The sequence below is a fragment of the Centruroides sculpturatus genome, unplaced genomic scaffold (genome assembly GCF_000671375.1).
Source record: "Centruroides sculpturatus isolate CEXI.00-Female unplaced genomic scaffold, Cexi_2.0 scaffold1561, whole genome shotgun sequence".
NCBI lineage: Eukaryota > Metazoa > Arthropoda > Arachnida > Scorpiones > Buthidae > Centruroides > Centruroides sculpturatus.
The window spans coordinates 71,174-143,262 of NW_019385740.1; the positions used below are offsets into that span (position 1 = coordinate 71,174).

General features: G+C 29.8%; 3 protein-coding genes across 3 annotated transcripts in view; 1 reads left to right on the forward strand and 2 right to left on the reverse strand.

Annotated features, from left to right (window-relative positions):
• Window positions 1–12,308: 12,308 nt before the first annotated feature.
• On the forward strand, window positions 12,309–51,911 carry LOC111641684 (protein disulfide-isomerase A3-like). The gene is made up of 13 exons (XM_023387889.1): window positions 12,309–12,545; window positions 22,401–22,488; window positions 29,293–29,416; window positions 33,652–33,759; window positions 37,188–37,314; window positions 48,904–49,017; window positions 49,515–49,615; window positions 49,689–49,881; window positions 49,958–50,060; window positions 50,128–50,256; window positions 50,326–50,402; window positions 51,444–51,501; window positions 51,567–51,911. The coding sequence occupies exons 1-13, from the start codon at window positions 12,412–12,414 to the stop codon at window positions 51,675–51,677; spliced, it is 1,467 nt and encodes a 488-aa protein (XP_023243657.1). The 5' UTR covers window positions 12,309–12,411; the 3' UTR covers window positions 51,678–51,911.
• Window positions 51,912–60,427: 8,516 nt separating this feature from the next.
• Window positions 60,428–62,466, reverse strand: LOC111641685 (la-related protein 6-like). Its single transcript, XM_023387890.1, has one exon. It carries the CDS (start codon window positions 62,184–62,186, stop codon window positions 61,224–61,226), a length of 963 nt encoding a protein of 320 aa, XP_023243658.1. The 5' UTR covers window positions 62,187–62,466; the 3' UTR covers window positions 60,428–61,223.
• Window positions 62,467–67,820: 5,354 nt separating this feature from the next.
• LOC111641682 (conserved oligomeric Golgi complex subunit 6-like) overlaps window positions 67,821–72,089 on the reverse strand; it is a 15,142-nt gene continuing 10,873 nt past the window's right edge. Inside the window, exons 9-14 of the mRNA XM_023387888.1 lie at window positions 70,603–70,759; window positions 70,176–70,422; window positions 69,941–70,108; window positions 69,697–69,858; window positions 68,135–68,214; window positions 67,821–68,051 (exon numbers count right to left, since the gene is read on the reverse strand). Of these exons, the coding sequence (XP_023243656.1) occupies window positions 67,904–68,051; window positions 68,135–68,214; window positions 69,697–69,858; window positions 69,941–70,108; window positions 70,176–70,422; window positions 70,603–70,759 (962 nt within the window). The 3' untranslated portion in view covers window positions 67,821–67,903. The remainder of the gene's footprint in view (window positions 68,052–68,134; window positions 68,215–69,696; window positions 69,859–69,940; window positions 70,109–70,175; window positions 70,423–70,602; window positions 70,760–72,089) is intronic.

Genomic DNA, 72,089 nt, shown 5'->3' on the forward strand with positions numbered 1-72,089 from the left:
AGTCTCCTGTCAAGCATGACTGAATACTTACTGGAGCTATCTTTTTAAAAAGTTTAAATTTAATTAAGTAAATTTAAAATTACGCCATTTGCCAAAATATTTAAAAATGCAACTTAATGAGGAAAATTTCCCCAAAGTATTCTCGGTCCTTTCGGAAAGAATGGCTTCAAGAAAAAAATCTTAAAGGTGCTTACCTTTAAGATTTTTATCTTGAAGCCATTCTTTCCGAAAGGACCGAGAATACTTTGTCCATTTTCCCATTTTAATACCAATAATAAATAAATTATAAAACTTATATAAATTATACTTTGTTTAAAAACAAAACGAGTAGACAGCACAAGTATTACCGTTCTGTGCGCAAAACAAAGGGTGAAATAATTTGTGTAACCAGCCCAAAATCTAGCCAAGTCAAATTTTTGTAGCCCAAAAAGTAGCCAGTGCGCCAAATGCTTTTTTTAACGCCAAACTGAAAAATAAGTAGCCCAATTTGGCGCAAAGTAGCCAAATCTGGCAACGCTGTCAGTGTTGCCAGATTTGGCTACCCTTTTTTTAGTTTGGTGTAAAAAATATCATTTGGTGCATTGGCTACTTTTAGGCTACGACTTTAGGTTAAGCGGTTTGCTCTGGGCGATGATGAATCAGTGAGTGAATGAGTGAGTCAGTCAGTCAGGACAAGCAATTTTATATATTTAGATTACTGCTAAAAAAGACATTTCTCTAAACTAAATTATAGGGGAGACTGGGGCTGGTTCTTTAGTTGTTCTTTTTTTTTATGGTAGAGATGAGAATTCTGGGTCGGAACCGTTCCACACCGAGTGTCGAGATAGTTACAGTTAGAACTACATGATGGTTAGAATTAAACTGACGGTACTCACACATACGCGGAGCCGGCTCTACTGGACTGAATCGAATTAAATTCGATACACATGCAATGAAGATCATGAGAGATTTATGGGGAGAAAAATTAGTTGAAATTTTCACTACCAGGAAAAATGTGGCACTGTTCAGTCGAAAACGTGTTTCTGGCTGTGGGATTATTTGAAAGATCGAAACTAGAGACAGCATAGTGCGACACGTCTCCCAGACTCCTCCTGGAATGTTACGTGCTGCAATTGATAATGCAGTTTTATGATACAACATGTGATCGACAGAAGATCTACATCGAACACATACTGTAAATGAGTAAAATATAATTTTATTGTAACAAAATTTTGTCCATTGTCTTATAATCATCGTCCTTGCAGTGCATTTTTCCCCTGGTAATGAAAATTTTGACTAATTTTTTGCCCTCATAAATCTCTTCTCCAGGCTTTTACTTCTTTTACTTTACCTTTCATTACACACGATTAGAAAATTGAGGAAATTCCCCGTACAACACGACTTTCGGTTTCGTTCTAACACGGTTTTGGAAATCCTCTGTACAAAATTTCACAATTTTTAATAATTCACAATTGTAAACTTTGTTATTCGATATTTTTTAATTCTGGAAAGTGTGGATAAAGTACTTGTCTGTCTTGATTGACTTGGTTATATTTCATCCAGGCAGTCAGAGTTGAGTTTCTTTTTGTAGCACTTGGTTAAGTGTTAGTTTCGGTTTCTGTTGGCGGTGATGGAACATTTTGCTTCTAATATACAGGAGTCCCAAATTAAACTTGACATTTCCCAACTGGCTACAGCAAAAAGTATTCATCAGAAAGTCATTAAAGTTTGAGAATACCTTAATGCGAATTTTTTCTAGAGCAAAAAAGTCAGTTCCAAAAACCACTACAGGAGAGCGTATTAAAGCATTATACAAAACATAACAATGACGGGACATTCCAATTTTCAACGTGGAGTGTTGAGTGTTGAAGTCAACAATTTGACGTCATCAACGACGTTCCAACTCGAGTACGAAGTGCTTAGTTCCCATAATTCCATTCTCAGCAAGATGGATTCCATTCAAATGTCTTACCAATTACCCACAATTCATTGGAAAGTAGCAGTCAACATATCTGTTGAGTGCTGAGTGTGTTGAGTCAGCGCTGACAACAGCGCTACCTCAACGTTGAAAAAAGGAACGAATGTTGAGATCAGCGCTGAGTCAGCTTTGAAAATTGGAATGTCCCGTGAGCTACACAAGTTATCTGTGTAATTTGAACAAAACAACTTCAAAACATGATGGCCACCATTGTCTGCTAACATCTGAAAGCGAAAACCAGCATGTTCAATGTATGCCTTGGAATGTTACGCACATGGCGTGCTATGCTGTCTTTAGTCTGACAGCGATGTTATGGGATCACGGTAGACCAAGTCTTTGAGATAGCCCCAGAGCAAAAATAGCATGGATTCAATTCTGGGAATTTTGTAGGCAAATATGCCATTATTTCAGCTTGAAAAGCGCCCTCTAGTGGTGGTGTTTGGAACTAATTTTTTTGCTCTAGAAAAAATTCCCATAATCTCATCAAGGCATTCCCAAACATTCATTGTTTTCTGATAAATAGTTTTTTCTGTAGCCAGCTGGAAAATGTAAGTTTAATTTGGGGCACCCTGTATATATACATAGATAGATATAGATAATGTATTATATTATATTGCACTTGTAGGCTTTTTTATGCATGAAATACAGCTAAAAAGTTAAAAGAAAACTTTGTTTTGAGAATCGGAAACAAATTAATCCATTGTATATTGTTTATTACGGGAAAAATTGTTTCGGTTTTCAAACAACGTTTAGAAACGAATTAAGTACGAAAACCGAGGTTTGACTATATAGTGTATCTAAATATAATACGGTCAAATGTAATAAACCACATTAATTTTCCTGTAATAAAGTAATCCATTATTAAAGCTCCTCATTACATGGTACACAGTCTATACCAGTGGTTCCCAAAGTGGTTCCTACGGACCCCCAGGGATCCTTGGTACCACTTTGGGGTCTGTGGTAAATTAAAATTAATTTGAGAGTGCGTAGACAACGTCAGGGGGTCCGCGAAAAGTTTAATATAAAGTAAAATAATTGTGACCCATTTCCGTTATTAGGATAGTTAAAAATAAATAGCAATAAATAAATTGGTAGCCATTTTTACATTCTGAGTAAAATATAAGTATATAGGTACTGTACATAAAATACAAAATACAAGTAATGACAAGCATCGCATGATGAGAGTCAAGCCGACCGCGGCCGCCTATCTATGCAGGTTTGAACATGAACGGAATCTCGCCGCTACATGCTATAACAGGGATGGACAAGGACGAGTTCAGTGGGAGCCGAAATGTAGGTTTTGCAACATGCATGGGAGCCGCAGTTCTGTACCGCGATTTTATAATATGAAACAAATATTGAATTTTTTAAACATATTTTCACAAAATTGTGGAAATAAAATTGTAAAAATAATAATAAAAAGCAGAAATTAACACTTTCAGCAAGAGCCGTATGTAACTCAAAAAGAGCCCCATGCGGCTCTCGGAGCCGCATTTGCCCATGTCTGTACTATAACTTGTCTAAAATATGACACTAGACGAGTTGTGCACCTAATCAACAGTTTAATTTGTTTTGTGCGTGATGTGAAGTGCATACAACAAATTTTCCAAGTTCTGAACAGAAAGTTGTATAATTTTTTTATTGTTACGAAGATAGAGTACGTTACGTAAGTATTTTTGAACACATTTGATATCTTCTTGTATATTAAATCCGTAAGTAAAATTGTAAGTATACTGTGACAGTCAGCCATATTGCTATATGTATTTTCTGTATATTTTATATTTTCTTTATACTGTATTCTGTTCCTCCCTTTTTGTCATAACTTTCTTCTAGAAACTTCTTTATTAACTCTTATTGCCTTAAGGAGGGATTATCTCTTCCCAGAACTCTTGGTAAAACAAAAGGATAGGGGATTATCGTTTCTCTGAATTTTGGAGAAAACAAAAGAAAGGAGGAAGCCTGAGGCAAAACTGCCAACGGAAGAGCCATTCTTGGTCAAGATCTCAGAGCGGACCGAAGGACAGGGCAGCCCAGCGTTGCCAGATTTGGCTATTCTTTTATCAGTTCTGCATAAAAAATATCATTTGGCACATTGGCTACTTTTTGGGCTATAGAAATTTGACTCGGCTGCATTTTTGGCTACATATTATTTATAAATATATTATTTGAATAAAAATGCACTTCGCCCTACAGTGGCCGAGTGGACTCTGTCTCCGTTCAAAGCGGCGGTGACCAGACTCTAAACACTGGGAGTTCGGTTGTGGGTTCGCTCCTCGATTGGATAGGCTGGCAGTTTGGAGTTTCCCGGGTTTTCTCCTTGCAGATGACACCTAAATAGGAGCCAGCTCCCCATAAAAGTCCTCCCGGAAGGCATTCTATCTCCCTTCGTGTATCTTCCGGCCGTCTTCTATAAGGCTAGCTCTTCCGTCGCCTTGCCATTTATCTCCTGTCTCTTCTCTCTTCGGAGTAAAAGCGAATAGCAATACACTCCTCTATGACCGCAAGATGCACTTTAAAATGGTGTTTCATCGTTTTTTTTTATTAATTAGAGACTCAAATAAAACAAATATTTGTATTTTTCAAATAAATGTTTGTTTGTCTCCTTTATAATAAATGGATTTATTTATTTCTACGTAAAAATTGAAATTGTCTATAGAAGTAATTTTTTAAAATACCCTTTTTTGTGATAAAGTTTTAATACTTATTACTATAATATAGACATGTTAATCCTTAAATAATGAAAGTAGAAAAGATAATATTAATTTTCCTACAGTTATTTAATTTGAAAGTTGACTAAAATTTCTTTATTAAACTAATATGTGCATTTTGGATATATCAATACCCTTCGTCAATTCGGTTATTGTTTTTCTGTTTTAAATAATGTTTTAAAAGCGATTTTAACTTTCCCTTATGCTATTCTTGATGATAAATTTAATACAGTCGACCCCCTATAACACTGTTGATAATTTCGTTTTATATGAATTCCACGTTGTACGAGTCACTTAGATTTTACAAATACGTGTGCCGGGCTGTGAACGGCTCACGTATTTATAAAGTACAGTACCCCTCAAAAAGTCAATAAAAGGGGAAAAACTGTGTGTGTGTGTGTGTGTGTGCATCTAATTTGTTTAATTTCTTTATTTTCTGTTCTGAGATATTAAACAATATCTCAGAATGAGTAAAGTTTAAGAAACTAAATATGGCACTGTGGCTTGCGTATAAAGGGGCATTAATACTATTAAATTTTGGTTCTTAACTAAAGGTAAACAGGGTGAAGACATAAAAGGGGCCATGTGTCATATGTCTTAATGAATATTTTACTCGTTATTAGCGTTCAAAATTTAGAAAAATAAAATAAAACTCGTCTCTACCCTCAAAATAAGCTTTTTTTTGTCATTTTATAATAGTACAGTAAAACCGTTAAGATGTTCTCGCCTAAGATGTTAGAATGTGTATGGGGACACGATTTAGTTCAACCACTTTGACGCTTGATAACTAACTCCTGTGTTAAACCATCTGACTCCGATTCTGACCACTTTGACCACAGAAATTATTAGGCTTCAAACAGGGTGAACAAAATCATGCCCCCCACACAGTCTAACATCCACAAATATAGAAAAAACCTCGAATCTTTTGCTTCGTTAACTCGAAATTTCAAGGTGTTCCGAGTCCAAAAATGTAAAAATTTGGGAGGGGTCATTTTTTTGACCGAGCGCTACACTTTGTTGTATATCCTCTGTTATATATAACAGCCGAAAAAGTAAAAATTGTCGAATACATATTTATATATTACTTAGAGTCTTTTAGCTTTGAAATAAAAAGTTTCTACGTTCTATCTTTATTAGAACTCTATTTATTGAATCTTTTATTTTGAGGTCACGTGATGACATCAGAACTTCCGGGTTTCTTTCGGTAACAAGTCCTCTCCTGGTCGGAGTCCGAGTCGGTAGATTTTTACGCGATTCCACAGCCCTGCCTTATACACAAACTTCATTGCAAAATTTCAGAAATTTTCGACAAAAAGCACAGGAATTATTAAACTTCAAAGAGGGAAAACAAAATTGTGCTTCCCCACACATACACTTACATCCACCCATACAGAAATTACCCCGAATTTTTTTTTGCATTTCTCGACGTTTCAAAGTGTCCTAAGTGTCAATGTAAAAATCTTAAGTGATGTCATATTTTCACAGATCGCCAGACGTTCCTTCTGTTATATATAACAGCTGGGAAAATAAAAATACAGGTATACCTCGACTTACGTCGTTTCGAGTTACGTCGTTCCCGATTATACGTCGTTTGTCAAAAAAGTATACGGAAAAATAAAAATCAAGTTTAAGTCATTTTATTCGACTTTACGTCCGTCCGCCACAAATATTGAAGACGTAATATCATTAGAAAAGCGTTTAAAGCACATAAAATCATATTAAAATATATACATTTACAAGTATGTACTGTATTTACAGTACAGTACATGCATTCGTAAATTTAAATTACTTTTTTCTGTACTCTATTAAAAACTAAAATTTATTTGTTTGTAAGCTTAAAATAGATTCTTATTAACCATATATTATTAAAAATGCATTAATAAATAAAATACAGAACTGGGAATAGTAATTTATGGTTTAGCCTAGTGACAAGTAGATTCCGAGACAAGTAAATTCGACTTACGTCGTTTTTCGACTTAAGTCGTTTTCCTGGAACCAATTATCGACGTAAGGCGAGGTATACCTGTATTCAATAGGTAAAAGTTTGAAATATTTAATAAACAGCTTTGATTACGTATGAATCTAAATAAATATTAAGAGAAGAATGTTGAAAATCAAATATTTAAAACATATTTTAAAAAATACTGTATTCACATATGAAATAAATGGTTATGTTTAAATATTAAAAGTGTATACATATTGTTTAATTATACTTATTACTTCAATACAAAAAAAAACCTACAAAAATACCTCCAGCTACAGTATTTTTATCTTATAATTATGTATGAGAGATTTCAAAATGGAGATAAAGATAACCAACGAGATAGTAACCCTCAATATATGCGATTAATTGGTTCCACAAGTATCCACATACATCGAAGTTAACAAATTTAAAAAAAAAAAAGTTTATTGTAGAATTATGAAAATAATTAAAAATTTTAGACAAATTACAATGCGGTTGCACACAAAAATAAAAACAAATCACAGAAAATAACGTTAAAATAAAAAAGTTTTAAAGAAATGCTTTTTAGTCACATAAACGCACTAAAATGCGCTCATACAATTTGATAGAAAGTGTAACTAAGAATATTTCTAAACATGAATTTCCCACGCTTTTATTTTCGGTCGCTTTTATTTCGGTCTAGGAATACTGTAAAACTGAAGAAAATGTATTTTTTACTTTTTAGTGCATTTATGTGAATAAAAGCGTTTCTTTAAAATTTTTTTAATATATTTTTTTATTTTCAACCTTTTAGTTTTATACATGTAACACTGGATTATCGAAATTCTTTTTTGTTCTAGCATTTAATTGGAAAGTGGGTGAAAAATCGAGTTACAAGATTTTATCTAGACAGTACGACTAAAAGAGGGCAATATGTAGCGCCATCTGTCATCGAACTTTTTCGCTAACATTGCTAAAATTGTTTGCAAACTCTAAAAAACTGTATTATCATCGAGAACACATATGCATGCAAAGTTTTAACTAGATCGGAAATTGGGTTGTGAGTTAAAATTGAGTTACTTTATCTAGACAGACTGCTCAACAGAGTAAGTTAATAAAAAGCGTATAAACATTGATTATAGAGAGTATAAATTAACCATTAAAGTAACTCAAATAAGAAAAACACGAAGTAAAATATTTTAAAACCAAGAAAAATATTTATCAAGCGTGAATTGCACAATTGTTGCGTTGTTTTTTTTTCTTAGAGTTTACAGTTTTCCGTAAAAGCTAAAGAATTAAAACAAATGTTTGCAGAAATTACAATATACGAAATAGAAATTAAACTATCCGAATAAGAGCAAAATTAAGTTTCACGTAACTAATGGTGACCAGGAATGGGAGAAGGATCGGTTTACACGTAGTCTGTGGGTTTAGCGTCGATAGTTCTGAACTCTGTCAAGCTGGCAATTCCTCAGAACAGACCCACGAAACCGCATAAAAATCGAGGATTACTTGTATTTTTATACATTTTCACTTAAGATTGTTTTTAATACCTAAAGCAGTGACTCTCAGCCTTTTTTCGTCAGGGTACAGTTTTAATAATTTAAAAATTTGGTGGCACACACGGTTACTTCGGTAAGTACCGTAGGACAACCGGTGACGACATAACAGTGATTTTTAAACGCAGTTGGTTATTTAGATCACATTTTCTTAACGTCTTAGTAACTACCGACAGTTTCCGGTAACACCGGTTACAATTTCCAAATCTTCCAAACCTAGGAAGGTAGAACCGATTAAACTATTGTACTGTACTTGTCTCACGTCGCTTATGTACGCAGTGACGGCACACTTCAAAAATCTTGCGGCACACTAAAGTTCCGCGGCACAGTGGTTGAGAATCACTGACCTAAAGCATAGCAAAAACATTGTAGAAAGTATTATTGTAGAAGTCTACTTTAAAATTTTACATAAATTAAATTAAATTTTATATTTTAACGAGATATTGTTTATTGTGACATCGTCACTTTCCGGGCTGAAATTTTTCGTCACAATGCTATTAATTTTAGTAGTATCTTGTTCCTGTACATCGTACTTTTTCTATTAGCATTAGAGTCTTGCTGGTAATCTGTCTAACTTCGTCCAGGATAAAATTTTTGAATTAAAATAACGAAACTTAATCGGAGTCTCCTGGTTTCGTATTTAATCGGGTTTCGTATTAATCGGGGTTTCGTATTTAATTGGGGTCTCCTGCCCCTAAGCCTAGCTTAGAGGCAGGAGACCCCGATTAAGTTTCTGGTCTCTACGTTCATTTAACTAACTCCGTTCTCGAGATTAAGAAATGACAGACAAACGGACATCAGTGGGAATGTATAGGTATGCAATTGTTGATCGCCTAACAATGCCAAGAACATATTAAAATGTACTTCCAATGTTAAATATTTATTTTAAGAGAAGAATAAGAATATTTGACTTATTTAAATTAGAATTTTTTATATATTTTTATACATAAACGCAAATGCATTCGAAGGACAACAAATGCGATACGAAGCGCATATGCTTCACACCTGGACAGCAAGTCTTGGCAATAACAAATTCATTTATTCTTTTATTTATTTATTTATTTTTATTTTTACGTAATGTTGACGATGTTTCGTATGAACAGTTATTAAAAATATAATTCTATCTAAATTCAGAAATTAAAAAGTTGACTGGCCTTTCATTTTTAAGAGCGTTTTTTAATTTTATATATTAATGACTCCAAAAAAATTATTATTGTTATTATTTTAATAAGTATACATAATCTATTACAAATATATAAAATCATTATATTCATTTTAAATTAATTTTATGCTAGATAAGTGTTCAACTGTGTAAATAAAAAAGTTTATGTGGTGTCAGTTTTGCTGATATCCAGCTATTTAACTAGAACGGGGCTTCTTAAACTATGGGCCGAGACCCCATTTGGGGTCGCTTAGCGAAATCTTGGGGTCGCGAGATTTTAATGCAAAATATTGAAAATAATTTGTGAGTTTGAAAATGGCATGCTTTGTGTCATAGGTTTCGTGAGTTGCGCTTTGTGTCACTTCTGGGACAGCGAGACAATGATTCAACAACACTGATTGTAGTGTGAACTAGTGTATTGTTGTCGCTTTTCAGTGTATTCAGTTGTCTCTGTTCCATTGTAACATAAGAGTGAACTGTGGTAGTACACCATTATTGTTCTTGCAAATTTGTATATATCTTTATTTTATATTTTTTTGGGGGGGTCGCGAAAAAATGACAATCATAAATGGGGTTGTGAATAAAAAAAGTTTAAGAAGCCTTGATCTAGAACAGCGATTCCCAACCTGTGGTACGCGTACCCCTAGGGGTACGCAATAGGTTGTTTAGGGGTACAGAAAAAGTTAGTTATTATGGCAGAAAAAATAATATATTATGTATCATAAACTAATAGTATTAAAAAATTATTAGATAAAAAATGTTCCTTGCAACAATCACAACTTCATTATACACTTTTTCTTTTAGGTTTTTTTTCTTTAATTTAAAGTTACAATATGTAAAATTAACAATACGGTTACTCAATAAAATTTCTTAAATGAGGGGTACAATCTAGAGATTATGACATGTCACGGGGTACACTAATGAAAAAAGGTTGGGAACCACTGATCTAGAATATTTTATTTTAATACAGTATCGTGAAAACTAGAAATTTATTTATTTTACACATATACAATACAATAGAGTTTCTGTAATCCGGCATATAGCGGACCGGTGGGTGTCGGATTACAACATATTTTCGGATTTCTGGATTTTGAATTAAAAAATAGAACTACGGTATTTATAAGAACAAATCAGTTTATTAATACAACAACTTAGCAAAACTACCCTCACAGAATAGAGCACTGTACAAAGTATTTAAAAAACTATAGGCCTATACGTAAACTACAAAATTTAACTTTAAAACTATAAAAAAAATACTACAAAATTTTAAGGTTAGTGCCCTATGGAGTATCAGACTACAGAGACTCTACTGTATAATTTTGTTAATTTAATATTTTTGTAGCATTTAAAATTGTATTTCATTGTTCCAGAAAGAGTAAATTTTAACATAATTTTTAAAATGTTGATCATTATTTAACTAATACATTGTATTCAAATTACAATTCAAAATTTAACTTTATTAATGAATAAATGATTATGATTCCAATTTCAGAAACAAAGTCTATTTGTTATAGATCTAATTTAGAAGATAAGCAAATATCATGCAATATGATGCATTTACTGTATTAACATTCTATAATTATGGCTAGAGAAATTTCCTCTAAAATAATTAGAACACAAATAAACTTTCACGCAGTCTTATAAATATATTAAAATTTATTATCTATTTCATATTTATTTAGGTGCAATTATTTTTTACATGTGTTTTTTTTTTCTGTATTTACAACTCTTGCGTAGATGTATTGATACAATATTTCACACATCTGTATTTTCCTCCTACAGGCCTACTTTTCCAGCAATACTAGAACTATTTTCAAAGCATATTCTAAAACATATACTGTACAGTACATGGATATGAGGCCATCGAGAGTTCCGTGGTGTTGAACAGGTTCCTTGTGCCTCTCGGGGAGCTCTTTAGCTCTTTCGAAGGTTCTTTAATTAATTAATTTTTTTTTTGAACGAGTGAAATACTTAGAATGTTTCTTTATTAATAAAAAGCAGTCTTAAATATCATATTTTCTATTAGTAAAAATGATATTAATTTTATAGGGATAGGTATCACTATGGGCTCAAAGTTTTCTCCGTGCCTGGGGGAAAATTTGCAGCTCCTTCACTCTCGACCGCTATGGAACCTATCATATACATAAATACTGTAGGGTATATGAGCATGTATTTGAATATAGTTATTAATATTACTAAATCAACATTTTAAATAAACTTACAAAATGGTTTTTAAACTTTTCTGTAAAACTTTATTATAAAAAAATACATGTTTAGTAAATAAATACAAGTAAATAAACTTATTAAATTTTCCTTTAAGGAATTGCAATTTCATTAAATGTTATAAAAAGGAAGAAAATCTTTGATTTATTGTACCTTGAAGCTATGAAAGAAAGTTCAAAAAATATTTATTCATTCTGTTTTTTTTGTTGTTTTTTTTTTGGTAGAGAAAATGAAAAATTCATGGAAAAGGTTATAACCATTTTCGCCTTATATTTCGAACATAAAATAATGTTTAAATTCTATAATTGAAGACGTAAATTTGTATATCATGTATAAACTATCTGTTTATTAGCATTATACATAACACAGATGCAATAAAATGATTTTACAACCAATTAAAATAGAAAAATTACAGATGATATATTTATATAATTAGGAAATTGTATATTTCATCGCATTTAAGAATAAAATTATAATAATCATATAGAAAAAAACCACATATAGTGGCATTTTAATTTGGTTCCAATCTTATCTTTTCGCTTGTCTAAATCAAGCAGAGGATTTCATAATTTTCCACATTTTGACCTTCAGTGACGTCATCGAATATTATTATTAATATATAGTTAAATTTATTAAATTAAAAATTTATTATTTTAATTGAAAATAAATAATAATCGATAAGATTAGTAATTATTTTCAAAAAATAATAAAAAAGTTTAGTAATACGAAACGTGTTTTATGACGTAAACCGGCATTTCGACCAATTAGAAGAAGACAACGCAGATCTGAAAGACACGTTTGACGGAAACGCTAGAGAAAGAATTTTATATTGAAATATTTCGAGACGAAGAGACGGGAAAATGTTTCGCGTATTAGCTTTTATATCTTTATTGTCTTTAGTCATTTCTAGCGATGTATTAGATTTTTCAGGTCCAGATTTTGATCAAAGAGTGGCCGAACATGACACAGTCTTAGTAGAATTCTTTGCTCCTTGGTAAGTATAGGATTCCTTCTATCTACATAAGAAAAAACATCACATTATACAATTTAATAGAATATTTACCATATAAACATGATAATTAATCTGAGAAGAAAGAAATTGCACAGGAGTTTATCTAATGATGCTATTATTTATGTATTTCATCCCAGAAAATGTTTGGTACATTTAAACGATAGCAATGAATTTAGTAATTTATTTAATTCATGTCTAGAAATGTCCAAGCAGAGAGAGAATATAGAATTTATTAAACTAAAATGTGTAAAACGTCATTAAGGATGACAAATGATAAAATTTAAAGTAGGAGTGCTAAATATTAACATGCTAAAGAAAAATGAGTATACATATATATAATTTTTTTTCAAGAGGGATTTGGGGAGTTTCTTTGAATGTTCAAGAAAATCTATTTTCACTTACATTTTTGGTATATCTTATCAGTAAAATTTGGTTGTAATTGTCAGTATCTTTGCAGATTTTTAATGAATTATACAAAAAGTTATTTGTGATGAAATTTTAAAATCTAGACAAACGCACTAAATATTTTGTTACGACGATTGGATGGAGCTTTAAGAATAGAACTTCAGAATCATATATTTTTCAATTTGTCCAGTGAATAATAATTGGTTGCAATGGGCATGTAATAATTTTCTCTTTAATTAGTTAATTGTGTAATGTATTAGACAAAATACAGGGCGTCCCAAAAGTCTCCATACATTGATACAAATCGAGCCCACTGGTGGGCGAATAAATAAAACTGTTGAACGTGGTTGTTGGTTTGTGCCTGACCAATGGGCTTTATTGGTCAGGTTTGTGCCTGACCAATAAAGAATATCAGAAGAAACCATTTATTTAAATTATCTCTCTAATAATGAATAGAGCATCTATTATCTATTGCAAATGTTACACCATGCAGTGTTTTGGGTTTTCTTCATGTGTCTAACACCTAAACAGAATCCAGGGGCCATATTCTGGTCACTGTCTCTGGTCTCTCGTAAGCCAGTCGCTGATTGGCTAATCATTTGGATTAGCTAATCAACGACCGGCTGACGAGAGACCAGAGACAGTGACCAGAATATGGCCCCAGTTTCCACGTAAGAAGTCCTGCTAGAAGTTACCCCATTGGCAGATCACCCATGTGTTTCCATTGCCTTACTCCGTCAATCCACTGACACAAATCTTAGGCCTAATGCTGATATTTTAATGTTTTGTGAATAAAGTTACATTTCACCTTTGTATGTATGGAAACTTTTGGGACACCCCTGTATATAGTATTTTGGAAATTCAAAAAATTTCTAAACTCAGGAAATTTCTTTAGTAAGTTATTATGCATTATTTCTGTAAATTATAGCAATAAGCTTATTAATTATTAGAATTTAGACAAAGATTCATATGAATATTAATTGTATCAGCTTAATATTTTAATGACTAAGATGCAAAAAACATAACTTTACTAGTTTCAAATTTAGATGAATTTTGGGATATAATTTTATATTTATAAAATTTTATGAAACTTTAGAATATACGTGGTAGAATAATAGGTGAATTTAAGGTATTTTATTTTCACACATATAAGACAAAATAAATTAGAGGCTGTTGGATTTTCATGCTCCTAGTTTGGAAAATTATGAAAATAGCTGATAAAATTATCTTTCTTAGCAGATAACAATATAGAATACTTTCAGTGTCATTAATAATATGCTAACATACTTATAAGTAAAGTAAATTTTCTAGAATTAGATAAGAGGGAACTTTATTTCTTGTATGTCATATGCCAGTATATTTTTATTAATGTTACACAAACTCATTTGTGGTAAATAAAGAATATCAGAAGAAACCATTTATTTAAATTATCTCTCTAATAATGAATAGAGCATCTATTGTTTGCTTTGTATATATATATTTGTGCAAATGTGCATAAACATGTAGAATGTCATAGTCTGTCTAAGCTTTTCAATTGTTTGGAATAATTTTGGAATTTGTAATGCTTAACATTGTTTATTTAAGACATTTGCACTTTTCATAATTTAATAAAAAGTTATGATAAAAATAAAATGTACAATTGATGCATTAAAATGAATTTTGAGAAGTAAGCTTGCATCTATTAAGTAATATATTTTTGCATTTGTAATATAATTGTTTAATATGATTTTCTTATCTTCCACTTTAAACTTTTTTTGGTTTAATTCTGTAATTTGCTTTCTATAATTTGTTATGAATGCAAACTACCATATTTGTTTTTGATCAGTTGGGAAATTTCTGACAAAGTGTTGTTTCATGCTTTTATTATGTTTTTCTTAACCAAATTTTTATTATGATTGATTATTTTTTCTGATGCTATATGATTCTATACTAAATTCAGTATACAATATAAAGCATGAGTCAGTTTTTATATTATCTATTATGTATTCAGATGATAAAATAATCATTGGTTTAAGGTAGATTTATAAACAAGAATGATTTTATATAATGATAGTTCATTTCAGTTCTTCATTTAATATAAAAATGTAAATTATTTACCCTATACTGTAAATTCATAGAAATTTTCTTGATTAAAAAAAAATTTATTTAATAAAATTTTAGTATTTACATAGCTCAAATAATGATTGGCAGAAAGTTTTAATATTTTTAAGACAAATATATTATTTCTGATGCCATTATTGGTATTAAATTTTAGTAAAAAAAGAAAATATTGTAATTGCTATTATAATGCTTTTAGCATTTAATTTTTTCCATGATACTGAAATTTTGAAAATTATACTGTTTTCCACTTAATAAATCAATTAGGTGATGGTTGAACAAAGTAAATTCATTATATTAAAGATCTAGATCAATGGTTGCCAAATGATTGCTTGTTAGGTTGTTTTTTACAGCCTATGCAATATCCTTCCAGTAACCACTCCAGTAAATAACTGTCATTAGAAACAGCTAATATTCCATAGTCACAATCAATTATTGACCATTAAAGAGTCTGTGCATGTAGAAAGTCCAAATCATCTTCAAGCCAAATCAGCCAGAAACTTTGTGTATTTAATTTTTGTATTGCTGAATGAGAAATGAAAGCTGCTTTAGCATTAAATGAGACTATCAAATTAATTTACATGTCAGTTGTGAGGAGGATGGATTTCTGCTTGTGACACCTTAGTTACTCTTTGTATTTGAGTTGCTGAATTTTGAGATGAATAGCATTCTCATTAAAAACAGCTAAATTGGTAATACTGTATTTTAAAGTTGTTTAATGCTAATTGCAAACTTGATGTTAAATTTTGAATATAACAATTTTTCTTATTCCTAAAATAAAACATGAAATGAACAAAAAAAAATTGTAAAAGAAAACAAATTTGATGTTGTTATATACCTTTGATATCATAATTTCTGGCCCCTAGCCATTTTAATGTTGGCTATTGCTGATCTAGATCAATATTAAAAAAATTTATATTAAAATATAAATTGTATCATATATAATAACTACATATTCCACAGAGATGAGCTAAACCAATATTTTTTGGTAATATAATTAATGCTCTAACTTTCTAAATTGCCAGGTACACTTACATGTCATTTATATTAACTTTTATTATGCAAATTATAAACATAGTGTCTTTTTAATAGTGCCTAATAACTTTTATTATACCTTTCAAATAAGTTTGCGGATAATGTTTTATTGAAAAATACACTGATTTTGATCAATAATATAAAATTTTGTTAAAAGACAACATTGGTTAATATTGATAAAACTCCTAACACACTAACCAAATAAGCAGCAATACAAGCACTCACTTGAAAAGCAAACATTTTCATTTATTTTTAAAGAACATCTTCAGGCTGGAGTTCTTGCACAAATTTCAAATGATTTGGATTTTCTGTTGCTACTGCTGCTGATACTATAGGTGGATAACATTGTATGGAAAATCCTGTGGGAATTCCAAGATTTACATTGGGTGAATATATATTTTCCATGTATTCAGGACAGTGTTATCTTCCTTACAGTTGGCCTTTTTTCTTCAGGCTGCTTTATAATGGCCACATATCCATCACCCTATCATCATATGCTAGACCTGGATGTAGAAGTTCACTTTAACCAGAACAAAATTCTACACAGAATAGCAAATAAAATACAGCTTAAATATTGTGTAAATTTACAAGATAGCCTTAAGAAAAAAGACCAACTATAAAGAAAATAACACCATCCTGAATCTGAAAAATATATATCCTCCCAACATAAATCTTGGAATTTTCACAGGATTATATATATACTGTATATGACATATCCTCCAATCAGCAGCAGTGTAGAATATCTGAATCTTTGAAAATTGTGCGATTCCCTATTTCAATTCCAGCCTGAAGATGTTCTTTAAAATTGGATGAAAATACAGTTTTTGCTTTTCAAGTACATGTTTGTATTACTGGTTGTTTGGTTATTGTTAGGAGTTTTGTTGAAATTATTTTGATTTAATAAGAGATTATTTTTAATTTTGATAGTTTCTTTTTCTAATATAATTAATTGATATGGCGTTGTTTATCATAATTACAATAATAATAAATTTAGTAACATTGTTTTAAGAAATCACAATATAACAAAACAGTTAAAAAATTGAGAGATATTGATGATGCATTAAGGTAAATTTATTTTATCTATTAATATGTTTTAATATAAGTTAAAGTATCTTAATCTTGTTTAAGAAATAATTTATTAAAATATACTGTAAATATTAGAAAAATTGTTTTATTGATATTAAGTCAAAGCTTAATTTTGTAACAAACAGAATATTAAATCTTAGTCATCTTTGCTGATTTTTATATTTGGATTAATCAAAGAGTTATTTAATACATTTGCAAGCTCTGATGCTTGCAATTTATAAATAAAATTCTGAGATTCAGAACTTCAGTTATCAGTTAATCTATTTCAGAATGTTTTGAAGCTGTAAAAAGCTTTTGTTAGGAAAATTTTCAACCAGAAACTGTTAACTGAGAGATAAAAGCCTATTGTGCATATCATTTGTAAAGAAATATACAGATTTTTAATTATATACAACTTAAGTGACTAATAATGCCTGTTATACATTATATATTTTCAGTGAAAAAAAGAGATCATTCCAAGAATGTTTTTTGCATGATAGTAAAAAATTGTTTTTGCAATACTGTATAAAAAACCTGATATGAGATATTGCAATATCTCATGAGTTTTCTTTTATATTGGTTTTATCAATGGTTTTATTAGTATATTAGATAAAGAGAACTTTCCAATATATAGCTAATAGTGTAACTATTGAAAAGAAATGAAAATATTATCTATGTGAAAGAAACTCAAAACAATAAATAAAATAATAGAAAATTTTTTAAAACATTAGTTTAGAAAAAAGTTTTAGTCAGATCTGTTTAACTGACATATACTTTGATTTGACATGTGCTTAATACAATGAAAACAAGTTTTATAGATGTATATTACACTTTATTTGATGGACATGTTTATATAAATGAACAAATCAGTTTCTCTGAAATATCATAATTGCTTTTACATTTTATTTAGAAGGGAATACTGAATTTTTTTTCTATTTATTTATTATTAATACTTTAAAAAAGCTAAAATAAAGAATGTATAAAACAGTGTCATACAAAGATTATTTTTAAGATGCTTCTTTTTAACTACCTCCCTCCCTCCCAGTGTGGATGTCATTTATGGGCAGTCCCTTATTGTAAATATAATTATACTGTATCAGTGTCAGTTGCATCTGCAGAATGATTACTTTCAAAATTAAAATTGATCAAGAACTACCTCCAGTCAACATTGTGTCAAGAAACATTTACTTTGGATCTTTTGTATCAAAAGATATTACTGCAAAACTTGATTATTCCTCTGTATTGTTTTTGTTATTTGCAGTTGTGCAGTTACTTTCATACCATCTAGAGCAATTAGCTTAAGTTTTTGTGGGCAACAAGATGGTTTGTTCATTTCTACTGTATTGCAAGATAATGGATTGCAAGAAATTGGATAAAGATATCAAATTTCATGACGTATAAAGTAAGAATGAAGGTCAGGTTACTTTAGTGCCATCATTTACTTTAATACATTAACTGTCATGTAAGTTGTATTTAACTCATGCTGTTTTGAGCCTGGAGCCTCATGAAGTATGTATAATGTCTCTTCCTTGGGAGCCATGTAGTGCACAGGCAACTCATACTGCCATGCTGTAACATACAGTACATGTTATGTGATGGGTGGTCCCTTGGGCAAAACTGTAGAGTTGATTTCTGAAAATCTTACTTGATGTTCTTATTGTTAAAATTAATATTGATAATTTAATTCTAAAAACATGGATAAATTTTTTTATATGTATTTTTACCTTTAAATTACATTTAAGCCTGGCAAGTCAAGAAAAACAAATAACAAAGAACTCAATTCTCAGAAACAAATTCAATAAATATATAATTCATGGCTTGCACTGTAAAAATTGATTCTAGTACTGTACAAGTTGCATGTTACTCACACAGAAAACAGTAAAAAAAAAAAACAAATTTTTCATTAAAATAGAAAGGATTGTTTTGTTTTTGAAGTTTTTATTCCATTTTTGTAGGTGAATTTCTTTACCCTATTGAATTTTCCAGTTCCTTGTACGTATTTTTATTACTTTATTGTATGTTCTACTGTCTATTTCTGTATTAAAAATGTTTATATTATTATAGACCTAAATAAATCTACCCTCTGTCCATCACACTTAATGGACCTCAGAAATAAATTTTGTCTAGGGCCTCACAAATCCTAGGGCTATCTCTGCTCAGCATACAGTTTAGTAGCCTCAGTGTCTGAGGCTACTGAGTATGTAACATATAAATGATTGAAGTTTTAAACTGATTGCATGCCAGGTAATTCCACTGCAAAGTGCCTTAAAATTTCTATTCCAGTATCCTATAAAAAAGCTTTCAGAGGTTTATTGTTTAGAATTTTTAGTCTACCTGTTTGGAAATCTTTAAACACTAGACATACCTATACAATGCAATAAATGACATTATGCACAACTGACAAAGTTCGAGAAAAACTGCACCATTGGGTTGAGGAAAGCTGAGATGGTCATTTTATCAAATTACTTATCATCTGGGCTGTTATGATCTGACTGTAAGGAAAATGTTGGAGACAATGGATATATGACACATACATGATGGGCAGGATCTGAACACCCAGACAGACCACTAGGAGAGATAATTGCCTGATCTTATGATTAGGCAATTATCTCTCCTATCAAAATCAACTGCAATGAAATTTTTGTCTATCATCTAGAGATGGTGAAAGCTTGCTATGGAACTGTCTACTAAAAGACAGATCATGCATGATAATCACCATGCATTTTGCCATTAGCACCCTGTTATCTTTGACTTTGTTTTCAGTGGTGCTGTGATAGAGAAGTATGGACTGGCAGTATATCATTATTACTGACAAACCTTGGTTCTAGCTGAAAACAGATGACCACTGGTAAGCAGTTCAATCTTGCTTTTACTGTTGAATGGTTCACAGCTTCCATTGTTGGAGTGCTGGTCTAGGAAAGCCATTTTGTATGATATCACTTCTAGTAATGATACAAGGGACTTTTATGGCACAGCTTGTATATTTAAAAAATTTTGTGCCTTCATATTACTTTTTGTGTTGCAACAGTGATTTTCCAGCAAGATAATGCTCAGTCATATATAGTTGGGGTTTCCCAGGAGAGTGTCATATAACCATACTTGCTTGGCCTGCCTGGTCTCTAGATTTGTCACCCATTGAGATTTATAGGGCCAGATGGAGAACCAGCTTTGGTCATCTATGAGTATGAGGTAATAGAAGTGACAGTTGCAGTATATATGGGAAAATCTGTTGACTCGTGTTAATGTCTACAGGCCTTTATATCTAACTGTATCGTGTATCTAGTCATGAGATAGTTCTACAAGATAGTAAAGGTTCCTTTAAATTATATGGTTATTCTACGGAATATTGTCCTTGCCATACATTGTAATTACTTATTACCATCATTATTACAGTTGCACTAATATAGTTTCACTTGATTTCAACATACCTTCATGGTCCATACAGATTTATATATACTGTATTCACTAAACTGTAAACATTCTAAAAACTTGTTTTAAATTAAGTTTTATTATAACATTGAAAAAATACATTCTATTCTTTTAAATTTTTGAAATAAATCATAAAAAAATTCTCTCTAAAACAAAAATAATTAGTAAAACATCAAAATAGTATTTTACTGTTCATAAGAGAATTATTTATTGTTATCATTGGAACGGATCTGTTTTGTAATGAATGAAAAATTATCAAGTTTTGAATAGAATTTTGTAAATTATGAATAAGTGAATAATTGAACAAAGTTGTGGATTAGTGGGGGGGATGGAAATTGGATCCACCTTAATTTGGCTAAATTTAAATGAGGCATTGAAGGAAGGAATATACAAAAAACTTTGCATTATCATAACTCCACAACATTATTAAAACCTAAAAAATGGTTGCTGTTCATCACTTAATTATTTTAAATCTATCCTACCATAAGAATTAAAGATAGTTTTCCAGTTTTTCTTAATTGGTAAAAACAACTCTCACTCATAATTGAACAAAATCTCATGTATAAACCTAACCAATTTATTTATTTAATTTCATTTGTAAATGGAACATCATACTGTTGTATTTACATTGTGTATAACCTATTTTAGAAAATATATTGTATTTTTATATTAATTTTTTCGTAAAAATGGAAAAAAATTATTATATAAATATTGTCTTATTCTTGAATTAGCACTGAAACAATGAGTAAAGGATGTTTTCATTAAAGATCTGAAGACTACTAGTAACTAAATGGATCATCTGAATTGCATAGAATGAAATAAATGTTTGTGTGTCATCTTCCTCTTCCTCTTTTTGGAATGTTAGATGTTAGTCCATCAAAAACTTAATGCTGGATTACAAGTGTTTCTTTTTTTTTGACTTATTACAAATTTACCAGTTGGTTTTTGTTGTTGTAAATCCTTAGTGATTCATTCATGCTATTGTCATGAAATTTTTCAGACTGTTAAAAAGAGAGCAAAAGCGATTAGAATTATTCTTTAGATAAAATTAGAAATTTGCATATTGATAACTATCAAAATTAAATAATATTTTTTTTCATTATTAGAAATGACATTAGTGATTTCTCAGTACGAAATCTTTACTATTCTATTTTTGTAAAATATATTAAAGCTATAGAGAAATAATTAGATCAGTTGTCATAGATACATTGAATGTTGCTCCTTTGTTTTTGGCATGCTTTTATTGTATGTTTTCTTTAATTTTATGGATTATTATTATTATTGAAATTGTATAATTTTAATCCTTTATACAGAAATATTTTTCTGGACTGTTAATTACTAAATCAACTTTAAAACTTAACTCATTAATTAAAATGCAATTTTTATAGAATTTAATTCAAATCATTTTGATTTTCAGATTAATAATTAAGATACGATGTAGTATTAACTGTGATTAATTTTAAAATATAAATTCATTTAAATGTGAACAGAATAAAAATTGGATTAACTGTTGAAATGATTTAAATAATTTTACTGTGATTGAATATATTTATTCAAGAATGAATTCAACTTTTGTTAGAAGTGAAATTAAAAATAAGTCATTTCTATAAATATTCAAATTATTTTCATAAACAAAACTTTTCTATCATATTAATATTTCATTTTCACATAATATATAATTATATTGTTGAATGGCATTTGTATTAATTTTTTTTAACCTAATTTGCATTTTCTTTATCAGTTTACATTTAATTTACTAATAAAACTTAAATTTTGGTGATTATTTATAAAATTACATTATTGTAGGTGTGGACACTGCAAAAGACTTGCTCCAAAATACGAAGAGGCAGCAACAATTTTAAAGAAAAATGATCCAGCTGTTCCTTTGGCAAAGGTGACTTAAATATACTATATTTACCTTAAATTTAATTATAAGTAAAGAAATTAAGAAATATTTGTATAATTGTCTAAATTATTTTAGCTATACAGAAGTTTGTCTGTTTATCATCTAATAATAAAACAGTATAGTACATAAAATAACTTTTTAATGTAAATACAGTAGAGTGTCAATTATCCAAATGTCAATCAACCGAAATGTCTGTTAACCAAAAGCGTTCCAGTCAGACTGTGTTGTTCTGAATATAACTTTTTGATACTAGATTAACTTCTAAACTATAATTGTTTTTGTTTTTATATTTTTCAATATATTTATTTTGTTTGTACAAAATAAAGATATAATTTTTAACGATACAATAGCCACAATTATTATTAGGAAAATTTTCATTAGGCTTAACGTCAACAAAAATTCAAAGCGACACACAGTGGAGAAAAATTTAAACATGGGATATATTAATATACTATTATTGGGATATACTAATATAATATATTAATAATGTATTTTTTTGTACGTAATCGGTTATCCAAAAAATTGATTTTCCGAACCACCCCAGTCCCCAATTGATTTGGATAATCGACGCTCTACTGTAGTATAAGTTTTTTATTGTTTTTTTTTTTTTCTAAATAATATAAATATTTAACAATAATTGATTACTTTGTCAGTAGCAAATTAAAATGCAATACATTAAGCACACATCAAATAAATCAATAGAAATAAAAACTGTCTTTTAGGTGTTAAAATAAATAACAAATTGACTTTTCATTCTTATTTAGTAGCAAGTTAATGAATATTATTTCTGATCAGTATCACATGCTGTGATAAATTCATAAATTTGATTTTTTTTAACAGAAAAATTTATATAATAATAATTTTCCCTTAGTAGACTTTAAATTATTCTTATTATTTTAAATTAATCCAAATTTTTATTGTAATTTCTAGCAACAGAAATTGATGTTATTAAGTTTTAAATAAAAATATGGAATTTTTGTTCAAATGTAGAAATTAAAATTTTCAAATTGAAGTACAGTGGAACCTCGGTATACGTCTGCTTTAGAATACGCCCAATTCGGAATACGTCCTGTTTGGACGAAACAAATTTTGCTCGGTATACGACTTAATTCAATTATACGCGCCATCTATGAACAAGTAGCACTATCGGTGTATTATACCAGACTAGACGTTCGTGGTGCCACAATTTATAACTTTGTTAAATTTCTTCTGATTTTAATTTGTAAGTAAAATGTTATTATTTTTATTAATCATGAATTGCAAAAAGGCAACAGAAAAAAAAAAAAAAAATGACTAAAATCACAATGGAACTGAAAAAAGAGATTGTTGAGAAATATGAAGGTGGCACGCGTGTTCGAGATTTAACTGTTGCATACCGTATTCCGAGAACGACGATATCGACAATCGTGAAAAATAAAGACATTATTAAATTTGCTAACGTTGCGAAAGGGGTTAAATCAATTTCTAAACAGAGATCGAAGACATTAGATCATGTCGAGAAATTGCTTTTGCTTTGGATAACTGAAAAACAGTGTGCTGGCGACAGCGTATCGGAAGAAATTATTTGCGAGAAAGTTAAAAGGATACATGCTGATCTCATGAAAAATCAAGCAGAAACTAGCGAGGAAAGCGAGGTGTTTAAAGCCAGCCATTTTTTTTACATGAGAACGGATTAATCATTTTTACATTACTTCTTATGGAAAAGGTTGGTTTGGTATACGTCCTATTCGGTATAAGTCCAAACACCAGGAACGGATTAAGGTCGTATACCGAGGTTCCACTGTAATTAGTATGTGGCAAATGAAATTTTTCCAGTGGTGTTTCTACTTATTTTAGTAATGACAGATGCATAATCATATTAACCTAATTACATATTTATTAAATCTGTTAAATGTATGTTCTATTTTTAATCATAATTACTGTGGCACTTTAAAGTAAATTCTTGCATCTTATTTTTCAACTTTCTTAAAAAGTAAATTAATTTCTATTAAATTTCAGAACCATTTTGGCCATTAAACCATTACCATTAAAAACATTAGTAGTTAACATTTCTAATACTAATTCAAATACAAGGGGTGCATTTGTTGTTATGGGGAAAAAAACATGCAGGGAGAAAACAGGAAGAAAAAATCATTTATTTTTATGTACAAATTAAATCACAAATAAGTAATACAAACTAATAAAAGATAAAAATATAAATGTTTGATGTTAATTATTATTATTATTTCTCAGACTTAACTAGATACCTACTTTTGCACCTTCCTGTATTTTAAAAAAATTGTCTTTGATATAATTAAAAACACAATAATTTATTTTGCATTAATTGAGCTTTCCTTTGTTTTAACATTTTAAAGTGAGTATAATATATTTTTTTGTATGGAATGATTTAGTACTTATTTTTATTTAAAACATTTTATTTTTGAAACAAAACATAAAATACTATAAGTTTATGAATGAATTTCATATTTCTCAAAAGAAAATAACAACTAGTTTTTGAAGTTTAAACAATAAAAAATTGTTTGAAACAATAGTGAATTGTTTAATTTATTTTCTGAAATATTTAATTAAGTGTAAATATTTTATTTTTAATGATGTGAACTGTACAGAACTCATTTTGGTAATTTGCCATCTTCCAATTTATAAAACAAAAATTAATTGTAAAAATCTAAATCAAAATTGCAATAATGTATTTCCAAAATTTTTAAAATTAAAACTTTGCATAAATTGAGAGATGTCATTCATTTTTTAATAATTTAGAAAATTTTAAATTTTTAGTTTAAAAATACAAGTTGTACAAAGTATACTTGTTTAATATATACTTCAAATTTTTTTCTAAGAATTTAACAATGAAGCAACTAGCAATAGCTATGATTTACTTCACTGTAAATTGTTCTTCATTTGCATATTCTCATATTAGGTTGTGGCAAATAAAATCACCAATTTTTACTTATGATTTTGAATGTTTATAAATTTAATTTANTTCAAATTTTTTTCTAAGAATTTAACAATGAAGCAACTAGCAATAGCTATGATTTACTTCACTGTAAATTGTTCTTCATTTGCATATTCTCATATTAGGTTGGCAAATAAAATCACCAATTTTTACTTATGATTTTGAATGTTTATAAATTTAATTTAAAACTTACATATTCAATCAAATTTGTCTCCACCAACATTAATGCATTAATTCTAATTTGATAGAAATCACGAGAATGAGAAGCCAAAAAGACATTAAAGGTACTTTTTATTGCATCCCCTTCCTTGAAGACTTTCCTTGCCAAAAAAACTGTCCAAATGTATAAAAAAAGTGAAAGTCTGTTGGCAAAAAGTCTGGAGAATAAAGTGGATGGGAACAATTTTGTGACAAATAATTAAAGAACTGCAGACTTCCAAATGATGTCTCTCACTGAGTTTGTGTGGTACATTTATTGAGCTTCTTGACTTTCCCTAACATGTTTATTTGTTGAGAAATGGTTGAATAATGTCCAGTATGTTCAACCTTTCTGCAATTTCCCAGACAGTCAGATTATGATCTTCAATTCTAATTTTTGAGATTTGTATTTCCAGCATGAATTAATGCTTGGTGGCCTGCTCACTCACAGAATCTTCACCAAAAGTTTTATTAGTATTTTGAGTTGCTTTTGCTGCATTATGTTCCTTTTTATGCTAGTAAAAGAAAATTATTCAATTTCCTTTTCTCTCTATGCCATCAGAAAAAGTTTTCTTAACATGTGGAACTCACAATATAAATGAGATTATATTTTTAATTCGCATATTATATGTATGCTCTTCCAATTGCAAACATAGCACTGTTCACACGGATAAAAGTTGAACTACAGATCCGGAAAGTTTAAATTTTAAAAAATGGCCATTTCATTTGCAATGACCCAATAATATATAAATGAACAATTTGTTGTGACAGAGTCTGTTTTATAAAATTTATTTTGTCAGCTGTGGGGTAAACAAATTGCCATAGAATTGAAACAAACTATGAATAGTTCATCCAAGTTTACAATAATTTGCATCATCAGTGAAAATAAGATTTTAATACTGTTTGAAAATTAATGGTGTTAAACTGTAATAACTAATTTTCAAAAAGTGATTTTGCAGTTAATACAGAACAGTAAATAAAACTCATTTAAGTTACTATAGTGTGAATTTTTACATCTCAATACAATTTATAAATTTTTACTCCTTAAATGTATAGGCTCTAATTCATTTTTATAGCTAGTCTGAAAAAGCTTTCTTCAGAACTTAGGTTAATGTAGAAGAAATTTATTTTATTATTACTATTTTTTTTTTTTTTTTAAGATATATACATGTAAAATGTACAATCTTTGTAACTGGTTCTTTTTACAAAAAATGTGTATTAATAATGGAAATTGAAATGTTTTTTAGAATGATATCAAACTTACTTTAAGAAGTTAAAAATCATTCACATCAAAGTATTTTTGGGATATATCATCTCATTAACAGCAATTTTAAGATTATTTGTTCTATATTTAAGAGCCTATTTTATCTGTTAGAATATAGAACAAATGAAAGTTTAAATTACTGGAGAGATGACAAGGGCAAAACATTTTCAATATGAACAATTGAATTCTTCAAGTATATTTGATCATCTAAAATAATGGTTCCCAATTAGTGGTACGCGTACCCCCTGGGGGTATGCGAAATTGCATGAAGGGGTACACGCGGTAATCTAAAATTGGTTGATTTAAAATTTAAATGTATGAGATGAAGCAATAAAAAAAATAATGGGTGGACCATCAAAAATTCGACAATTTACAACATGATGTGGAATGCAAAAATTCATTTATGTATAACTAAAAATATTTTCAAAATTTCATTTAAAAAAATGCATTTGTGATAATACCTAAATGAAATTCTTGCGCAAGAAACAAAAATTGTACAATTATCATTATCATCATGTCAGCGAAGCGGCAATAAAATATTTTCTACCATTTTGCACAACATACCTCTGAGAGAGCGGATTTTCGGCCATGACAAACACGAAAACTAAACATCGTCACCGACTTCAACTCAAAGATGACTTGAGACTGAAGCTGACTAAAAAACAACCAGATTTTACAAAGTTGTGCAAAGAAAATCATGCACATTTGTCACATTAAAATTAAATAACCTTATATTATTTTCATTATTATTAGAATTGTATTTTAAAGGTAATAAATGTAAAAAAAAAAAAAAACCATTTTATTTATCACTAGCTGTTTATCACTACCCACAGCTTCTCCTATATTATATCGAATTTTCTCGTGGGAGCAAGATATTTTCTCGCAGTAAAATGTAGCCTATGTCCATCTCCAACATGTAAGCTATCTCTGTGCTAAATTCTATTAAAACCTGTTCAGTGGTTTAGACGTGAAAAGGTGAAAGGCAGACAGAATTACCTTCGAATTTATAATAATAGTATGGATTAATATGAATTTCTGCTATAAGGGGTACGCGAGTTTGAGCTCTTTCTTGAAGTAGTACACAGGAAAAACTAATTGGGAACCACTGATCTAAAATTTGGTGTAGTCATTATTTATAAACAGCCATGCCTGATCTTTATAGTTACACTAAATTGCTTTGGATTTGCAAAAAAATATTGTTGGATTAATGATTATAAAAATTACTAATATACTATTAAGATAATCAAACTGATTTTTTACTTTTAAATTGAAAAGAAATTCTTATTTGTTTAATTAATACAGTTAATTGGTATTTAAATTTTGTTAATTTAGTCTATATTATGATTGTATTTCTATTATATTGACGTTTTAATTTTTTAAAAAACTCTTGATATAGTATAGATTTAAAGTGTATAACATTGTAATACAAATAAAATTAGTTTGTATGATTAATTATTCCTGTTAAAATTTAATTTGTGTTAAAACATTCATATTACATCAGTTTTACATTTCATAAAATCAATACAGTCAACTCCCCCTACAACGCAGTAGATACGTTCCACTTTATAAGAATTTCATGTTGTAGGAATCCTTAAATACATGAGCTAATCACAGCCCGGCACGTGTGCAGTTTACAGACTACAGCTGTTTGAAAGGTTTTCTTCCATAAAATTAATTGATTCTAGACTAATTTGACTCACCATTTCCAAAACACACAATTTTTTGGGAATAATTCGTATAAACTATGCTATAAATGAAAAATTGTAGGATTATTTCCATTTGACGATGCCATTGCTTAAGCTTGTTTTCATCATGGAGCAGCGCACCAAATGGCGGGCACGTTTTCTGGTAAGTTATTTTTCTGCAAAAAATTCGTTGAACTTTGGAGACATCATTAATAGAAATAATTTTTATGGCCGTTGAATAAGAAATGTTTTTTTCACAAGAAATGTATAAAATTTCAGTACTGTATTAGACTTACAGTACCTAATTTATATACTGTACAAATGATAGTAAACTCAACTTACCCGCCTAAACTCTCTCAGTAGCGTGTAAGTAGTTCGGCTGCTCGTCCACTATTGGTCCAGATTCAACCAATCCTGTCGCGACACGAGTCAGCAATGACATTTTACTGCATTTTCTTTTAGTGTCTTTATACAAATACAGTCACAATTTTTTCACCGTGACATACGAATCAGCATTATATGAACCCGCGTTATAGGGGGGAGTCTACTGTAATTGTAATTTTCATATGCAATATAAATTATCAAATCTAAACAGTTTTCTGTAGATTAAAAATGTAGACTGGTTGAGATTAAAAGGAATTCAATGTTTGTGAAAATAATTTTGCAATGATTATATAATTTTCTTTTTGTAGGTGGATTGTACTTCTGATGCTGGTAAAGAAACTTGTTCAAAGTATGGTGTCAGTGGTTATCCTACACTCAAGATTTTCCGAAATGGAGAATTTTCTTCTGAATATAGTGGTGGCCGAGAAACAGGTAGGTTATTTAGTTATGAAATTTTAATTTCTCATTGTTGTTTGTAATTTATCAAATGATAATTTCATTTAATATGAAGTATTGGGTTTTTCCTGTGTTGATATTATGAAAGTCAGTGTTAAAAAAATGAGACTATTAAATTCTAATTGGTATTAAAGATTTCAATATTAATCTTTCAAAATCATATGTCATCTTTAATTAAAAGAATTTTTAAATTTAATATTTTTGTATTAAATACTAGGAGATTATAATTTAAATTAGATTCTTTCCATATAAGGATGAAGGAGGCTAATAAACAAATGGCAGTGGTGCTTCATATGGCATTTTGAATTTAATTCATTTTAGAAGGCTATTTGAAGTTTGAATCAATTTTTCCTATTAGAAATAATGGAAAGTGAACTAATTCATTCCCAGATCCTAAATAATATCCATTTCAATAAATGTAAACAGTAAATACACATAATTTAAGGTCAAAATAAGAAATTAAATGCCCTAAATAATAAATTTAAATGCAAAAACAATAAATATATAAATACTGTATAATGAAATGAAAATTGTGCCTTAGTGAGTAGTAGTGATGTCCCATTTCTTGAGGTCACTATGTACGAGAGTTTTTTTTTTTCAACCTCCACCGACCCAGAATAAAAAAAAATAAGAATGAAAAACAAAACCACTTTATTTGTAGAAGGTAGTTACAGTCCACCTATTTTTCCACATAATTGCCTTGTTGATTCAGACAGACATCATATTATGACACCAGCTTTTGTATACCCATGTTGAAGAACATTGCTGTGGGCCATTCAGCCAACCTTTAACACTGTCAGTCAGTGGTATACAGCATGGGCCTTGAAATTTGAAATTCCTCACTGAGCTCAAAAATCTTGAAACAACACCTTTCTTGCACCAATTGATCCACTTTGTCCACCAAATCATCAGTCATTACACACTTCCTCCCTTGACCGTCCTCATCATGAATGTTTTCACATCCTTGTTTGAATTTCCTGCACCATTCAAGCTCATATCCATAGCTCATGAAGTTCTCACCATACACATTACACATCCTTCAATGAATTTCACCTCCATTCAGCTCTTTGGCCTGTAGAAATGTAATTACTGCTCATACTTTACAGTTGGTGGGAGACTGGATTGGTGGCATTATGTTTACGTGTTTACTGCAGAGTAGCAAATGTCTAAAATAGCTTGGCACAACGCTAAGTGGTGAGGGAATATACTACTCACTAGGTGTGCACCCTGTTCCTGTCTCACATGCTTCCAATTTTTTTTCATGTATTAGTGGAGGTTGAAAAATAAATAATCCTCATAGCTTGCTTAGTTTTCTCACAAATAATTCTCAGGCAATATCACTAGCCAATCAACTTCTTATTTATCCAGACTAGAAGGAATTTTTCCATTTCCTCAATAACATGCAATCTCCTGGATGTCAACATTGTCAATAATATATTATATACATAACTCTTTTTAGCAAAAAAATTGATGCACCTTAAAATTGGTATGCAATATTAATCAAGTTCTGCACATGGAATGATAGTAAAAAACAAAAAGTTCATTACATCATAAGGACAATCATTGATGAACATTTTCATCACAAATGTTACAAATCAAAGTGGCAAACTAGTCTGGCAATTAGTGCAAACTTAGCAGTGTTGAGTTGCTTTACTACTTTCATCACAAATGCTGCATATTAGTAACTGTTCTTTAATGATGTATCCATGTGCTATGATGCTGTAATGATTTTTTTTTACTATCATTCCAAATGCATAACTTTGATTAATATTGCACATTAACTTTAAGGTGTGCTGATTTTCTTTTTCATTTGTGTGTGCTTGTATATGTGTATGTACTCATACTTTGTTGCAAAAAAAAATCAATGTGCCTTAAAGCCACCCTATTATATATATAAAATAAAACATTGAATATAAATTGAGGTAGTTTAGAATATAATGTCCTATTTTTAAATCAGTTATCCAGTGAATATAGTTTTACATCTGAAGAGCATAGCTTGAGAAATGTCAAGTTATCATAGTTGAAAGTTAAATAAAATTGTCATTAATAACTGTAATAGATTTTTTTAAAATTTAAATTCTACTGATAATTGTGTATGTTCTGTGCACTGGTTGTTAAAAGATCAAATGTGACATGACTAATGACATTGGGAATTATTGATCTCTAGAATGGTTTTTTGATTAGGGAAACAAAAATAAATTTTTTGTATTGTGTGGGTTTTAAAATGTGTTTTGCTAATGTTGATCATATTATATCAAAGATATATTTATAAATTTTCAATCTAGAGCAGAGAAAGAATTTTAAGATGGAAAAGGTAACCATTGATGTATAACTTATAACATTAGATATCTAATGATCAATTCAGTCTTTTTTGAATTATAATTTAATGTATAGTAGTTTTAATTTTGATGCCATTTGAAATTTATTTTTCCAAATATGGCTTTGTGGGAAAAAAATTATTGCCAAGATAGGTAAATTACCAAATAGAAAAAAGTAAAGTTTTAAATTTTTTCATTAGCTAATCTTATGCTTACCATATATGATATATAAAGTCTTTATTATAAAAAATTCTTAAAGGAAGCTACATAGGGATAAAAATATTAACTCTGTAGTATCAAAATTATTGAAATTGTGTGTAACTGACAAAAACTTGAACAGTCAGTTGTGAATCAATTCTAGGATGAATTGTAATTCATCCTAGAATTTTGTATTAATTATAAATATGTGGTATAGCTGTTACTAAATTGTACTTTTTATAACAATCTGGGGATTACTATAATTCTTTGAATAAAATTCATTGCTCTTTAATGACAATTAAGATTCAAAATTTAAATTTTTATAGAATATAAAGTTTTTGTTAATTTCAGATCATATTGTCAGGTCAGTCCATAAGTTCGTGCGTATTTTTATCTACAAAAAAAGCAACAAAAAATTTTAATTAAATCTTATTTCAATCTATAATGTATTCACCATTATTTTGTACAATTTCTTGCCATCTTGATGGTAGCTTTTTAATCTCATCTTCGTAAAATGATTTCGGTTTTGAATCAAAATATTCAGAAATAGCCTTTCTTACATTGTTCTCATCCTCAAAACTTTTCCCTTTTAAAAAATTCTGCAAACTCCAAAAAAGATGATAATCACTGGGAGCAATATCTGGCAAATATGGTGGATGAGGTAAAATTTCCCAGTTGAAGGTTTCTCTACAGTTATTTTTGCAGCGTGTTGTCTGGCATTGTCATGTTGCAAGAGAACCTGATTTCTGTTCACTAATGACGGTCTATTTTTTTTCATTTAAACGCTCTAATTGATCACAATACATTTGAGCTGTAATTGTTTGATTAGGTTCTAACAGCTCAAAGTGAATTACACTTGACATATCCCACCAAACAGACAAAAGAATTTTTTTTGGATGCAACCCGTCTTTTGCAGCCAGTTTTGGCTACTTGTCGCGATCTGTCCATTGTCTTTTTCTTGTCACATTATTATAGGGGATCCATTTTTCGTCTCCAGTAACCAGCCGATCAAGAAAAGGTTCTAAAGTAATGTGGGATAAAAGAGACGTGCAAATGTTTACACGTTGTTGTCGGTTAGCTATTGACAGTTCATGTGGTATCCATTTTCCTAGCTTTGAAACTTTTCTGATTTGTTGTAGATGTTTATGAACAGTTCCATGGGATGAATTTAAACGTTCTGCAATTTCATCAACTGTTAAAGATGGTTCTGCTTCACCTAGTTCAGAGAGAGCATCATCATCAAAGTCAATGGGTCTTCCAGTACGAGCCTTATCCTCCACACTAAAATCATTATTTCTAAATCTTTCAAACCACTTCTGCACACAGTCCTTACACTAATTACAGTTTGATTATGAACAGTATTTAATTTTTTGGCTGCATTTGTAGCATTCTTATCACTTAAAAATAAAAAGTATAAAACATGTCTCTTATATTCATCTGTTACTATATGAATGAGATCCAATTTAACACTTCAGTGTAAAAAGTATCACATTAGCCTGGAATTTTTAACAGCAAAACAAGATTTTTCTCAAGGTCATTAAATACTCAGGAACTTATGGACTGACCTGATATAAATATAAAATTCATAAAATCTTAATTAGAATTGAAACTCCTAATTATTTCAGAAATTGCTAATTCATAGAACATTAGTAATTTTTTACTGATAAATATATTTTATAATTAATATTATTTCAGATACCATTGTAAAGTACATGAAATCTCAGGTTGGACCAAGTTCTGTAGAGATTAAGACACTTTCTGATGCTAAGAAGTTATTAAGTAGGATTGAAGTAGTAATAATTGGTATGTTTTTTTTATTAAGAATTTTAAGATTGCTAGAATTTTGTAAGTAATTGTTAACTTTTATAGAAGTATAGAAGTTTATTGAATTTCAATATTAAAAATGATAAGATTAGAATAATTTTGTGAAAATTGTTTGTTTTAATAAATTCATTTAATAAACAAATGAATATTTAATTTTATAAGATTGTATTGAAGAGTTTAACATTAATTTTGATGTAATACTTTTTAGTTGTCATAAAAATAAAATTTAAAACCATTTTTGTGACTTAATAGTACATTAGCACAGTATAACAACAATGTTCCTTTCTATTTTCGTTTTATAGTACAAAACTGTAACTGTATATTTTAAAACAGTTAGTAATTTCTGTTACAAATATAAAATTACTTATTATGCATATGAAGCTAGAACTATTTCTAAGATTATCAGCACAATTAATAAGGCTAGAAATTAGTGAGAAAGGTTTTGTGCTGATAATCTTAAAATTACTTATATTTCTATATAACAAATTTTCCTATATAAAACTATAATCTATATTCATAACAATTTTTAATAGATATGTTTTTGTGAATTGCAAAAATTTTCTGTTTAAGCTCTGTATCTAAAATACAACACCTGTTTCAAAATATATTCTTAATTGTATAATTGAGTACAATGTTAATTGCACGATTCAAGTTATACTTTTGTCAATTCTTATAATAGTTTTCAGTTGTATATGATTTGATTGTAATTCCAGACTGAGAAGTCACTTTCTGTCTGTACCTATTAGATATGACACCTTTCACCAAGACACATCATTTAAAAGATGTCCATCTGGTCACCGTTCAGGCCATAGGAGACAAAAAGTCATAAAAGATGGTTGGAAACCCACAACTATATGCTCTAATAATTCACTTAATACTAAGATAAAAAGATATAGACCTATGCTAAACCTTGGATAACTACTTCTACCCATAACTTCCTTTATATTCATTCATTGTCTTGAATCTGTCCTCTTGTACATATTCTATCATCATTTACATATTCCTCTCCTATTCCTTTCTTCTTAAATACATGGCATATAAAATCCCTAGAAATCTTATAAGCTTTTCTAAATTCATGAATACACACGTCAGAAACAATTAATTAGCAAAACAACAAAGATGACTATCTAGGGGAGAAATCATACTTTCCCACATTTATACTTTTATATAACTCAATTTTTTAATGCAATTTTTGACTGATTTATGTAGTGTGTGATATACAAATAACTGTTATTTGAAGATGATAATCTGTTTTAAGTTGCTTTGAGAGGGGTTGTCTCCTACCATCAGCATTGATGAGACTCATCTAGTTCCTGGAAGTTCAGGTCTACTTTTTTCTGTCCTGATGTTTTTCTTTCAAGGATTCTCTGGTTGTTGCATCACTATCCAAATGTGACCCACTAAGTATTCCTTTTTCATCAGAGTTTGATACTAAGATTTTTCTCCTTGTTTGTTTGTATTTGCCTTTTGTAGATTTGGGTTCATTGATGTTAGCTGATCTGGCTTTGATCTAATGAATCATCTGAGTCAGGTAGGCAATATAAGAAATCCTTCCCATGGGAAAGTGTTCAATTTTTATTTAAATTTTGAGGATGCTGATGTCTTTGATTGTACCCCATTTTCAATGGAGTTAAAGTTAGTATGATATAGTTCTAGTTAGTGAAGATAGGGAAGAATCATAGAGAAAATAGAAAATGTTACAGATAGGTTAGAGAGTGTAGGACTAAAAATTAGCAGAGATAATATGGACTTCATACACTGATTTTAGGCAATGAAAGAGTACAGGTTAGTTATTAGAGGTAGAGAAAGAGTAGAGAAATTTAAATATAATATATAGAAGCAATGTTTGAAATAAATGAAAGCAAGGTTAGAGTAGAATTAGATAGTTATAGCAAACAAAGTAGATATAGGTGGCACAATGCAAGTGGAGTGCTTTGTGATAAGAATATCAAGTATATTAAAAGGAAAGTTTACATTGTGTGGATCTGAATGTTGGAAAAATGAAGAAATATTAGGTATAAAGATGCAGGTAACAGAAATAGGATGTTCAGATTTGAATGGGGTTATCTTAGCTGATAGGTTTAGGAATGATCATATAAAGGATTAGTTTAGGAGTAAGGGACATTAGAGAGAAGCTTATGGAAAATAGACGTAAGTGGTTTAAGTGTGTGATTAGGAGAGGAATGGATGGATAAATTGAACTTAGGAACTAAGAGAAGTAGAGGTAGACCAAAGAAAACCTGGGAATTGGCACATATGAAAGACTTACAGGATTTACAGTGAAATGAAGAAATAGCTCAAAATTGATATATTGAAGGTCTAGCACAGGCATGGCCAACATACAGCCTGCGGGCCAGATCCGGCCCGTCAAATGAATTTGTGGCCCGCGATCAATCTTTCAATATTAGCTACTCAAGTACGAATAGCTCAATGAAAAATTTTGATGCCTAAAGAAAACAAAAGGTCAACAATTCACTGTGCATCTAGAGTTAACTTTGCATTACAAATGTCTTAAGTACAGCATAGAATGTTGATAAAGCATGATAAAGTGAAAAATGTTTCTGTAATCTCTATGTACAATTTAGTCTCTATGAGGTGACACCACAATGAGATCTCGCACCATCTCAAAATCTTCTTACGGTAGCATCAGGTTCGGCCTGTGATAAAAGTTTTCTTTCCAATTTGGCCCGGAGGCAAAAACTGTTGTCCACCCCTGGTCTAGCATATAAAAATCCAATCCTGCTGTCTGAAGAAAGGGATGGATGATGATGATAGTAAATATTTTATATGTTTATTATTATCATCATGATAATGATTTTATTGGTCTGCAATTTGAAAAAAATTGTAGACCTATAAATTCCCACTATTGTCTGTCTGTCCTTAATCTCAAGAACAGAGTTATATAGATGAAAGTCAAGACCAGATATGGAAAGCTTAGGGGCAGAAGGCTCTGATTAACTATAATGAACTTTTGATGCAAAATGCAAACTGGAAGTCATGTTGTTTCAATTCAAACATTTTCCCGAAAGGTGATAGATATGACTGGCATGACTCAATTGTTAAAGGAAAAGTATGATGTAGAGGCAAGCCACTACTAATTTGAGATGGAGAGCATATATTTTAAATTAAATAAATTAAAAATATGATTAAACCTTGCAGCTCAGCATTGTGATGATGTCATAATAAATAATTGCTGATATTTATTATAAGTTATAACTTTGTTAAAATTTCTCAAATTACTTTAATAGATATTTAAAATTAGAGACTGCAGAGAAACAATCTTAGTCATTTGATTAAATAACAAAAGCAATCAGTTTTTATAATATAAATAAAGTGTACTGTTTTTATATTGTGGATATACCTGTCTTTCTTTCTGATTGAAACCTAAATTTTAAATTTTGTTGTAGGATTCTTCAAGGATGATAAAAGCCAATTGAGAGAAGAATTTTTGAAAGTTGCAGATAAATTGAGAGAGACAACTTCATTTGGACATACTTCTAACGAAGAAGTTTTGGATTCATATGGATATAAAGAGTAATGTTCTTATCAAAATAAGATTTTATAAATTGCATATTTTTTAAAATAAGATATAAATTCCAATTTATGAAAAATAGTTCTATAGTTTAAAATTTTTTAATGAAATGTATTTTTAAGAGTTTGAGGGAAAATGATTTATTTACATCATATATTGAATTTATGAAACATATAATTTAATAAAATTATAAAATTAAACATTGATATTTTTCATAATAGTTATAAAAAATTAGTGTGTTAAGTTAATTTCATTGCACTAAAGTATCAATTTACGAAACATGCAAATATTGTATGCATCATTGAAAAAGAAAAATGTAACTACCATAATATAATATGGCTTATTATACAACAAAAAATTGCTTATAACATGATCAAATGACCTTTAGTTTCATGTCTTAAGTTTGTTAGACATTTTTTTCTAGCATTCAAAACATACAAAATAAGGGTGTCTTGTGTATTACAACATAATAAGTTACAATACAACACAAGCTTGCTTATAATGCAGACCAAATTTCAGACCTTATCAACCACATTATGTAAGAACTATAGCATGTTTAGTTTTTCATCATAGAATTTATTGTCAGTATTTATCCTTGAAATATTCTGTAATGAATATTTTAAAAATTATTCTTCAAAGACAATCTCTCTTTTTTAATGAAGAATATATGAAACTGAGAGAAATTAAAGTATAAGGGTGTGTCTGCACATTTGCTATTTGCCAAATTCCAGTAAACATTTGGCGAGTACCAAGTAGTGTGGATGGTCTACTCACAATGAATGTTTGGTATTTGCCATTTCTTGGTCCTTGTTAGTAAATTTTTCTGAATCAAATGACATGAGTATTTGCCTCCACACATTTGTGTTTTCATTCATGTATTTTTTTTTTTTTTTCTAGTCATCAGTATTGCTATTTTAGTTTTTTATAAATGAGATCTAGTCATCTTTTGTTTTTAAATTTAGCTTATTTTTTTATTTGGTTTATAGTTTAAATATTTATTTTACTTTTTTCTATATAGTTTTTTTCTGGCCATTTTTGCAACAGTTTTATTGTGTTGTTTTTAAAAAAATTTTTATGTTTACATTTTTCTGCTGTGATGAAGTGAGACCATCCACTATCTTCTTTTAGGCTTGTTTTACATTAACAGATACGAAGTATTCATACCTATAAAAGCAACACAAATTGTTTGAGAATTGTCCATTTTTTAGATTTTGGATAAACACTCATTGTTTGCATAACAAACCAATGCTCAGCAAATAATGGAATGTGTATGTGCTCACTGACTGACAAACACTTTGATAAATACTGAATGTATGGATGCACCCTAAGATATAACTTTTGTGATTCTCTATATTCAATAAAAAGCATATAAACTGCTTTGTAGTTATAATTAGAGCCGTAAGTTTTCACCAGATTTTAGGCTAAAATCGCCAATTTTTTGCCTTAAATTCACCCAAAAAAATTGCCAGTTATTTATTTCAAAAACGAATTACACTTAGATATTTCAAATGATCCTTGCTTAAACTATGACGTCTATCGCTCAATATCGATGAATACAATGAGAACGAACGTTCGATGTCGACTGCAACTAAAGGAGCCTATTCACTATTAACTTTATCACTTAAATTCATATTAAAAGACATAAATTTGATAAGATTAGGATTACTTGACAAAACTTTTTCCAATTTTTGAGAAAATATAGGATAACCATAAACAATTTCTTTTGCATTTTCAATTAATTTGGCTTGTCCAGCTACACGGAGTCCTTGTTCTTCCAGTGATGATATAATATTTGATAGCTTGACAAGATTACGGAGATCAAATAATTCTTTCTTGAGGTTAACTTTTTTCTCTTGCAATAGTTTCACCAAAACATTTCTAGCATTTGAATGAGATTTTTGTTTATAGTTCAAAATGAAGCGCTCAACAGTATCAAAATTATCGACATAGTATTTTGCAGCATTTAACCAAGACCCCCAGCGAGTGATAATTGATTCTGGAGGAAGATTACTAACTCCAGTTGCATTCTTAAAATCATTTTGACTTTCTCTTGACTTCACAAAAACTTCTTCATTTCTAATATAAGTGAATTTGTTAATTTGTACTCATTCTGAATTCTAAATGCAATGTTATGTAAGGCATGAGCAAGACATGTGACGTGATGTACATTTTGAAAAATCAGTGAATTTTTCTTAATCTCACTTACTGCCTTCATCATGTATTTTGCTCGATCTGTCACTATTAACTTCAGTTTTGAATATTTTAAATCATTTGGCCACAATTTTCTAGACATGTTGAATATACATTCTTGTATTATAATGTTGTCAACTGTTGAATGAAATGTCACATCAATTAACATTGATTTTGCTTTTTCACCATTCAATTTTCCGACAAGCACATTGACCACTTTACGTTGCACTTTGTCACTAGTTTCATCAACAATGAAATAGACATCATGTCCATTAATTTCGTCCTTAATTTTTTCTGTTATTGAGTTGAAGATAGTTTTTTGATGTGCCTGCAGTGCTAAAAAAATAAATAACTCAATGAGATTTCGAATAAAATCATATTTCAGCTAAATTATGAGCACAATTGCAAACAGCAGCATCAATTTCAATAAAATAAATGTTTCATTAAAAAAAACTAATTACAATAAAAAAAAATACCTGGAACACTTTTGATCGGCTTCTTAATATATTTCTCGAGAAAAAATCTCAGTTTTTCGTTATTTAATTTTTCAAGTGGAATATCTGCACTGGTGAATGCTTCAACCATTTCTTTATCAAAATTGCTTCCATTTTCAAACAACAATGTTTGTGACTGTAGTGTGTTATGTTTCTTGTGTTTTGCACTGTTGAGATGTTCCGAAAGTCATTTCTTAATTGTATCACGTTCGTAGTTGACATGTGTAGAGCATTTAACACAGAGAATTGCTTTTTTGGTACGGCAAAATATATTGCCACCTAATTCCTTAATCACGGAATCAATTCTCAATTCAATTCTCAATTGACTGTTTTCTAGACATTTTTGCATGAAGCACATGGAAAACTAACGATTTTGCCACCTATCACCAAATTCACCAGTTTGGGTGAAAATCGCCAATTTTCGCCAAAAAAAACTTAGTGATATTGAGACCGGATTTTTAAATTAGTACTAATTGAAAGATGCTCATTCCGAGCAAATATAGCTGAGAAATTCGCCAAAAGCGAAAATTTTCAGCTCTAGTTATAATTTAGATTTCAGGAACATAGCCTTGACCTACTATAAGACAAACTTTACTGGTGACCAAAAAATTAATTACTAGAAATGTAGGACTACAAAAATTTAACAATATTTTATTATATTCAAAATAAATACATTCTAGTCAAAAAAGGAAACAAGAAAGATTTTGGACATTTTCCAGCGTTTACTACTTTGTGGATATAAAGCTAAAACACCCCAAGAAGGTTAGAGATGGTTTCAAGAAGACGTTCGTATGTCACCAATTCCTATTAGAAAAATTTTTATCTTTTAATTGGAAAATGTGTGCTTTTTAAAAGGACTTTTTAGCATTTTGGCGGCTAGTAGCCTAGAAAGGAAGGTTGGTCACCAGGATTGTATTGTCTTAAACACAGAATTAAAAATGGTGAGCCCTGTTTGGGTGAATTTTGTTTTTAAACTAATAAAAGAGTTAGATATTATCAAAATTAAGATGTCCAACATTAATAGAACATGCACTGATTGGAATTAATTACAAAGTAATGATTGAAATCCATGAAATTGCATAAAAATACAATCAACAAGTGAAAAGAAAGATTTAGTAAATTGCATAGTACCTTACTATTAAAAATGGGACTTGGGAAGGACCTAACTGTACATGAGAAGACAAAATTGATGTATTTCACCAGAAAGGGAGAAAAGTAACTTGGATTGCTAAAAATTTGGGAAGATCTCATTCATCAATCTCAAAAATATCTCAATAATAAGGAGCAACGAACAGGAAAAATGAAACAGTGGGCACAAGAGTTCAACACCACGTAGAGAACAACATGCAATTGTTCGACTTGCATTGCAAGGAAACATCTGTTAAAAAAAACCAAAAATGAATTGAAGCTGAACTTCAGTAAATCAACAGTACACAATGTTTTGAGATCAATAGACAATGTTTTTTTCATCAGAATGAAAACAGGTAACCAGCTCAAGGAGAAACACAAATAACTTTGATTACATGAATAAATTGCTTTGATTAAATCAAGTTTTGACCATACAAATAAATTTAGGTCAGTACAAAATAATCTTTTTTTTAATAATCCAGCTAGAGACAGATGGTTAACAACTTAAAAACTGACAAAATGACATTAAAATACATACAATATACAATTGATGCTGACCTTTCCTTGGAAGATCCGACGTCAACAACACAGCATTAAAATTCTTCACAATATCATTCAGGTACAAATCAGTTGTATTTATACACATCTGCATACCAGAAATTTGATTTAATCAAAAAATTTTATCCTTGAAACTTTGTTATTCATGTAGATATGTTAATTACGATGCTCTCCTAGTTTTCCACCAGAGGTCTGCAGATGTGTGTAAATACAACTGATCTATACCTGAATGATATTGTGAAGAATTTTAATGCTGTCATTGATGTTGGATCCTCCAAGGAAAGGTCGGTGTCAATTGTATATTGTATGTATTTTTTAATGTCATTTCGTCGGTTTTTAAGTTGTTAACCATCTGTCTCTAGCTGGATTATTAAAAAAGGGATTTTGTACTGACCCATATTTATTTGTATGGTCAAAATTTGATTTAAACTTTGATTACAGCTTGTCAGAAACAACTTTGAACGAGGGGAAGGATGGCAAAAAGTAATTTTCTCGGATGAGAAAAGGTGAAATCTTGACAGAACTGATGGTTTTAAGTATTATTGGGCAGACAAAAGACTAGATCAAAAGCAGTACTCAGAGAGTAGCTGGTGGTGGTACACTCATGACTTGGGTGGGAATTGGATGGACTGGAAAGACAGATCTAGTATTTATTGAAGGTCAAAACAACTCTAAAACTTATCAGGAGCTTGTCTGGAGGTAGCTCCAAACTTATGGACAGAAAATTGCTGGAAAGTTTGAATTTATGCAGGATAATGCAAGCTTCCATGTATAAAAATCAACATTATTTTTTTTTTTTCAGATCAAGAACATCTGACTTTTGGACTGGCCACCCCTCTGTGCAGATTTAAACCCAATTGAAAATTTTTTGGGTGATTTGGTTTTCCAAATGTGTAGTAGTGGAAAGCAATACAAGATCGTTATTGAACTAAAGGCTGCTCTCGTTGAGGCATGGGAAAATATTCTACAATAACAACTATAATCTTTGATTAATTCAATGTCTGATCATATTTTTTAGTTTTTTTCCAAAAATGGTAGCAAAATCAGCTGCTGATTTTAATTTAAAGATATCATAAGTCAAGATGTTCTATTAATGTTGGAAATTCTGTTTTTGTTAATAGTATCTAGCTCTTTTATTTATTATCATTTTTCTCCAAATTTGTGCAATAATTACTGATATCTTACTAGATAAAAATGTACTAGAAAATTTCATCAAAGTTACCTGAAAATAATAGAGTTTCTATAAAAAACTGTGTTCTATTATAGTTGGAAGGACTGTACGTAATAAATGAAAAGTAAATGATGATAATTGTTCAGGTGTGAGACTAATTTAAAAATAATATGTGGAGAGTGAGGCACAATATTTATGTGTCATGAACAAATATATGAAATTTTTTTGATATCTTGTTTGTAAATATACAGTATATGATCAAAGATAATGAAACAAATTGTGAAATTTGTGAAACAAACAAAAATTATTGTTAAATCATCACAATGCTGAGCTGCAATTTTTAATCATTTTTAATTTATTTAATTTAAAATATATGCTCTCAATCTCAAACTTTCCCCTGTGCATCATACTTTTCCTGATAAGAACAGTCATGCAAGTCATTTATATAACTATTCTGGGGAAATTTTTTGAATTGAAATCATGTGACTTTTGGTTTAGACTGGAAGTTCATATATTGGGGCTTGACTTTCATCTAACACTGTCCTTGAGATGAAGAAAGAACAGACAACAGTGGGAATTTGTCTAAAATTTTTTCAAATTGCAGCCCAATTAAACTGGTAAATTTTTAGGTTTAACTTTTTTTTAGTATAAAAATTACAAATTTTTTTTTTTTGATAAAATAGTGAGTCATTTTAATTCCATGTTGATAATTTAGTCCAAAGATGAATTGTATGTATGTTAATTAGCTGAGCAATAACACTTTTTAAATAAGGTCGTTACTTCTAATTGGCCTAAAATTCCTCAACTTGAAAATGTTATTGCTCCTCTTAATATTAGGCTTATATGGCAGACAGAGGAGTAGGCCACTAGGGATTTTATACCTCGTATATAAGGCATTTGCAGACAGACAGAGACTTTTATATTACTAATAATTAGTGATGTAACGAATATTCGGCCACTATTCGGTATTCGGCCGAATACCGAATATTTAATCACTATTCGGCCGAATACCGAATACCTAAAAACAGGAGTAAGAAATAACAAAACACAGTAAATTAATCATTTTGGTAACTTTTATCAATATTGAACATACATTTTATAATCGAGAAAGCGCAATTTTTTGCTTATTTATGTAAAAGATCAAAGGAAAAGTAATATAACTAAGTTATTTTTTAAGAGATTAAAAAAGGGTAACAAATCAAATGAAAACTACCTACTTATTATGTAGTTTAGTCATCTATATACTCATATATAAAAGAACAAGTCCTGATAGGATAATTAACGCAGAGCCAAAACTACTGATGTTAGAATCTTAAAAATTTGAGGGTGTGTTCCTTTTGAAAAGTTTAGATGTACTAAGAAAAGATTTTACGAAATTAAACCCTAAAGGAGTTAAAAAGAGTAAAAAATTTATATGAAAATTTTTACTGCGTGGGCACATTAGATCGAAACTTAGGTCATAAAATGTGAAAAAATAATAATTAATGATCTGTAATTTTATGAAATCATCCTTTATTATAAAACTGAAAATTAAATTAACTTTTTTATTTCATCGTACAAAATTATTTATTATAACTGAAGTCAATAAGTGGTAGGTTATGGTGCAGAAAAATCAACTTTTCCGCATTTTTGGGAAGAAGTCTGTTCCTCTTTTCTTCGTATACGTTTCCTGCTTCACTAAAAAGCCTCTCTGAATACACGCTGCTTGCAGGAGCTGATAAGTACTTAGCAGCCAGTTTGACTAAACATTGGGAAAATTTAGATTTATGTGTAGCCCACCAGGCAAATGGATCGTCGTTTCTCTTTAAAGTTTTCATGCTTAAGTACTTATCAAGGTCACCTGCTATGATGTTCTTTGAAGTAGAAGCTATTCCGACTCCGTTGTCATCATCGGTAAAGTTCTCAGCAACTACTTCATCATAGCACTCCCAGAAAGATGTGTGAATGCTTTGTCCAGGCTCATCGGTTTTTTTACGTTTAGACTGCACGGGAGAAGAACGCATGCTTTCATCGCTGCTGGTATCATAGTCTGAAACTAAATCTTCAACCAGAATGTACTACCGGGCTCTTTCTTTTTGCAGTTGGTTCGTGAAGAAATTTGTCTTAAACCTTGGATCTAACAAAGTTGATATCAGATAGTTTTTATTATTGTCAATCTGTGAAAAACGTTGTTTTATCCCTTGTTGCATGGCGATCGCCATAAACTTTAATTTAGGTGCTAGGTCAGAAGACACAGCCTTGTTGCAGTAGCGGTTAAGAGTAACAACATGGGGAATAATTTCAGATAAGCATGAGTAGTTTGAGCTAGTAATTTTTGTTATCTTTTCAAATGGCTTTAATAATTTCAGTAATTGGTCTACAATCTCCCACTGCTCTGCAGTCAGATTAGATATGTTTACTGTATCAGTTAGATAGAGGGAAATAGCTCGTTTTTGTTCAAGAAGCCTTTCTAACATATAAAAGGTAGAATTCCACCGTGTTGTTATATCTTGCACTAAATTATGCTTGGCTATTCCCAGCTCTTCCTGAATTTTTTTCAGTTTTTCTTGTGCAGTACTCGAATGATTAAAGTGGGTTACTATTTTTCGTCCCACAGCAATAGTTTCTCCGATCTCAGGTTGAATTTTGAGAGAGTCTTTGATTACTAACTGTAGTGTATGTATGAAGCAACATGCAGAATTCATTTGAGCCTCACTGACAGCCTTAACAATATTGCGCCCATTGTCATGAACAATGACGTGAATTTTTGATAAAGGGCATTCCCACCGGCTCAGTATTTCTTGCAGAGCATTTGCTATATTTTGCGCAGTATGTTGCCCTTCAAAGTGTTTTACATTAAGTGCAGCATGTGTCAAGTTAAAATCTCTGTCAAGCCAGTGTGCAGTGAAACTGAGGAAACTGACAGAGTTTTGCAAGCACGTCCACAAGTCGGTAGTGATTGATATATAATCTGTGTCTTCAAGCTTTTTTTTAATCTTTGTTACTACTTTTCCATAAAGTTCAGGAATTATTTTCTCTGAAAAGTACGGTCTACTCGGTATGGCATATCTCGGCAGGATCTCATTTAACAATCTTTTCAAACCAGATCTTTCAACTATGTTCAGTGGTTCATTATCAATCGCTATCATTTCGGCAATCAGATAATGGTATTTCACAGCCCGAGGGTCATTTATATCCCACTTTTTTGTTTTTTCTTGGCAGTCGTAAAGGGTTAATTGCTTTGTGGACTTACTTGAACAGGGAACGACATCATCCGCTGTGTTTTCTTTCGTTGAGATAGATTTATGTATTTTCTGATACTCCTCCTTGTGTTTGTTCTTTAAATGATTTATCAAACCCGACGTCGAAGCTTTTTTCCCCTTACCTCCACGAGAAATTTTTGTATCACATACTTTGCACTGCACATTACGCGAATCTTCGTCATTTTCTTCAAAGTAAATCCAAACTGAAGACCTTTTTTTACTCATCGTACTGTTCCAAAGTCACAAACCTCTTAAAAAGATCGATTGCAAATAAAATAACTTAACTTGCATCTAAATATCAACAACTGCCGAATGATATCGGGCTATTTACGGCTATTACATAAATTATAAACCAATTTGGCACTAGAGATAGACGTTAGGCGCCATCTCATATTAACTTTAATAATTATAATTATAATTTAATTAATTAATTTTAAATAATTTAGACCTACTGGAAGAAAAAATCGGCCCGGAGCGGGACACGAATCCGCAACTCCTGCTTACCGTGCAGATGCGTTTCCAGTAGGTCTAAATTATTTAAATTAATTAATTAAATTAATTACAACATTTAGCTTTCCGAAGTCTATGAGAACAATTATTTGGCATTGATGACCGCGAATTTCTCGTCAATAAGCTGCCTCGACTTGTTCGATTATGTTATCAACTCAATTTCATATTTATTTTCACATTTTCACTTCGCGGTCCTTCTCTCTTCTTTTTCCGTTATTAGAGAGGTTGCAGCCGACGTTTTCAATGCGAAAACGTGTACGTCGGACATTCAGCGCTGCCTTCCTGTAAGCCTAGAAGTTTGACAATGGCGTTTGGAACGTCAAGCATGATTCCACTGACGTTCCAAATGCCATTGTCAAACTTCTAGGCTTACAGGAAGGCAGCGCTGAACGTCCGACGTACATGTTTTCGCGTTGAAAACTTCGGCCGCAACCTCTCTATTTACAGGTGTAGGTCATTTCATTGTTATCCACATTTGATATCATCACTTATAACATACTGTCATGACGCTCATGACACAACTGTCAAGAATTAATGCGATTAAAGAAGTGTAGTGACAGCGGGCCAACAGAGAGCAGGGTGCGCGATCCTTGCCATATAATGCGATTTGCACGCTAATTTTCGTATTTGTGTTAATCAAGCCGAATAGTTTGGCCGAATATTCGGCTATTCGGCCACACTCCTGGCCGAATATTCGGCTATTCGGCCACACTCCTGGCCGAATATTCGGTATTCGGCCTGAGGCCGAATATACTATTCGTTACATCACTACTAATAATGTATATAAATCCTTTAAAGTGATGGATATAAATCATATCAAATAATTGAATCATAAATTACAGTGCTTAAATTAGACATGGAATTTGTGGAAAACATTCTTCGATGGAATTAGCCATTTAGTTTAAAATTTAAACTGGGACAAGAGAACTAATTTATAAAATAATTATCTAAAGTTAACATTAATATAATTTTTCAGCATTTAAATTAGAATTGGTAGTTTAATTTTTTGTTTTCAATGTAGAAGCAATACAGTATTTATATAAATTTTTATTTTTAAACTAGCTTACCTGTTGCGCATTGCTGCGATCTCAGAAGAAACGAAATTCAAGCAAACTTGTTATGATAAAATTCAATTTACATTTTATCATTTTTATTGAAACTTATTATTATTATTCATTTTCATCAGGAAAACATTTCAAAGTGTCGTTTCAATTCTATTTATTTATTGGAGTGCTTGTGGATACACGATATTTTTTGTTTTTCCGTCTGGTGCGTACACGAATAAATCGGAAGGTTTTCCGACGCGTGAGCCGGCCACATACAGTTGTCCATGCGAGAAGCACGGATTCTCCAAATTTAGCCCACACACTTGCAGCGATTGTCAGAAGTGCGATATTCCCCATTTTTATATATTTTTTTTAATCCTTTATAATTTTAATTATTTAATTGCTCCTTCCTCTCTTCCTTGGCATGTTGTGAAATTTCTGATAGTTGGATAATAAACCGTTTTATTGTAATTTGTCTTTTTAAATTATTTTGAGTCGATATTAAAATTTGGAAAAGGGGGATACCTAGATCGGTAAAATACGCGAATTTCTTCCTACAACTTCGGTTGTTGTTCGGGGTACAGTTAAGGTTTTAACGAAGTTCGAGCGAATACATAATTAGCAAAAAAAAGTTGAAATAAAGTGATTAAACAAAAATTATTACAAATATCGTAAATAACAGTTCACAAATGCATATATAGTGATATTTTTTGAAAGGGGGAAATGGTCTTCACAATTTGAAATTGATCTCGCACACAGTGACATGCTCGTATACATGTGCACCATCTATTGTAGGATAAATGTACTATGCCAGAAACCTTCGCGGGAGTATATTAAACAACTTCCCAAAGTTTCATGGCAATCGGATAAATGATGTGGTAATGCATGAAGGACAGACAGACATTCATTCATTTTTATATATATAGATGATCAAACCAATTTTCTATGAGTTTTACTGAGTACTGCAAAATGAGTTTTATATTTGGGCTATAATTAACCTAAGGTTGCTGTCTGTGCTTTATTTAGTAATTTTTTTACTTTTTAAGAAAAAAAATTGTCTGTTTTTTGTGCTATATGATATTATAATTATTAAATGTGTTATTCTTCAATATTATTATTAGTTTATTTCATTAAAATAGATATCTACATTTTTTTTAATGTCATAAGTATAAAAATTATGATCTTTGAAATATAATTGATTTAATTTGTTACTTCAATAATCATTGATATCACTCTTGTTAAATTTTTTTAGTCAGATAGTGCTCTTCCGTCCCCAGCACCTTCAAAGTAAATTTGAAGAGAAAGAATTAAAATATGAAGGTAGTGCTGATAAATCAAAAATAGAAGATTTTATTAAAGACAATTAGTAAGTTATTTTCATTCACTATTCATTACATATTTTTAAAATTAATTTTTTGAGTGTAATTTTTGAATAAATTATTTCCTGAATGAAAAATTTGGACTCTAGATACTTAGTGTTAGTCTTTGTTTTTATTAACAATTCTTGTAAACTGCAAATTTGTTTTTCTAAAATGAAATATTGCTTTACAGTAATATAGCTGCAATACTTAACATTAGACTGTATTTTATCTTAACTGTTTTTAAATTATCATTATTATTGTATGATTAGATAGATTTAAAAATTAAATAAACTAAAATAGAACTATCAGATATTGTTTCTATAATAATTTTAGTATTTTTCAAATATTAAAATTAATTTGAATTACATCTATCTTCTCTTGTAATTCAATAAAATACTTATTTATTAATGTTTTTAAGAGACTAGAAATGGTAACTTGATTGAAACTGCATTATTTTGAAAAGGTATATCAAATTTCATAACATTATATTTTTATTTTTTAGTCATGGTTTAGTTGGTCATCGAACTAATGATAATTTCCAAGATTTCAAGAATCCTCTTGTAGTAGCTTACTATGATGTTGATTATGTGAAAAATACTAAGGGTTAGTGTTCTTACTTATAATTAAATTTTATTAATCTAGAAATTGCTTTATGAGAATATAAATATTTCACTAGGTACAAATTATTGGCGTAATCGTATTATGAAAGTTGCTCAGAATTACAAAGACAAGCTAAATTTTGCTGTATCCAATGTAAATCAATTTTCTGCTGAAGTTGAAGAATTTGGATTGTCTGTCAAAGGTGATAAACCTGTAATTGCAGTACGAAATGAAAAACAACAAAAATTCAGAATGACAGATGAATTCAGGTAAAATTATATATGAAACTTAAAAATTTAATGTTAAACATTAAAACAAATATATTTATTGCTATTTTTTTAATAGCATGGATACATTTGAAAAATTCCTTAAAGACTTCTTGGATGGAAAATTGGAAGCACATGTTAAATCTGAACCAGTTCCAGAAAGTAATGATGGACCAGTTAAGGTATAGCAAATGAAATTATGAGGTGTCAAATATATTTTTCTTGAAGTAAAATGAGTAATTATTGCAGGTTGCTGTTGCATCAAACTTTGATAGTCTTGTAATGAATAATGATAAAGATATCTTGCTAGAATTTTATGCTCCTTGGTGTGGACATTGTAAAAAACTTGCTCCAACTTATGAAGAGTTAGGAACAGAGGTAATCTGAAATCTCCTAAAATAAAATTTTTAGTTAAATGATGATTATTTCATTTAAATATTTTTACAGATGAAAAATGAAGATGTTGAAATAATTAAGATGGATGCAACAGCAAATGATGTTCCACCACCTTACGAAGTTCATGGGTATGTATTAAGGATTATTTAATGACTGGGTTGCTTGAAGTGCAAAGCTGATATTTAAAGCTGATTTGATAATTTTATTGGTTCATTTTCTGTAAAAATTTAGGATATAAATATTTATAACATCTGAACATATAGTATAGCATTTTATAGTATTTAAATTTTACAAATGACCGTGTAACTTCTAAATATTTTGTGTAAAACAATTAAGTATAAAACTGATTTTTGTCAATTACTTTGTTCAAAATTTTGAACTTTAACAGTCACAATAACATTAATTTGTATAAAATCATGATTTTGTTTTACATACCACAGCATTTTAGCATTGTCAATATAAATTAGTAAATAACAGTAAAATTAAAATACTTATGATTTTCAATCATAAGTATTTTAATTTTAATGTCAAATTTAAATGCCAAAAGCTAATAAGTTAAAAGCATTGTAAATGCATTTTTGACTGCATACCTTCATTATGGTATGAATTTTAATAAAACAATTTATTTTTTGTTCTTAATAGATAAAAATGAATATTTTTTAATTGGGGGTGGGAGAAACTAGTTTAATCAAATTTATAAATATCAATTTTTAAATATAATTTTCCCTCTTTCTTTCATACCAGTAAGTTAAAAATGAGTTTTCTAATTTCTAAAAGTTTTTATAAAATGTTAAGACATGTTTAATCTGCAATGTGTTAAAAAAAAAAGAAAAAACTAAGAATTTTTACAGTTGTAAAGCTTAGTTTATTGAAACTTGTTATAAAATAATTAAAATTGAAGGAAGTCATTTTAAGTACGAATAGAACTGTTGTATTAACAAAATGTAACCTAGAAATTTCAGAATAGATATGATTTTTTTATACAAGTATTTTAAAATGTCTAAATATCTTCATATAAAATGTTTATGTAACAGTCTTGTAGATTTTTTTTTTTTATTTTATTAACATAATAAATTTTTAGAGCATTTTCATTCATAGAATATTTATTGTATTCTGTTCATTATAAAGAATAAAATGCAATATATTGAGTATATATTGAATAATTTCAGATTCCCAACTCTGTACTGGGTTCCAAAGAATAGCAAAAATTCCCCAAGGAAATATGATGTAAGATAATTACATTTTTATTTTTATTATTGTAAACTTGAATATTAATGTAAGTATATTTTCAGGGTGGTCGTGAATTGGATGACTTTATAAAATATATATCTAAACATGCTACAAATGAACTAAAAGGATGGGACAGGAAGGGTAATAAGAAATCAGGAAAGACTGAGCTCTAAGAGCTGTAGCTGTTTAAATTTCACACAGCTGTTAGTGATAAATTCATTTGTGATGTCCCAATTTCATTTTTCTTTCTTCCTTTTGGGATTTCATCCACTGACTGTATCATTCCTGCAGTTTATTTTTTCATTAATTGCAATTGGGGGGTTGGATTAAATGTAAAATTGTTTAGTGAAAGTTTGTGAATTTTGAGGGGTAAATGTTAAATAAATGTCAAATTTGTTTATACATAATGTGATGTAAAGTTACTTTTATAACTAACATGCTAAACGTGACTAGCAAGCCAAGACAGACTATTTTCATCATCACAAATTTGTATACAGAAATATTTAGTAATGGACTAATTATCATTCGATATATCTGTTTAACCTTTTAAATTGTCCATTCTCTACTTCCACATTAAATGTTTTTACTTTTATTAATACCTAATTTTTAATCTTCATTTGAAATTATAAATGACTTATCTTCTCATTTGAATCAAAAATTGGTATAATTATTTGACATTTTCTGATAAACCATGAATTAAATGAATAAAAAACTTTTACTGAGTTGTAGTCAGTGCAGAATAGTTTGATATCTGTTAACATCATAAAAAATTTTTAATTAAAATTAATTGTATATCTGAAAATCTAGCATATGATTAAATTAAATTCTTATTTCCTTACAAATTATTTCTCTATATTTCATCAAATTTTTCATGGAGTTAATTCCATCACTATTTTAATTAATTAATTAACCCCTTAAGGACATTGACATTTTTGATATTATATAATTATTAATTTAATTAAACGTAAAAAATACTTAAAACTGAAAAAAACGAAAGAAATGCGTTTATTTTGAAGAAAAAGCTTCAAATTTTATTTTCCTTTGTCTCATCTTTCTGTGAAATATAACACCGATGAGTCATTGTTTACACAGCTGGATGACCTTGCGAACAGCTGGAGTCGGATTTCCCGGGACATTCTCAGAAGTCTCGGGAGGCGATGGGTTTATAGTAGGGTGACTACTAGTTGGCCGTATATTTTTAAAAAAGTAGCAATAAAAATTTAAAAAATTTTTAATTTTTATTGCGATTACCGACTCCCCGGCTTAATTAAACTTATATATAATAAAATCTATTAATTAAAAAAATTAAAAAAACTATCGGAGGTCGTTTTTGACATTAGAAACTAGCTTTAAATAACTTTACCAACGGTTTATACGTGAAAAGGTGACAGACAGATAGAATTACCTTCAAATTTATAATATTAGTATAGATTAATATGAATTTCTGCTATAAGGGGTACGCGAGTTTGAGCTCTTTCTTGAAGTGGTACGCAGGAAAAACTAATTGGGAACCACTGATTTAGCAAAAAAAAAAAAATTACAATGTACTTCTTATTTGATTGAAACATGTAATAATCCAGTTTGAAAGAATTTTAGTCAGTTTTAAATCGTGTGTTAATTAATAATTTAAGATGATTTAATATATCATTCCAAGATAGACCTGGAAATATGCAAGATCAGATTTTTGTTCAGTTAAAAATACAACAACCTCGTCTTTTAATAACAAGTTTTTCTATTCGAAGAATTTACGAAGATTCGAAAATAAACAGTTGTTAAGAGCATGACTTTTAATAAAGTTTATAATTTTGACAGCATCCTGAAGCACGTTCAATTCCGTTGGTAACTTTTTGCTACAAGGGCCTTTTCGCTGTATCACGCAGTGAGTAAAAGTTACATGATCAGCAGCACCACTTTTACAAATGATTTAAAACAAAGATTGCTTTCGCACCATCTGCACAGTCCAATGCAATTTTTCCATTCTAAACCTCCAGTTTAAAAACTTCAACTTTACTATGTCTTCTCTCCTTGTATGTTTATCCAAAGGACAACAAAACAATTCCTCATTGGTGTTTTGGTCATAAATGTATCTAACGTAGAGGGGTTACAAGGTCGCATGTCACGTGATAAAACGCACGTTTGCTCTGCCCCTTCGCCATGTTTGTGGTCTAGCTTCCACTTGCTTTGCTTGCACGTGGTTTGTTGACAGGTTGGCAGAGCTTTTTTTTTAATTTAAACTTAAAAGAACTGCGGTATCTTTATATCATGGACAAAGTTAAAAAACATACTTTTCTGGCGGATTATTCTCGCAGTCTAACAAGACAACATGCTCCTTTATATGAAGAGAATTTCATTATGTCAAGGTGTCGATCCGTATCCAGCATCTTCGTTGTAGATAAGACTTGTAGCCTAAAATAGAATTTGGGGACATCAAACTACTGTATTTGGTTTTGACAAATTACAACACTCTTTTGCGAAAGATTTTTAAGTTTCCATTTGTAAAAGAGTGTAGTAATTTGTCGTCAAAATCAAATAGTTTGAAGTCACCAAATTTTACGAGGCTCATAACTATCTTAAAAGTGGCTGTGTTTCTCCTGATTACGTGCTCTTTCATAACGCTCCTGATATGCAGTTGGGTTGTGGTACGCTCATACCCCATGTATAATGTTGGCACTAAGGTTTCTCATTTTCCGGTCCTGGAATTTCGAGAAAAAAGTGATCTGTTTCCGGGATATAGTTAATTATTTTTTAAGATATAAAATAAGTCTTGAAATCGAATGATATAATTATTTTTCATTTTTCATTTTAAAAATATATTACAAAATATTTATAAAATTAAATTAAGGAATGTTTTGTCATATAAAATTCAAAATCATTTCAAAAGAGAAGTAACTTGTTCTGGCATATAAGGCAAAAGAGAATCAGGTTCCGGATACGCATTAGAAGCATCATGTATGGCTTCATAAATTTGTTTGTAGACAGAACACAAAAGCTCGACAGTTCTCGAACGAAGATTTTGCCTTGGAGCAAAAGAAGAAAATAAATGCTCATAAATGTATATATAGTATATAAATTTACAATAATCTATAATCTGATTACATACCTTAATACTACACTGAGCAGTAAATTACATTGAGGAATTGCCAGACTGTCTGGAGAAGAGAGAAAGGAATCTAATTTTTTCTGAAAATATAATTTATTTATTTAGGAAAAATAGATAAAAAGTTCTGCTAATAATAATTGAAACTTTATTATTAACAACAAACTGAAACCTGTTCAAAAGAAGAAATGAAAAAAATTGATTATTATTAGAACTATGCAAGTTTTATTATAAACTTTTGTGCCATTGCAGCAGCATGATCTTAACTTAATGTTTGAATTTGGATGAGCACCATATAAAAAAGTTGATATATTTAACTTGTTTTAGTAAATATTGTAATCAATGGATAACATTATTGAATGAATTTTGTCAATTTTATATTCAATATATAATTTTTGACAAGACTATGTCTTGTTTATAAAATCGTACTGCCCAATGTTCTTACCAGCATAGAGGTATGAAAGAGTATATGTCGAGAGTTGATATTTGGCACAGAGTATTAGGTACCCAAATCATTTGCACATAAAAAAATCCAGACTCGTAGGTAGTCAGAGGACCGAGAATTAAGTCAAAATAAAATACAAAATGGCGACCCTCTTCTACAAACAGGCAAAACAGCCACCTCACCCCACCAAAGTCAGGTAGGGGAGAGTACCACCCACAGTTATTCTAAGAAGCAAACTNTCAAAATAATAATAATAATCCTGTGTAAAATATGAAATATTGAAAATTACCTTTGAATTACAAGTAGAAATTTTCACAAATAGAATAAAGTTATTAGTTTGTTCAAAACTTCTTACAACAATAAATACCTTTGAAGTGAGTTGAAAATTTAAAGAAAAAACTGAACTTTTATCAAACTTCTAACTTAGAAGATATTTTTTCGTTTTTTAAATAAAATATAATACAAAATATTGTAAATTTTTATAAGATTTTAAAAAGCCAAGATGGTCAATACTTCGATTACTCAATCTGGTTCTGATTTTAGTAATGAAAAATTCTGCTACCGAGAATGCCCTTTCCGATTCAATTGATGCGGGTGGAATCGTCTTTAATGCATTTTAAGAGAAGACAGATCATATGTTTTTTCACTTGTAGTCTCGACTACAGTATTTCTAATTCGTTTTCGAGATGCGTTGCAGTACTTCGTTTGCCATCTAGTATTCTCGATTTGTCTACTTCGGCTGCTTTAATAGCGGCATCGAGCTTATAGCCCGATAATTCGGCAGTTCGTTTGGCTTTAATAATAATCAGGTTTATGAAGAAAAACTTCATACTTGCATACTTCGTACTCGTTTGTATCCTTGTACAATCTGGCATAATGCAGTTATTCAAGCTACTGGGCATGGTTAAAAATTAAGACAGCATCGGCGCAATTATTCGAGATATTACAGGTTCTGACAAGTAAAGAAATTTCAGTCTTGCCACAAATAGGCTACATACTGATCATTGACAATCTGTGACATGCTATAACGAGCAAAAATTAAAAAACTAATAAGCGGGCTTAAAATTAATAAATACAAATGTATTCTGGCAGATTATGAATTAATTATACTTTCTATTTGCAAAATTTCCTGAACATTAACACAAAATAAGAAAAAAGTGAACTTTAAGAAATTTGCAGGATTTCCAGAGTTAAAAAACAGCCGAGATCCCGTTAGAGAAACCTTAGTTGGCACCCAGTCTGGTGATGACTTATCATAAAATGAGGACGGTTTTCCTTTGGGGTAAAATCCTTTTTCAATAATATATTATTAAAAAGATCATTATGGTATGTTATATATAATAATGAATAAAAATTTGTCATGAACAACTTGAAGGTTACTATGTAATGATTGTTACTAATGTTACTTTTTACAATGATTTTTTACATCTTAAAAAAAATGTTAATGTTGTTCACCAAAATAACCTAACTTAGTTATTTGTAAATGAACAATGGAAATTATTGGTTTATATCTTAAAAATACACACACTTTTATTTATGTAAATTAGAGTGGAAGGACATTTGATTCAAAATTCATTTCTAATTCTTCATCTGCTAAGCGATTATCTTTGCTTAACGCTTTAATAATAACTTTACTGTATATTTATTACAAGCAGAGACTACGAAAACAAACTGAAAGGTGGAAAATAAAGGTAGAATACAATCATTATCTATTCAAACTTAAAATCTGAGATGTTTCATCATTTAAAGTTAAAATCATTTAACTTTATTTTGTAGGTATTAACAAAGCGATTTATGCAACCGGTTTGTATCACTTTAGATAAACTTTTGCAAGAGTATCATAATCATTTATTGATAACTAGTAATCAAATGTTATTGCTTACCTGAAATGTTTCTGACAAACTCTTGTATTGATATTCACTTAACCGGAAAAATTTCAATACGGATAAATTCTCCAGAGCCATGCAAATTGCCTTCGTGAAATCGTCTCAGTTTGGGGTCTTTGATGACAAATAATTTGCCGGAAATTTTAAAAAATGACGTTTCTTTGTTCTTCAGTAAACTAGCATTACACCAATTACACAATTCACCAAAGTGATATTCGCGACGAATAAACAACGCGAGAACTCCAACTAAAGTGCGCGTAAACACAAATAAAATGTAAACAAACCACAAAGATAGCGCCGGACACATACTCCTGACGTCAGTCGTGATGTCGACTTGAAACTTCTCTATACTAACCGCTGAGCCATCTTTGTACTATCAAGTATTAGTTGTTTCGTCCAACTGCAATGCAAATTTTGGGCTTTTCTTTCTAGTAATAAGTTGCTAATTTCAGTTATTCTATTGGCGATAGTATTGTTTGATAAAGGAATTTTTTGAATGACAACACTGTATTTGCTTCTGTGAAGTATTTCTGCCATTTTAATAGCAGCAAGTAATACAAAATCTTCCTCAATAGTGTATGGCTTTCTATTTTCAGCAATCAGAACTTCTAATAAATAATTTTCGTTGACAGTCATAAATTTCTCAAAATATTGTTTTTGGTTATTTGAATATCTTAACAGTCGTTCAAAATATCCCTTTGGTTTATTGACATAAGAGGGATGCTTGGATTTAATATGCCTTTTAATTTTGATGGTTTCATATTCTTCACAGCCAAAACGTTATCACAAATTAAACAGAAAGGTTGTTCCTTACCATGGTAATTATTAAAAGTAAAGCCAAATTGTAGAAATGTCTCATTTTAAGTGCCTCTTTCTGACTTCTGGTCCTGCTTGAACAGACTTTGTAGTATTGCCATCTACGTCATTACCTTTGTTTTGGCCCACCAGTGGCTAAGCGATCCGTTCCCTGAACACTAGGGGCCGATTGCAGAGACAACGTTTAGAGGCCGACGGCGGGTTTACAGATCGGGTAGACCGCTGTTCAGAAAAATTTCAGAAAAAGTGTAGACAGCGATTAGAAAAGTTATTTGACCTACTTTCTAGACTCCCTCGATAGCAGGTTTAGAGGGCTTTTCAATTCGAGTGGTAGCTTTGTTCATAGAAAAGTTTAGATAAAAACAGATATCTTTCCTTTGATAAATGTTGTAAACGGTACGAATCGACAAAATTATTCATTAATTAATTGCTTGGAGCAAAAACAACAAAATTAAATACTTTAAATTTGTTTTAAATGTTCCGATTTCGATATTCAAATGGGTGAAGCTTAAAACTTCAGTTAATTTAAATCAGATGCATTTATTTACAATTGGAGTATCGTGTCGGTTATAAAACGTTAATGCATTTCGGAGTCATTGTATTGTCAAACAAACGAGACAATTTTAATAGTTACAGAAATCTGTTTATAGATATAAAAAATGTAATATTAATAATAAAATATTTAAAATTATTCATTTCGATAGTAATAAGATGTCGAAATCCTTAAAAATCTATTCCGAAGACGAATTTCGAATTCGGTATAAATTTTCTAAATATGGATTTGTTCATATTTTAAACCATATTGGCGACGAAATTAAATATCGAAATGGAACAGGATTTCATTTTAATTAATTGCCGAACAATTGTTTTTAAGATTTTATTTCTGGAAGCTTTCCGAATATAGCTGGCGACTATTTCTGACGTCACAAACAAATAACCCGATAGGCCGAACGACTCCTAAAACAGGGAAGTAATAGCGAAGTAAGTAAGAGCCAATGTTTTGCCGAAGTTCGTTTAGAGAATGGTCAGAAATAGACGATCGTCGTCTTTGAAACGCATTTTAAACCGCGGTTCAGCCAGCCAACGTCTGTAGGCCGTTCTGTTGATAAACGTCGTTTAACGTAAACGCTGTCTCTGCAATCGGCCCTGGGAGTTCGGTCGTGGGTTTGCGCCTTGCCAGGCCGTGCTAGCCACGTGGAGTTTTCCGGGTTTTCTTCCATCTATAAGACCTAAATAGGAGCCAATTACTCTTAAAAATACCTCCTGGAAAGCATTATTCTTCCGCGTATAAAACAAAAAAATGTATACAATTTCTAACTACATCGCATAATATGTCCATCGCAAAAACTTATCACGGGGTGTCATAGCCAAGTATCTCTAGCCCAACATGAAAGACAAGACAAAGGCGCCTGTTATCTATGCGACTCTTTATTTGAATAAAATATAAAAATGTTTTATATATATTTATTTTTTTACCTCTGTCAACTATATGAAATTATCCTAAAACATACCAACAGGATCTGATGGGTTGGGTTAGGTTATGAACTTACTCGCGATCAGCATTGATAGAGGCGGCTAATAGTCCAAAACCGGCCCTGATCGGATAATAAACCGAAAGGATGATTGAAAAAGACAGATGACAAATCGAAATCGTATGACACGTTACGTGCCAGATGATTTCTCCTTGCGTGCCATCGGTTCGCCACCCTGACGTAGAAAGTATAGTGAGTTGACCATCTGCCTCTCTGTAATCTGTGCTCACTGGTGATATAAGTATTGAATTTAGAAACGTACGGTATGTAATAAGTTTTAAAAAGCCCACCAGGTGACCTTGAACGGAACAGACAAATGACGCCCGACATACATCGCGGTAAAAACATCATTCTCGTGCATCTTCCTTTTTTAATGTGAAAATAGTATATAGCCCGTGTTCATCTGAAAAGAATAAGTTTTCCAATAGCGAAAGAATTTTAAAAATCGGTTCGGTAGTTTCCGAGATTACCTCCAGCAAACAAACAACCATTCTCCCTTTATATATCAGTTAGTATAAATTAAATTTGCAAAGTTAATTTGAAAACCGAGCAATATAATTTGACATTTTAATTTAGAAATCAATTATCCGTTAAACAACATAGGTTTCATCCATAAATCACGTGTTTCGGTTTAGGGGAGGGAGGGGTAATGAGAAAAAAACCACGTAGGGAGAGGGATGGGTAAACAACCACGTGGTTATATCTTATTTTAATAAAATTTTGGAAAATTACAATAAAAGATCGATAAATACGATACAGAATTAAGTTTTCTGATTGTTTGTTGTAAGAAAAAATGATACTAGAAATAATAAAAGATTGTTGTTAGCTTTATTTTGTGATTAATGGTTTAAATTATTATTAATAAATTTTATTTATTAATATTTTTCTATCGGTGGTATCATTATAATTTAAAAATATATATATAAACAAACATTTTATTTAAAAATATAAGAATAGACTTACTAGCGGATCCGCCCATGACCGTCTTCATCGGACGCCCGGAGTTTTGCGTGTTTACCATGTATAATAGTTCTTTAAATAACTAAATAATATATAAAGTTAATAAGGAATAATCAGTGGTAAGACAATTTAAAATAATGCAAAACAAATCAACAATAATAAACATCTTTAATAGGATAATAGCTACAGCCGGATGGTCGAGGAAGTTAAGGCGTCAGCTGCCTCTCTGGAGGATCCACGATCGAATCTTGTCGGAGAACCCCGGAAATTTTTTCATGGGCTATATTTCTCGGATATGCCGGGCCCCACTTCTCACCACCCAGCTTGGCCGAACCCACAATGGGCATGAGAAAATGCTGCCTTAGTGCCCATAGAACGGATAGTTAAAAAATTACTTGTAGTATTAATCGCATTATTTTAAATGTAAATTCAGCCAGATCTATTAATTAATACCTACAATGGGGCGGCCGAATGATAAAGGACAGGGACCGAAAAGTTCCTGGAGTTTTTCGACCCGAGCGGTAGGTGCTACCTTTTACAGTAAGTCATTCGACCGTCCAGATAATTAAAAAAATATTGTAGAACTTCGATCTGTAAATAATTTTATTTATTTATAAAATATACGGTAAAATAAAAATGAAATTCAGAATCAACGTCGGCATCATCGACATTTTCATCTTTATTTTAAATGATTCCGAATTTACTGTGGTAGACACGTGTATAAAAACACAATCATATTGAAACAATTTGAAAATAGAATTTCTTTTTATGAAATAAATAAATATATTTTGGACTATTTAATTTTGTTATACAAATAAATATTATTAATTATTAATATATTGGATGTATACAGTTTTATAAATATATACAATCGGATAAGATGCTATTTCGTGCTATTTTCCATTCTAAGTTCTTTGCCCGATTATACTACGTTGAAAAATTTTGATTTATCATTCAGATTGAACCTATATACAAGAGGAGAATTAAAAACTCCCCCTCACCACAACCTTCCTGCTTCTAAAACCTTTAGTGTCATCTGGTCCTTTCGGTAATCTCAATATGTAATTTGAAATTTTATGTTCAGAAATCAGTTCCAACCTGTTCTCCCTTCTGTTCTGATTGACTACAGTTGGAAGAGTGTATCTTCGACTAAAGTTGGTGATTAATACGGGTGAGTTACATCTGCTATCACAGTCAGAACCTCTCCTAGGAGAGGTAGATAGATAACCGGAAGAAACACTAGAAGAGCGATATCCGGAATGAATTTCGTTCCGGCTAATTATAATGTCTTTGGGTTTCGATTTTGGCTTCTTCCTCTTGTTTTTGCACGTTTCAGATTCTGGCAAAGGTAACACTCGAACATCCTTAACTTGCAAAGATTTCTGCGCGGAAAGTTCATTTTCGAATTCGATTAATGCGCAAACGTTTTTTAATAAATTCGGATGTTTGCAGCTCAATTTCCTGACATTTTCTGGGACGTTACCACCCGGTCTCAATATCTGTAATAGTGCAATTTCGCCGCAAGACGAAAAAAGACCACCAACCTTTTCTACTGTAGCTTTGTGGAAAGGCAGATCGCATGCCAGAACACTTTTCGAACAAACCGGTTGTTCCAATTCGGGAAGTGGCTCCTTTCTACGAACTCGAGTGCCTTCTGCGTTCACTTCCAACATTTCCGAAGTATTCAAACTGTAAGCCACCACTTGCCAGTTTCTTGTTAAAGTCTTGACTTTTCTGTAAGAAGTCATCAGCTTTATGCTCACGTATCCTTCCTTGTTCCTTTTAAGATGTTTAAGAAGAAATTTATCTTTTAGAACGTTTTCGTTCGAAAAATAGAACTCGATTAAATCGACTATTTTTTTCGTTAAATCGCCGTCCGGGACGATAAATTCGTTGATATTTTCCCTATCGCTATCGGAGGTGGTAACAAGTATTTCTTCCGACATCTTTACAAAAATACTGAAATCGATACACGCGCACACCTATTTATGATCCAGAATCAATCATATACATCGGCTTCTCATTGGTCGTTTTCTCTCGATTCGTCCTCTAAGTTCAAGTATTATTCTATGACGCTATAATGGTCTTATTTATTTACACCAATTAGAACGAGTATACGGATGGGATCGTTCATCAATGATATGTGATGTCACAGATCAGGCGATGATCTTTTAACAATCACACGAGACTTATCTCTCGATAGATAAATTCTTATTTATAAATTTCTGCGAAAATAAACTATTTTTTATAACAGTAATTGGTATATTTTTACAAATTTAAATAAGGTCAAGTTGTTTTCGGTTTATACTTAGATACAAATCATCATCAACAACAAATCTAACTAAAAACTCTTCTTCAATAAAATTACTTCATATTAAATTAAGTAAAAGAACATATTTTGCAATTAAATAATCCTGTATTTGTTTAAGTTTCTCGTATTTAACTATTACTACGATTTTCAATAAATATCTTGAAATGTTTTCCATTAATGCATTGCCACGTCCATTTTTTTCCTATATTCCTATCAATGGCCGTTGTTCATTGTATTAACAAACTTCAAAGTTTCTCTTCGAATATTCTCTATACGAATGCATATATTAAATGAAGCTTTTTCTGAGTTAAATTAATATGTGCATTTCAATTTCCCCGATAGAATTATAAATAAATGTTTACTGATAATCTAGAATACAACTACAATAAATAATCGATGAGAAAGTACTTAATTTGGAATATATATTTTAGGTTATCATTGAAGCTTTTTAGGCATTTTTTATGGAGTATGTCTTCATGTATTGGTATATATCAATAAATATTTTCGATATAACTTAACGATTATTTAAAGAAAGTTAACACAATCCTTACAACTTTAATGTGTTTTTCTATTGTGAAATATTGGTTATTCATCCAGCGATAGGCTGTACACAGTCGATAATGAGTCATCAAAATAAGTCGGAATTTTTAGTATTCCGTAACCACTTACTTTTTAAATTATTATTAAATATACGATAAAACTTAAAACGATTTTAAATTAAAGAAAAATTTATACTAATTATATGTCGATACAACTACTTCAATGAATTGATTTCTCATTAAAATGTCGAACGATGCCGTTAATTTCAATTGATTTCTTCATTGTAAAAAATTCCGGTATATACATAATCCAACCGCTAATAACGGCTACCTCTAAACAGCGACCATTTTTTTTTCTCTGAACAAAAATGCATACAAAATAACGATTTGTTTTTATGTATCTTGTTCAGTAGTTTGACTACATATATTAAAATTTCGATGTAATTAAAGGCTTAATTTTTGTACGTTTTCAGACATTTCCTGAGCAATTTATTATATACATTTTGCAGCAATACATTTAATGATACAGCAGTTTTCTTACTTGCATAATTACATCAATATACTTATAAAATCTTTTTAATTATATATTTTACTTCTAGAGCTTTATTTTAAACATCATTACCAAGTATATAACTCATTTGAAACTTTTAAAATTTTATTTATTATTTCACTGTTATCTTCACTTTCATTAGCGTTTTTTATCATTCGTTAATGACACGTGAAATTAAAAACAAGTTATACAAATATCAATAATAGCTTTGAAATGATATCCAAAATCATATCACTATTAGATAACCTGATAAAAACAAACTTGAAAGAATTCATCTTTGCGTCATCGTGTCGCCGAGATACCCTACAAATTTTAATACGGTTATCGATAATCGTCAAGTCTTTCCCATCAAAATTTCTAAAGAGAAAAAAAAAAATATTATGTAAAAACCACGTGCCAAAATCTTGTGTACCTTGTACAGGTGTGATAAAATGGATGATGATTAGTCAGCAATTATAGAAACGTTTGATGTTAAGTCACGTCAGATAGTGATGTAAAATATTCATAGTTGAGAATCTGCTGAGTTGTTACACTCGAACAGGATACTGATTTTCTTTTCTTTTTTTTTTTAATTACTAAACACAACTTATTTTTATGTTTTCTTAAAATTTGCTTATTCCTTTGAAATCAATGTTACTTATAAGAGTAAATGTTTACTAAAGATAAAAATTTCTGATGAAAATAGAAAAAAAAACTTTAGGAATATCTGTAAAAAAAAATATATTAAATAAAAATTTATTATTATTTATATAAAATTTTTTACCCTAGAATGTTGTATTTAGAAAGAAGATTCTAATAAAATTTAACAGTTAATGATTTGGTAAAAAGAAAAATTTTTAAGTTATTTCACATAAACTTAGTGAATATATTATATCAAATATTTTTAATGAAAAATTTCAATAAAAATAACAAAATTTAAGCTTTCTGTAGGACTTTTGCTTATACATTGTTATTCTGCGAGTTTATTGGAAAACATTGATTTTATATTAATCAATATAAAGTCTGTTTTTGCTTATATTCTGCTGCAAACTAAATTTTATTGTAGGATTTGAATTTTGATAAATTTATTGTATCCTGTGGTCATGAAACGATTAACAATTACATTTCTATTTGCTTGTTATAGAGATCTTTTGAGAGATGTTAGTCAATAATCTTATAAATGATTGGATTGGATTGGTGAAATAAGGCTCCAGTGTTCAGTAGTGTTATCTACTTAGTCACAAGTGAACTAAAAATAATTTCACTCTCATAAGTTGCAAAATTATATATATATAAATGTGTTAAGAAAAAAATATATTAAATAAAACAGACATTTTGTAAATTATTTTTTTTTTTACTATTTCAAAGGTTTCATGAATAAAAAGTTTATAAAAAATTATTATAGAAATTATATAGTGCATAATAGGTCTATAATCTTTAAACAATGTTTAAGGATAAATTTTAACCTTCAAACAAACTAAATATCAATAATTTAGAAAAATTAGAATAATAAATTTTTAGACTTGTTTTCTATTACCAAAATTATAATTCAGAATTTAAACTTAATATATATATTTTATTCCCCACTAAAATCTTTCTGCCTTATAGGAACTAAAAGGGCCACTATTTTATAATAAAGATAAACTTTAGGTCTACTTTAGTAGACCTAAAGTTGATCTTTAGGTCTACTAATCACTCAGAAAATTAAGATTCTAATCTGGATTTGAATCCAAGTGCCTCAGAGTAGCAAGATAAAACTTTAGTCACTTTAATCATCTATACTCATAATTATGTAAGTATATTTCTATGAAATTTATTTTCTGGAAACAAATTTATAGAATGTTAGGTGGGTAGAATGTTAAAAATCAGAATAAAAGAGCATATACGAGTTATGAAGTATAATTACACTAATGCAGCAGTTGCCACACACTGCAATCACACCAGTGGCGGGATTTGCAGTGTGTGGAATTTTGATGCTTGAAAGCATCAAAATTCTTAAAAAAGAACAAAATATTATTAAAAGAAAACTTTTTGAACATATTGAAATTATTAAAAAACGAAATTAATAAAATAAATTTAAACACTGGCATTGTCATCAGTGAGATCTGGCAACTGTTACTACCAAAATAAAAAGAGTCCATTTGAAAATGTTCTTTCTCCTCCTTCCACTTCCTTTTTTAATTCACTGTATGATATAATGATCAGACTTCCTGATAATCATACAGTGAAACCCTTTACACCTTTTTATGCAACCCTTTACACCTTTACACAAGTTTTTATGTTTTTACTCTTTTTACTGGTGAATTTTTTTCTACATTTTAACCTAAAATTTTTATTTTTACAGGTATACCCTCATTATTTTTANTGAAAATATAATTTATTTATTTAGGAAAAATAGAAAGAACAAAATATTATTAAAAGAAAACTTTTTGAACATATTGAAATTATTAAAAAACGAAATTAATAAAATAAATTTAAACACTGGCATTGTCATCAGTGAGATCTGGCAACTGTTACTACCAAAATAAAAAGAGTCCATTTGAAAATGTTCTTTCTCCTCCTTCCACTTCCTTTTTTAATTCACTGTATGATATAATGATCAGACTTCCTGATAATCATACAGTGAAACCCTTTACACCTTTTTATGCAACCCTTTACACCTTTACACAAGTTTTTATGTTTTTACTCTTTTTACTGGTGAATTTTTTTCTACATTTTAACCTAAAATTTTTATTTTTACAGGTATACCCTCATTATTTTTATCAATATTCTATTTTATTTAGTGCCTTTTTTGGAGAAAAAAAGGTGGTGGAATGCTCATCTCATTACTAAAAATATATTACATACATCGTACACAAGATTCGGCACACAAACAGGACAAGGACCATCTTAATAATTTTGTTGCCTATCTTCTATGCTCAACAGAGCAATTCAACACGGACCAAACATCAAATTTTCAAAAATTTTCTTAAAACTTTTAAAATACATCGAAAAATTTTTGTAAAAATAAAAATTTTTGGTTAAAATGTAGAAAAAAATTGACCAGTAAAGAGAGTAAAAACCAGGGCTGTGGAGTCGCATAAAAATCTACCGACTCCAACTCTGACTCAGACTTTTCCTTACCATCTGACTCCGACTCCGTTTCATATACATAACACAAGTTGGTAAGTAAAAAGGGAGTCAGAGTCGGTGGATTTTTTGACGACTCCGATTCCGACTAAAACACCAAAACTCCACGACTCCGACTCCACAGCCCTGGTAAAAACATAAAAACTTGTTAAAAACAAGGTGTAAAGGGTTTCACTGTATGATTATCAGGAAGTCTGATCATTATATCATACAGTGAATTAAAAAAGGAAGGGGTAGGAGGAGAAAGATAATTTTTCTAAATCCTCTACAGAGGATTTAGAAAAATTATCCAAAAAGCAAAATGAATACTATCGTAAATTTCTAGAAAAATTAGCTGAGGTGGTGGAATGCCATTCCATTGCATTCTATGATAAAAAAAAGCTCTGATTATATTTATTTATTTTTTTAAAATTCATTTCAGTTTTACTTGTTCTACCCCATGTTTTTAATAATTAGTTATTCCAGTAGTCACTATTATATTATATTTTTTAGATAATTTTTGTAATTTTTGAGTTTTATGCATATGTTAATTATTAAATATACTCTGTAATTTCTTATATAGTTTTACCATTATACTCTACATAATAAAGACTGAAGAGGGGCATAAGGCCTGAAATGCATATTCTTTGTAAAGTATAGAAAATAGAAATCCACTTTTTCCATCAAGAGAAGTGTTCCTGTGTAATAAGTTCTCAATAGCAATTTTATGCTAGTGGAACCTAGCATAAAATTGCTAGGTTCCTAAGTTCTTAAATTGCTAGTTTCCAAGGAACATACAAAAAATTTATAGAACTTTAAAAACTCTCAAATTACAGCTATAATGCAAGTGAATAGAATAAATTTTGATTATTACTTATAAATACTTCCAATATTTTATATGCAAAAATACTACTTGACATTTTACTGCACAGAAAACACTACTACTTTTAATTGTAAAAATAAAAATAACAACTTATATATATATATATAAAATATATATGATTAGTGGTAATTTAGTAATTTAGCTTTAAAGATTTTTTTTTAACAGTTCAAAAGGAATTTAGCCATTATATTAAATTAAATTAATGTTTTATTTTTCATTTTTCATTTTAAAAATATATTACAAAATATTTATAAAATTAAATTAAGGAATGTTTTGTCATATAAAATTCAAAATCATTTCAAAAGAGAAGTAACTTGTTCTGGCATATAAGGCAAAAGAGAATCAGGTTCCGGATACGCATTAGAAGCATCATGTATGGCTTCATAAATTTGTTTGTAGACAGAACACAAAAGCTCGACAGTTCTCGAACGAAGATTTTGCCTTGGAGCAAAAGAAGAAAATAAATGCTCATAAATGTATATATAGTATATAAATTTACAATAATCTATAATCTGATTACATACCTTAATACTACACTGAGCAGTAAATTACATTGAGGAATTGCCAGACTGTCTGGAGAAGAGAGAAAGGAATCTAATTTTTTCTGAAAATATAATTTATTTATTTAGGAAAAATAGATAAAAAGTTCTGCTAATAATAATTGAAACTTTATTATTAACAACAAACTGAAACCTGTTCAAAAGAAGAAATGAAAAAAATTGATTATTATTAGAACTATGCAAGTTTTATTATAAACTTTTGTGCCATTGCAGCAGCATGATCTTAACTTAATGTTTGAATTTGGATGAGCACCATATAAAAAAGTTGATATATTTAACTTGTTTTAGTAAATATTGTAATCAATGGATAACATTATTGAATGAATTTTGTCAATTTTATATTCAATATATAATTTTTGACAAGACTATGTCTTGTTTATAAAATCGTACTGCCCAATGTTCTTACCAGCATAGAGGTATGAAAGAGTATATGTCGAGAGTTGATATTTGGCACAGAGTATTAGGTACCCAAATCATTTGCACATAAAAAAATCCAGACTCGTAGGTAGTCAGAGGACCGAGAATTAAGTCAAAATAAAATACAAAATGGCGACCCTCTTCTACAAACAGGCAAAACAGCCATCTCACCCCACCAAAGTCAGGTAGGGGAGAGTACCACCCACAGTTATTCTAAGAAGCAAACTTTGACCTTAGGACTGAACATGTAGTTTCTTCTATGTTAAATAAAATTTATAATCTAATTTTGTAAATTTGGGAGTGCTTCAAATATGACGTTAAAACGGTTTTATGTCGTTACAAGTGGGTTTTTTTTAACATTATCTAGTATAGTAAAATCGTAGGATCAATAAAAATTTGATGTTATATTAGGGTTGTCATTACATTTGATGACATTATAATTGGGTTAAACTGTATATTGTTTGTGCAAAATAAAAAAATAATTTCAGACGATACAATAGCCACGATTATTTTTTTAAAAAACGGGAACTTTTCGTTATGCATTGACAAAAATTCAACCTGGGCCGACACGCAACAAAGAGAAATTTTGAAATTAGATAGGCTAATTGTGGTCGTGGCTGGTGAAGTTTGAATGATCGCACCCAAAAGCAGCAATATCAAAGAAGATAGGAGAATGAGAATGAGACCTGCCATGAGTATCAAAGTGATTCCGTCTCCGAGACATAGTCGTGTCCCAAATACAGTTTTGACGTTTTACTTGTTTAGTTTTGATTCACTTACATTCAAGAAACTCAATTACTTCTGATGATATGGCTCAGCTTAAAATTAGCTACAGTACGTTGCAAAAATACAATAATTGATTTTGCTCATTGTTAATTTTCTGTAAAGAAGTCATCAGTTTTATTTAAAGGCAATAAAGAAAGTTAAAATAACACAATTAAGAGATTGTTAAGGAAAATTTGAAAGTTACTGCCATATAAACATGCATTTCATCAATAAAAAGTATTTGCATAGAAATGACAATGTACAAACTTTGGATATATTATATTATTTTTAATAACATAAATAATTCTAATTACTAAAAGGAAACATAAAAACAAAGTACTTACATTAGCAGACTGAATAGCCAAAGCATCACATCCCAGAATTGCTGAAAGTGGACCTTGTTTTGGTTGATATGTTTGCAGAGTTTTATAAACTGTCCCTAAACCCAGATGACCTACAATCTGAGAAGTCTGTTCACTGACTAATGTATCAAGATGTGCTTCCATCTAAATAGAGCAAATTAAATACTGGTAAGCATTTTAAAAAATATTCTATATAATATAATAAATTATTTTTATATATAATTACTTGTGCCTGTAGCATTTCTAATTGTTGATCACTGAATTCATACACAGTTAATGAGGAATGCATTAAATGAAGACAATTTGTTAAATAAACAGCCATATCAACAGGTGCAAGCTTAGATGCTGACATATGACACATTTGTAGTAGTGGTTCTATCATTGTTGTCAAAATCTGTTAAACAATGTCTAATTATTTTTTCATAAGTTTACAGATATAATTATGAATGCAATTTCATTACCTGAGGCACATCTTTCTGTCTATCATCAATAGATATGAGACTACCATCTTGACAAGATAATATTTCTTTTAGTAATGCTAAAGATTGTGTAAGAGATTCTGGAGGCCCTAAATCAGCTGGAGGAAGTTCAATTTGCTCTAAAAGTTGGCTACAATGACATGTCATACTATTATAAAACATTTTTCTACTTAAATCTTGCAGTTCTTTCAATGTATTTAATAACTGAGACTCTACAGTGACAACTTGGCTGAAAAATAAAATTTTCAATTATTACACAAATTAAAATAATATTCAAAAATAAATGAATTTAAAAAATTTTATCTATATGTATAGAAAAAATCATCTCATACAATTTAAAGCTATCAAAATAAAATATTTTCATTTCAATGATCAACTCAAATTTAATAAAAACATTAAAATTGCATACTTAATTGTTTGGTGATAGAATTTTAACAAACTGCTCAAACAAAAGAGAGTGACTGCTCCAGGTTCTGATACTGTTACTTGTTCTACACGAACTTTTAATGGTCGACATAATCCTTCTGTTATGTGAGATAAAGCCTGTTGTATGTCTTCTTCCAAACCTATATTTACATAACTTTTTTCATTAAAATTAAAACTGAATAAGCTTTATTATAATAAATAACACTGACTATAAAGGTAAAGATGTAGAAGAGAGCTTAGGGTTAAAATTAAAACTGGAGCATTCATTGGGGAAAATTTGGCAAGTGGATAGAAAAGAAAGGGGAGGCATATAGAACAAGTGTATATAAGAATTACACAAGATTAATGTATATACACCTTACAATTCTAAAGACTCATATAGATAAAAATAATAGCTTTAATAGCTTGATAACAAAAGCAATTAAACCATTTTTGGATTTTTCAATCCAAAAATGGTTTAATTGCTTTTGTTATCAAGCTATCAAAGCTATTGTTTTATTATACTATTATAGCTATTATCAATCAATCAATCAATCAACATTTATTTGCTATGGCTTTCGCCTTTACAAAGGGGGTTACAAAATCGTGCAACATTAACAGATACAAACATAATTATACATAATTTCAAAAATATTAAAACTTAGTTAATAATGTTATGTTAATATGTTTAATAAATAACAGAAAAATTTATAAACTTTAAATAACATGTCAGAGCTTAAATTATCATCGTATAAACAAAACATATCAAAATTAGTCGTTAATAATGTATCCCTTAAATGTTCAGTAATTTCACAAGATACAAATAAATGGTTCTTAATATTTTCACAGAGTCGATTACATAAAGGGCAGTTAGAATGGGCGGAAATATTCATTCTACGCCTATTTAATATAATAGTATAGTCATTAAGTCGCAATTGAATTATCAAGGATTTAATATTATAACTTAAATTTGATAATAAATAATATCGAGGTGTCCATGGAGCTATTAAGGAAGTCTCAAAAAACCTACTCTTTTGTTCAATATATTGAATGTCTTGAGCCCAGTATTTATCTTTTAATGACTGAAATATTTCAGCCATAAAAAGGTTTTTATTTGAGACCTGAATATAATAGTCAGTAGAATAACCTAATTCAGACAATAAATTTTCAACTGAGGAGGACCAAGTTACAAACGAAGAATTTCCGACTGTTAATTTCAATTTGTTATAAATCAACTTTCTAGGGTCGCAATCTGGTAACTCCAAAATTTTACTCCAGTATCTAAAAATACTCATTGTNAAAAAAAATTAAAAATGTAATGAGGTATTATATAGATATAGAGAATATAACATAAGAAAAAATAGAATCTTAATGAAATGAATATTTCATTAAGATTCTACTCATTTCAATTAAGATAGTCATTTCTCATATTTTTTTAATATTAATTATAGAATAATTATGATTATTTTTGTTAAAAAAATCATTTTTATT

What these genes read in the sequence shown, in the direction of transcription:
- LOC111641684 (XM_023387889.1), top strand. Translation starts at nt 12,412, where the DNA reads ATGTTTCGCGTATTAGCTTTTATATCTTTATTGTCTTTAGTCATTTCT. An exon ending in GATTCATATGGATATAAAGA is followed by an intron (nt 37,315 to 48,903) that starts GTAATGTTCTTA and finishes AAATTTTTTTAG; the next exon opens with TCAGATAGTGCTCTTCCGTC. An exon ending in GTAATGATGGACCAGTTAAG is followed by an intron (nt 50,061 to 50,127) that starts GTATAGCAAATG and finishes TAATTATTGCAG; the next exon opens with GTTGCTGTTGCATCAAACTT.
- LOC111641685 (XM_023387890.1), bottom strand. Translation starts at nt 62,186, where the DNA reads ATGTCGGAAGAAATACTTGTTACCACCTCCGATAGCGATAGGGAAAAT.